The following is a 72089-nucleotide window of genomic DNA, read 5'->3' as shown; positions in this document are numbered from 1 at the left end:
AGGCACAAAATGTGACCCTTGAAGAGATATACTAGTTTTTCAAAAGAACTGCATGATTTTCCACTCTGAGATCAGGGATATTTATGTGTGGAGAGGCAAAAGTTTTGGGATGATGGTGGAAGGAACATAAAGTTGGATCAGGCTGAATTTATTGATATGAGCTCATTAAGCAGACATTCTGGACTCATTATTGTAGCTTGAGGTATCATAAAGTGTTCTGCAGTTTGATTGGCTGAAGTAAGAACTAAAAGGTGGCTGTAGCAGTTTGATATGGTTATGAATTCCAAAAATTGATACTGGATTATGTTTGTAACCTGGTCTGTACCTGGGCATGATTAAGTTATGATAAGGGCTTTGATTGGGCCATGTAAATAGGGCATTGAGTCCCCACTCCTGGGTGGGTGGGGACTCACAGATAAAAGATATGGCAAAGGACAGAGTTGAGGCATTTTGATGTTTGAGTTTTGATTTGGAGTTTGATGCTGGAGACTTGAGCTGGAACCCTGGAAAGAGAGGACCTGAGCCAGGAGAAGAACACAGGAATAGAGATGGCTCCTTAGACAAGGCAGAAACCTCGGGGAGAGAGACAGAGGCATTTGCCTGATAGTCTACAGCTGACCTTGTGGAGAGAGGCAAAGCCTAGAAAGCCTCATAGTCTATAGCTGACCTTGTGGAGAAAACAGAGGACCTGAGCCTAGAGAGAAGCCAGACCTAGGAAGAGAGGAACCCTGTTAGATGCTGCCAGCCATCTTGCTCCAACACGTGGAAATAGACTGTGTTGAAGGACGTAACTTGTGTTTTATGTTCTGGTATCTGTAAGCTCCTACCCCAAATAAATACCCTTTATAAAATCCAACCAGTTTCTGGTATTTTGCATTAGCAACCCTTTGGCTGACTATTACAGCGGCTTACTCTGAATGAAGTTAAAATGCATTTAACTGCCTTGGTATAAAGTAGAATCAATTATACAAAAGGTATGTAGATTAGAATGTTAAGTTGATTTATTATGTAAGACCTGTGCACCGACTCCAAAAATATCCAGAGGACACACCTTTCATCACAACTGTGAGAAAGAAATTATGCAAGGCGCTCTAGAATCTGTGAAAGGCTCTGTGGTCACTCTTCATAGATCAGATATTATATTGGGAACTGCTGCCACTGAACTGGGTTCCTTAAATGCAATAGGGATAATTGGATCCTGGGGTGGCAAGGACCAAGAGGCTGCCTGTAATAGCAAAAGACATTGTAGGCATGGTTACCATAATGGACAGCAGAATCAAAGCTGTAATCATAATAGCCTGACTTGCAAAGACCTATGGCATTGGTAAATTGATAATAGGGTACCTAGAAATGAAACAGTTGGGCAATCTGCTGCATTTTTACTTGATCTGCGTAAGCAGAAGAATTCTAGGTAAAGTAGACAAAAGTCTAACTTGAATCACAAGGACAGGGAGTACTACCTATTAATCAGTTCCTACACTTCAGCAAATTTAAAGATCCAGAATCCATTGAATGAAGGAAATGTCAAATCCCCTTGAGGAAAGACTTCCCAAAATTTATCCTGTTCATTTTTCTTCCAGCTTTCCCTATAGGACCAACAGGCTTTTACCAGGGTGACTGTGCTTTATTTTATTTTTTAAAGACTTATTTATTTATTTCTCCCCCCTTCCCTTCCCCCCAGCCCTCGTTTTCTATTCTCTGTGTCTATTCCCTGCATGTTTTTCTTTTTTGTCAACTTCCGTTGTTGTCAGCGGCACTGGAATCTGTGTTTCTTTTTGTTGCGTCATCTTGTTGTGCCATCTCTCCGTGTGTGCGGCACCATTCCTGGGCAGGCTGCACTTTCTTTCGCTCTGGGTGGCTCTCCTTACAGGCACACTCCTTGTGCGTGGGGCTCCCCTATGCGGGGGACACCCCTGCATGGGCGGCACTCCTTGCGCGCATCAGCACTATGCATGGGCGAGCTCCACACGGGTCAAGGAGGCCCAGAGTTTGAACCGCGGACCCTCACATGTGGTAGACAGACGCCCTAACTACTGGGCAAAGTCCGCTTCCCTGACTGTGCTTTAGGTAAAAGGAAATGATGAGACTTTCTAGGGTTTAGTGGACACTGTCTCTGATCTGACACAAACTCCAGGAGACCTGAAGTATCACCGTGGTCTGCCAGTCAGAGTTGGAACTTATGGAGATCATGTGATCAAAGGAGGCTTAACTCAAGTCCATTTCACAGTGGGCCTAATGGATATCTGAACTCATCCTCTTGCTATTTCTCCAATTACAGAATTCACAATTGGAATAGACATATTCAGCAACTGGAAGAATCCCTACCTCAGTTTCCTGACATGACTAGTAGGGACTGTTATGGTAGGGGAGGTCATATGGGTGCAACTAGAACTGTCTATAACTGGCAAAATAGTAAGCCAAAAGCAATATCATTTTCCTGGATTTATTGCAGAGACTAATGCCATCATGTAAGACAAGAAATGCAAAGCTGGTGATTCCCATCATATCCTATTCAGCTCTCTTATTTGGTTTGTGCATAAAACAGATGGATCTTGGAAGATGGCTGTGGATTACTGTATACTTAACCTGGTGGTGACTCCAATTGCAGGACTATTTCTGATGTGCTATCATTGCTTGATTAAATGAACATTTCCTCTGGTACCTGGTATGCAGTTATTGAACTGACAAATGATTTTTTTGTTCTTAGTTCTTTTTTTTTTGAAAGACCACCCTAAACTGTTTGCTTTCAGTTGGAAAGGGTAGCTGTCCTACCTCAGGGTATATCAACTCTCCAGCCCTATGTCATAATCTAGTCCACAGGGAACCTGATTGCCTTTCTCTTCCTCAGGATATTGCATTGGTCCAATACATTGAGCACATTATACTGATTGGCCCTAGTGAGCAAGAAGTAGGAACTACTATAGATTTATTGGTAAGACATTTGCATGTCAGAGGGTAGAAAATAAATCTGACTGAAATTCAGGGACCTTCCACTTCAGTGAAATTTCCAGGCATCTAGTGGTGTGGAGCATGTCAAGATATCCCTTCTAAGGTGAGGGATAAGCTCCTGCATCTGCTTCTCCTACATCAAAGCAGAGGCACCATGCATATTTCACCCATTAGGATTTAGTAGGTAGCATGTTTGTCATTTTAGTGTGCTACTCTGACCATTCATTGACCGAAAAAGCTACTCATTTTGTGTGAGGATGAGAACAAGAGAAGTATCTGCAACAGTCCAGGCTGCCAGGCAAGCTGCTTTACCACTTGGGCAATATGGTACAGTAGATCCAATGGTGCTTGGAGTGTTATTGGCAGATAGAGATACTGTTTGGAAGCCTTCGAAGGAGCCCTGTAAGAGGATCATAGTGTGCAGTCCCTTGGGATTTTGGAACAATTCCCTGCCACCCTGGAGATAATTACTCTTCTTGGAAACAGTTTTTTTTTTTTTTAATTTTTATTATTCATTTAAAAAAAATATGAGGTCCCATTCAACCCCACCGCCCCCACCCCACCACTCCCCCCACAGCAACACTCTCTCCCATCATCATGACACATCCATTGCATTTGGTAAGTACATCTCTGGGCATTGCTGCACCTCATGGTCAATGGTCCACATCATAGCCCATACTCTCCCACGTTCCATCCAGTGGGCCCTGGGGGGATCTACAATGTCCAGTAATTGTCCATGAAGCACCACCCAGGACAACTCCAAGTCCCAAAAACGCCTCCACATCTCATCTCTTCCTCCCATTCCCCGCACCCAGCAGCCACCATGGCCACTTTTCCCACACCATTGCCACATTTTCTCTGTGGACCTTGGATTGGTTGTGTCCATTGCACATCTATGTCAAGAGGGGGCTTAGATTCCACATGGATACTGGATGCAATCCTCCTTTCAGTTGTAGGCTCCATGGTGTGGTGGTTGACATTCTTCAACTCCATGTTAGCTGAGTGGGGTAAGTCCAATAAATCAGAGTGTAGGAGTTGAAGTATGTTGAGGTTCAGGGCCTGGCTATCATATTGTCAGTCCAGAGATTCAAATCCCCTAGATATATCTTAAACCCCAGCACCAACTACAATTCCAGTATAGTAGCATGAAAGTCTTGTGAAAAGAGATCCCATCTGAGTCCAGTTCCATCACGCAGAAACACCAGCTCCAAAGAAGGGCCAACTGACATGGCAGTGAACCCCATCTGCCAAGACTATAGAACCCGTGGGTCTCTTTAGCCCTCAAAAGAACCAATATCTGGGGTTGTATCTACTTTATCTGTCTCTGAGACTCTGCTTAGGTGTGCATAAGGGCAATCCTTCTGACAACCTCCAGACTCTTTTTTAGTGACTCATAGCCATATAAACTCATTTCTCCTTTCCATTTCCCCCTTACATTAGGTCAAACAGCATTTTAAACTCCTGTTATTATATGTAGACAGGGATATTCTGCTGGTCTGCGTTGAACCTTTACTTCAAGGTCATTTTCTAGTTGCATCATCAGCTGCTATTTGGTAGTGATCCCTCGGTGCCAGGGAGGGTCATCCCCGGGTGTCATGTCCCATGCTGGGGGGAATGCATTGCATTTACATGCTGAGTTTGGCTTCGAGACTGGCCACATTTGAGTAACATGAAGGCTGTCAGGAGGAAACTCCTAGGCACAGTGCTGCTCTAGGCCTTGTTCTTATTTCAGGCGTATAGGCTCACAAGCATAGTCATTAGTATCAGGGGCTCTCTGTTGGACCCTCATTCCTTCCTGTTCCTTACCGTTGCACCTGGGGGACTGCCACTGCTCCCCTAGGGAACACGACAGGGCACCCCTGGCCAGGAACCCAGTACTCCCCCAGCTGTTGTTTTTAATTGGAAACAGTTTTTAGTATCTGAATGCTTAGCCCGGGCTATCAAATACCATGCAACCCGAGGAGCCCATCATGAAGTGGGTGTTGTCTGACCTATCAAGCCATAAAATTTGATTGTGCAGCAGTAGTCCATCATCAAATGAAAGTGGTATGAGATCAGACTTGAGCTGGCCCTGAAGGCACAAGTAAGTTAAATAATGAGAAAGTGGCCTAAATGTTCATTGCCCCCACTCTTTCCATATGGCCTCCTTACTACCATCTTGCACCTGTGGTTTCTTGGAGAATCCCTGTAATCCATTGCCTGAAGAAGAGAAAACTCAGGCCTGGTTTACAGATGATTCTGTGTAATATGGGGGCTTCACTTAAAAGTAGACAGTTGGAGGCCTAGAGCTGCAGTGTGCCTAAGAGTTATCCCTCCTGAGAGCCTCCATGCTGCTCAAATATAAGCCAAACTCAGCATATAAATGCATTACATTCCCTCCAGCATGGGACATGACTCCCAGGGATGAGCCTCCCTGGTGCCGAGGGATTACTACCAAGCACCAGCTGGTGATGCAACTAGAAAAAGACCTTGAATAAAAGGGGGAAATTGTAAAGAAAATGAGTTTATATGACTAAGAGACTTCAAAATGAGTTGGGAGGTCATCAGAGGGGCTGTGCTTAACATGTCTCAGCAGGATCTCAGACAGAGCCAAATTAGATACAATCCCATATACTGGTGCTCCTGAGACACACAGGTTCTATGGTCATGGCAGATGGCTCTGGAGTTCAGTGCCTTGCCAGTGGGCCCTACTTTGGAATTTGTATTCCTGAGTGTAATGGAGTTGGACTCAGACATGACCTTTCTACATATGCCTCTTCTGTCACTGTTACTGAACCTGTGGTTAGCGCTGGGGTTGGTTTGTATACTCAGGAGACTTGAATCTCTGGGCTGTCCATGCCAACTGGGCCCTAGCCTCAGCAGTATTGCAAATCCTACTCTCCAGTTCATTGGGCTTACCCAGATCAGCTAACAGGGAGGTGAAGATGGTCAACTACTGCACCAGGGAACTAAGAGTGCCAACAACTGCAAGCAGGGGAATCGCATACAACAGCCATGTGGGATGTAAGCCCCCTCTTGATGTAGAGGTGGAGTGGACATCACCATCCCAGGGTCCACAGGATGGAGGAATAAAATATGGATTAAAGTGGACTTACTGGTATTCTACTATAGAACTATTGTGACTCTAGCAATGGAAGAAATTGTACCACTCACATGGAGACAGAGGCCATGGTAGTTGCTGAGAGCAGGGAGAGGGAAGAAGAGATGTGACGTGGGGGTATTTTCTGGAGTTGGTGTTGTCCTAAATGATATTTCGGGGTCAGATGCTGGACACAATATATTCTGCCACAACCCACTGAGTGGACTCGGGGAGAGTGTAAACTACAATGTAAACTATAATCCATGCAGTGCAACTGAGCTCCAAAATATATGCACCAAATGCAATGAATGTGCCACAATGATGAAAGAGGTTGTTGATGTAGGTGGAGTGGGGGTGGGATGGGGTGTGGAGTATATGGGAACCTCTTATAGTTTTTAATGTAACATTTTTTGTGATCTACGTATCTTTAAAAATACAGTTAAAAATTAAATAAAAAAATAAAAGCAGAAAAAATAGTAGACAGTTGGGGAGCAGATGAGACTCAAGCAGTTGAGCACTTGCCTCCCATATGGTAGGTCCCAGGTTCAGTTCCTGGTGCCTCCTGAAAAAAACACATAAACAACAAGCAAACGAAAATACCAACTCAGGGAAGCCAATGTGACTCAGTGGTTGATTGCCGGCTTCTCACATACGAGGTCCTGGATTCAATCCCCAGCTCCCAGTACCTCAAAAAAAAAAAAAAAAAGAAAAATAGAGTAGACCGTAGGAGCACTACAGCCTCTCTTTTTTTTTTTTTTGAAGATTTATCTTTATTTATTTCCTCTTCCCCCACCGTTGTCTGCTCTCTTGTGTCCATTCGCTGTATGTTCTTCTGTATCTGCTTGCACTCTCGATGGCACTGGTAATCTGTGTCTCTCTTTTTTGTTGTGTCATCTTGCTGTGTCAGCTCTCTGTGTATGTGGTGCACTCCTGGGCAGTCTGCACTTTTTTCACGTGGGGTAGCTCTCTTTGTGGAATGCAATTCTTGCACAAGGGACACACCTATACGGGGGCATTCCTGAGTGGCATGGCACTTCTTGTGTGCAGCAGCACTGCCCATGAGCCAGCGCACCACATAGGTCAGGAGATGATGGGTTCGAACCCTGGACCTCCTATATGATAGGTGGCCGATCTATCAGTTGAGCCACATCCACTTCCCTACAGCCTTTTTTGGGATGTCTCTGAAGAACAGTTGTGAAGATAATAGTCCTAGTGCACAGAACTTCACGTAGTCTACCTAACTGTTCATTGTGCTTGGAAAGAGAAATGGCTGGAGGTACGATTGTATACTAATTCATGGGATATGTGGCCAATCATTTGGCTAGATGGTCAAGGTCTTGGAAGGAACATGATTGAAAATTGGTGATGACGAAGTCTGGGGGACAGGTATGTAGATAGATCTTTCTGAATGGGAAAAAATCATGAAGATAATTGTTCCCATTAGATTGTTTACCAGAGGTGACTTCAGCAGAGGAGGATTTTTGTGTCAAGTTGATAGCATGACCTCTTCTGTGGATCCCATTCAGCATCTTTCCCCAGCCATTTGTCATTGCACAGTGGACTCCTGGACAAAGTGGCCATGGTTGTAAGGATGGAGTTATGCATTGACTCAGCAGCATGGAATTCCTATTACCAGGGCTGACTTGGCTACAGCAACTGCTGAATGCCTAATCTGCCAGCAGCAGAGACCAACACTGAGTCCCTGATATGGCACCATTCCCGAGGTGATCAGCCAGCTACTTGGTGGTAAGTTGATTACATTGGATGACTTCCATCATTGAGGGGTCATTTTTTTTCGAAGATTTATTTTATTTATTTATCCTCTCCCCCCAGCCTTGCCCCCCCTCCCCCACCAGGGCTGCTTGCACTTGTTGTCTGCTCTCTGTGTCTACTTGTCTTCTTGTCTTTTCTTCTCTTTAGGAGGCACTGGGAACCAATAATGGAAAATTCCAATGTTGGAGAGAGGCACTGTTTCGCTTGAGCCACTTCAGCTCCCTGGTTTGTTGTTTCTCTTATTGTCTTTCCTTTGTTTCTTTTTGTTGCATCGTCTTGTTGTGTCAGCTCTCCATTCAGGCAACTCTCTGTGCAGGCCACCTCTCCACATGGGCCAGCTTTCCACACGGGCCAGTTTACCTTCACCAGGAGTCCTGGGAATTGAACCCAGAACATCCCATACGGTAGATGGGAGCCCAATCGCTTGAGCCACATCGGCTTTGAGGGGTCATTGTTTTGTTCTTACTGTAATTGATACTTGGGTATGGATTTGCCTTCCTTTTGCTAAAACTACCATCTGTGGACTTCAAAGCACCTTATCTACCATCATGGTATTCCACACAGCATTGTTTTTACTCAAGGAACTTATTTCACAGCAAATGAAGTGCAGCAATGGGCCCATGCTCATGGAATTCAGTCATCTTACCATGCCCCCTGTTATCCTGATTCTGCTGGATTGATAAAATGGTGAAATGACTTCCTGAAAAATCAGTTACAGCACTTACTGGGTGATAATACCTTGCAGGGCAGGGATGATGTTTTCCAGGAGGCCATATATGCTCTCTGTAGCATCCAAGCAGTGTGCTGTTTCTCCTGTAGTTAGAATTAATGGGTCCAGGAATCAGGGGTGGACATGGAAGTGGCACCACTCACTATTACCTCTAGGGATCCACTAGCAGAATTTTTGCTTCGTGTCCCAATGACCTTATGGTCTAGAAGTCTGTTCTAAAGGGAGGAGTGCTTTCACCAGGAGACACGTTTCCATTCAACCGTAAGTTAAGACTGCCTCCTGGCCACTATGGGCTTGTCATGCCTCTGATATGACAGGCAAAGAAAGAAGTTATTGTCCTGGATGAGGTGATTGTTCCTGATTACCAAGGGGAAATTAGGCTGGTGTTACATAGTGGAGTAAGGAAGACTATGGGTGGAAGAGATCCCATAGGGTGTCTCTTGTACTAATGTGCCCTCTGATTAACATAAATGGGGATCTACAGCCTAATGCCAGCAGGACTACTAATAGCCCAGATCTTTCAAGAATGAAGGTTTGAATTTCCCCCTCTGGCAAAGAGCCATAATCAGCAGCTGAGGTGCTTGCTGAGAGTAAAAGAAATATGGAATGGGTAGTGGAAGAAGGTAGTTAAATACCAGCTGTGACTACCTGATGAGTTGCAGAATGGAGGACTCTAATTTTTATGAGTATTTCTCCCTTATATTCTTATAAATTTATATATCTGTATTTATCTGTGTATAGAATAACTTTGTGTCCTCCTCTATTATTCCCCCCCTTTTAAATTATTCCCTTATCATACATCATTGTATTTAAGTTACAATATCATCTCATCATTTGGAGTTCAGAAGAAGCATTTCTGCCTTAACTTCAGCATTGGCTGTTGCAGGAATTTTTAGCCAGCCAGCTTCCCTTGGAGAATTCAGACTAATGAATTTGACATCACTTTTTTAGGGTTTTCCAGCTTGTGGCCTGGCCTATGGAGGCCACCCTTTTCGGTCATGAGAGCTCACTTATATTCTTCTGGTTCTGTGTCTCTGGGGAACCCTGACTAATACTGTAAGAAACAGATCAGTGGTGCTGAAGTAAAAAACCTGACAGTGTTGTGGGAAGATTTTGCTTTAGTCAGCATGGTATAAGGAAAGAGAACTTAATTCAGGAGACGTGTGGTGAGTGTCAGGCAGGTGAGACCATAATGGGATAGGTACTAGAGACCATATGAGATAGGTACTAGAATAGACCATAATGAGATAAGTACTAGAGAAAATAGCAACTAGAGAGACATATAGTGCTGTTGGCTTTGCACACTGGCTAGATTGCTTAGTAGTTGTGTGACTTTGGGAAATTTATTTATTTATTTTTAAAAATTTATTTCTCTCCCCTTCTCCCCCACCCTGGTGGTCTGTTCTCTGTGTCTACTTGCTGTGTGTTCTTTGTCCATTTCTGTTGTCAGTGGCACGGGAATCTGTGTTTCTTTTTGTTGCATCATCTTGTTGTGTCAGCTTCGTGTGTGTGGCGCCATTCCTGGGCAGGCTGCAATTTTTTTCGCCTTGGGTGGCTCTCCTTACAGGGCACACTCCTTGGGCGTGGGGCTCCCCTACGTGGGGACACCCTTGCGTGGCAGGGCACTCCTTGCACGCATCAGTACTGCACATGGGCCAGCTCCACACAGGTCAAGGAGGCCCAGGGTTTGAACCCCGGACCTCCTATGTGGTAGCGGACGCCCTAACCACTGGTCCAAGTCCGCTTCCCGGGAAATTTATTTTATGTCTCTAAATATTAATTCCTGTACTTTTAAAGTGAAGCAGTAAATCCTGACCTTATGAGGATTTTGAGAGAATTAAAAGCCAGGCATTCAATAAATCTTATTTCCCTCTCTGGTGGGACTCCATCTAGTAAACAGCACTTGCTGTAGCTTATGTATGACCTCGGCAAATCACTTCCTCTTCTGGGACCTCTGCTTAAACTTGAAAAAATGGGTTTATCTCTAACTTTCATTTAAAAAATAATATACTTTGATTAGGTAATTCTTGCACATGGTAAAAAGTCAACATTATAGTGGAGGTTATGCAAGGAAAATATGTCTTCTTCCTATGTAGGTATCCCATTCCTAAGTTCTGCTCTCTTGTGGCAACAACGATTGGCAACAAATGGTTGCCAATTTCTTATAAATCCTCTAAAGATATGCATTTAAGCATATTTCAGCATATATGTCTGTCTTTTATTTATGTTTATCTAATTCCCACTCTTGTTTTAAAGTTGCATAAAAGAGCATTTGTGCAACTTTAAAACATTTATGCAAGCAAGAGAGTCCCATCCATTGGATGTATGGGCTCGAAGCCCCCCTCAGTGAATGGTGGAGTGGGCATTACCATCCCAGAATCCTCAGGATTGGGAAGTGAACTACGGACTAAAATACATTTACTAGTATTCTACTATACACTTACTGTGATTCTAGCAATGGAAGAAATAGCATTTTTGTGGAGGCAGGGACCATGGATGTTCTGGAGTTAGGGAAAGGGAAAAACAGGTGGAATAGGGGGTGTTTTCGGGACTTGGGAATCATCCTGAATGACATTACAATGACAGGTACAGGCCATTATATATTTGGCCATAGCCTATAGAGTCGAATGGGAGAGAGTATAAACCACAATGTAAACTATAATCAATGCTTAGTGGCAATGCTCCAAAATGTGTTTATCAATTGCAGTGAATGTACCATACTGACGAAAGATGTTGCTAATGTGAGAGAATGTGGGAGATGTGGGGAGTGGGGCATATGAGAATTCTCTATATATTCTCTGTAACATTTATGTACTCAAAGTATCTTTTAAAAAATAAAAAAAATGAAAAAACAAAACAAAACTGTTGAGCAGGAAAAAAAAGGGCATTTAAGAATCGTTTTTCCAAAGGAAAGAGATTTAGAGAGGTTGAAGCAGACCACATTGCAGGGGTAAAAAGAGGAAGAACCAATCACAGAAGAGGTACGGGAAGTGAGATGGGTGAGAGAGATGCAGGGGTGTGTCTCTGTGGACGGGGTACATCTTGTGATCTCTGACCCTGCAGCTGTTAGTAACACTTTTGTCCCCTGATCTCCTGCACTATACCTCATGGTTGCTTCAGCTCCATCTCTGTGTGGTTGATGCTGTGGTGAGGTCAGAACCCTTGATACCTGGAAGGACCAGGATGGCAAGTATATTCCATTCAGGAAATATTTTTATATAGGTTTACTTATATATTTTAACAAATGAAAAAAAAGAATAAAAAATAAAAAAATAAAAATCAAATGAAACATTAAAAAATTTTTATTTTTCTGACTCTTGAAGCAACTTATGTTTACTGTTGCAATTTTGGGATGTGCAAAATGTATGTCGAGAAAAGATCACCCATGTCTTAATGTGGCAGTTTGCATTATTGGTCACAGTTCTTCCCTACTCTAGTGGTATTATGCATCCACAGTCCTTGCCCTGGTCTCACAGAAATGGGGTCTATTTCCCTGCCCATTGATGTTTAGCTTGGCCATGGGACTCACTTAGCCAATGGGATATTAGCAGATGTGATGTAAGGAGGGGCGTGGAATGCTTCTGCATGGTGGGGCCTGCCCTCTTGTACTTGTGCCCCTGCCTTGAGAAGAGCTTTTCCTGGGTAGCTGATGCCCTTTCCATCCTAGTCCAGTAAGGAACATGTGGAGCTGATCCTGAAGCAGAGCCCAGACAAGAAGAGCAACCACAGTCAACTTGGAGCAAATACTCACTGTTGTATGCTAGTGAGATTTTGTCGGTTATTATACAGTTATTTTCTAGGAAAAAGGAGAGAAATCAATATAAGCCCCAGTTAAGGTGTTACTAGACAGAACAAGGGAAAGTGGCTGTCTTTTTTCTCTTCACATCCTTCTCCTAACATAGATCCCTGAGAACTGAATGCCTCTTTAGTCCTGCTGTGGGGATGGGTGAAAATAGGCTCGATCATAGTATATTTTGATCTTTTCTTATTTCTTTATTTCATTTATTTTTTTCTTCTCATTTCTTATTCTGGTTTTAGGCCAGGCATCTGAGCCCCCTGGGACACTGGATCTGTCTGAGATGCTGCTGTCTTTTCATGAAATGTACACTGGTTCTCCTTCTGCACAACCTAGTATAGTCCAGCCAGACTTGCTGATCTGCCCAGGGGATCCAAGCTGTGTTGGGCACATTTCAAATTTGTGTTTGGATTTGTAAGGAAAGGGCACAGAAAAGTGTCAAAAGGGACAGAAAGAGATAGGCATTCCCATATCACTCATCTTCTTTTTACTAGCATTGAAGAATTTCATGTTACAGTAACACAAATCCTCATTCTGCACTCCAGGAACTGTTTCTGTCTCTTATATAATTCTTCCTTTCTAGCCCCAGTGATCCCTCCCCAAAAGAGAGTGGCTGGTGAAATGGCTCATCAATGACTACTTTATCCCTGTTAAATTGACAGATAGACCAGACTTCTCGCCTTCTCTTTGTTCTTTGGTCACTCTAACTGGGCTAACTCTCATTTCAACAACACTGTATAGTTTGTTTTTTTAAAAATTAACTTATTGAAATATTTCACCCTTACACAAACATACAGAAACAATAAGTGTATAATAATAGTTGTGGGATGCACACTTGGCCCAGTGGTTAGGGTGTCTGTCTACCACATGGGAGGTCCGTGGTTCAAACCCTGGGCCTCCTTGACCCGTGTGTAGCTGGCCCACGCGTAGTGCTGGTGTGCTCAAAGAGTGCTGTGCCACGCAATGGTGTCCCCTGTGTAGGGGATCCCCACGCGCAAGGAGTGCGCCCTGTAAGGAGAGCCGCCCAGCATGAAAGAAAGTGCAGCCTGCCCAGGAATGGTGCTGCACACCCAGAGAGCTGACAAAGCAAGATGACGCAACAAAAAGAAACACAGATTCCCCTGCCGCTGACAAAAACAGAAGCGTACAAAGAAGATGCAGCAAATAGACACAGAGAACAAACAACCAGGGTGGGGGGGGAGGGGAGAGAAATTAATAAATAAATAAATCTTAAAAAAAAAAGTTGTGAACTTACAAAACAAACATATATAACATCATACAGGACTCTCATAACTCACCCTACCACCAACACCTTACATTGTTGATAAACCTTTTTAACTAATGATTAAAGAGCATTGTCATAATACTACCAAAGTATTTTCCCGCAACCCTCCCTATTATTATTATCTTTATGTCATTTATATGTGTACATACATAAACAAATGTGTAGTAAAGGTTGTGAACTTACAAAGCAAACATGCATAACATCATAGAGGGAACCCATACATCAGCCCTCCACCAACACCTTGCATTGTCGTGAGATGTTTGTTACAAATTACGAAAGAATATGTCAAAATCGTACTACTAATTATAGTCCTTAATTTACTTTTGGTGTGTTTTTCCCCCAACACACCTTAGTATTTTAAAATATATTTTTGTGACAGAAGTTGTAAACTTACAAAACAATCATGAACATATGTAGAATTCCCAAGCAACACCCCTCTATCAACACACTACACTGTGGTGGAACATTTGTTACAGATAAGATAATATCATCTGATTGTTATCATGTCCATAGTATACAGTTGGCTCACATTTTCCATACTGCTCTGTTATCAACACAGTACGTCTTTGGCATAGATGCGAAGTATTATATTATTACTGCTAACCACAGTCTATAGGTCATTCCAGTTGTATTTTTCCCATGAGTTCCCAACACCCTGAGGTAGTGATATACATTTGGTCTAGCTCACAAAGGACACTCTTGCATCTATACCATTAAACACAATTCTCATCCACCTCTTGGTTTACTGTACTATTCAGTTCCTAGATTATTCTCTAGCATTCTGTCAATTAGCAATTACATCCCTAGACTACCATTTTCAGCCACATCCCTATTTATAAACCAGCTATTACTATTTTTGCCACCCATTCTATACACTTCCACACTTTTACAGTAAAGCTAATTAAAACTTGTGCATACATTAAACATAAATATTCCATCTCAGTCGTTTTCTTATCTCCATTAAGAATCCACCCTTCCAAAGAAATTTTCCAATTTTGTTGTCAATTTTTTTTAAATGCTGGTGGAATTTTTATCAGGGTTGCATTGAATCTGTATATTAATTTGAGTATAACTAACATCTTAATATTTAGTCTTCCCATCCATGAGCATGGAGTGTTTTTCCAGTTATTTAGGACTTTTTTGATTTCTTTTAACATTGGGTTGCAGTTTTCTGAATACAAGTGCTTTACGTTGTTGGTTAAGTTTATTCCTGACTACTTGAGTTTTATCTGTCATATTTTATTTTCACAACTCTTTTGACACTTTTAGTTACTTTTATTGATATAGTCTTCATTTCTAGACTCTCTTCCAGGCCTCTCTCTCCTGTCTTTTAAGTCTCTAGCACACCCTTTAGTATTTCCTGAAAATCTGGTCTCTTGCTTAGAAATTCTCTCAGGGTTGTTGTTATGGGAGGAGTGGGGTGAGGGGAGTGGGGGGATATGGGGACCTCATATTTTTTAAATGTAACATTAAAAAATAAAGACAAAAAAAATTTAAAAAATTCTCTCAGTTTCTGTTTTTCTGTGAATATTCTAATCTTGCCCTCATTTTTGAAAGATAGTCTTGCTGGATATAAAATGCTTGGGTGGAAGTTTTTCTCTCATAGTATCTTAAATATATCAGACCACTGTCTTCTTGCCTTCATGATTACTGGTGAGAAATCAGCACTTAATCTTATTGGGTATCCCTTATATGTTATGCATTGTTTTTCTCTTGTTCTTCTCAGAATTCTCTCTTTGTCTTTGTCATTTGACATTCTGATTAATGTGTGTCTCGGAGTTGGTCTATTCAGATTTCTTCAGATAGGAGTACGTTGTGCTTCTTGGATGTGGATCTCTATGTCCTTCAATAGGGTTGGGAAATTTTATACCATTATTTCTTCAAATATTCCTTCTGCTCCTTTTCCCTTTTCTTCTCCTTCTGGGACACCCACGAAACATATGTTTGTACGTCTCTGGCTGTTGTTTTGTTTCCTGAGACCTTGTTCAATTTTCCATTCTTTTCATCATCTGTTCTTTTGTATGTTCACTTTCAGAGGCCATTTCTTTAGGCTCACCAATCCTTTATTCTGCCTCCTCCAATCTGCTATTATATGATTCCAATGTTTTTAAAATTTCATTTATTGTGCCTTTCATTCCCTTAAGATATGCTTTTTGTTGTGCATGCTTTCAAATTCTTCTTTGTGCTTATCCAGTGTCCTCTTAATATCCTTAATCTCTTTAACCATCTCATTGAACTTATTAAGGAGATTTGTTTGAACATCTGTGTTGAGTAATTTCAACTGCTTTATGTCATCTGGAGGCTTAACTTGTTCTTTTAACTGGGCCATAGCTTCCTGTTTCTTGGTGTGGATTGTAGTTTTTGGTTGGTGTCTTGGCATCTGCATTGCTATGTAGTTATTCTGGGTGCAGTTTTTCTCTTTAGTTTAGAGCTTCCTGCCCTTTCTCCCTTGCTGGTTGTGCAGTAGGAGCCAAGGATGTAATTGGTACTATAAACTGTGGAGGCTCAAGCTGCCCTCATTGCCCCAGGGATGGATGAAGCTTCTTCCAACTTTCTCCTTTCCCATAGGTAGGGACAGAGTCACAGTTATGTGGAGTAATCCAAGTTGTGCAGGCCTAGACTGTAGTTGCCCAGAGAGACTGATGAAACTTCACACCCCTTTCTCCCCTGCCTGGGGCATGGATAGAGCTGCAGGTGTGGGCAGCAAGCTATGCAGTTCAGGTCCAAGATGACTGCAGTTGCCCCAGTAGACTTTTAATTATTCATTTTGTGCAAGCCAAAGGTACCCTCAGTTACCTGGATAGACTGGTGCTGAGCTAGCCAGCCTTCTCCCTGCCAGAGGTGGGACTGAAGTCTATGCTAGGGCTGCAGGCTGATCTGTGTGAAAGAAACTGGTTCCTACCATCCCTGTGAAATTTGGTCAGGCTGGCTTCCCCTAAGGATGGAGGTGGAGTCAAAAGGGCAGCCACCGACCTTTTACCAACTTGGACAAATTCACACCCCAGCTGTTCCTAGGGTTATTCCTTAGCCATCTGAGTATACCAATCAGTAACTCAAATCAGCAGCCAACAGTCTCCTCTTCCCTGTTTTTGGGAAATGGAGCTTCCAATTCCAGTCACAGAACAGCTTCTGGGGCAGCTTGCACCATCAGAGTAGGACAATCATTGGCCTCCGTGGCTTGGCCGGCAATTTCCCGGAGAGGCTGGCGCAGGTCCCCACAGCTTCCTATCTGTCAGAGGTGGCACTGGGACTTAGGCTAGACCTGTAGTCTGACCTGGATGGAAAGAAGCCAGTCCCCACCAGCACTGGGATAGTCAGTCCACCCCACTTGCCCTCGTGCCAGGCGCGGAGTTAAGATGGTGTCTCCTGGCCTCTTTCTGACTTGGACAGGCTCAACCTTTAGGTTTTCTCAGGATTATACTGTAGCCCACTGAATTTTACTCATCATTAGCTGAAGTTGGTGCCCAACAGTCTCTTCCTCCCCCATTTTTGGGAAGTGGAGCCATGGAACAGCTCCCGAGTCCTCCAGTGGAGGATGGTCACCGGCCTCTGGGGTGTGGAACATTCTACTTATGAGTCTTCTCTGCATATGGGGAGCCTCCTTCTTCCATTCCTTCAAGGATGTTGCAGGATGCCCTTCTGGCCTCCTGAAGCCCGCAAACTGGTGCTTCAGCTAGCTCCAGGGAGCTCTGGGTGTTTACTAACTGCCCTGTAGCCCGAGCTGACTCTAGGGGCTCCTTACTCTGCCGCCATCTCTCTGTAATCTCAGCACTGTATATTCTTTCAACTTTAGCTTTTTCTACACAAGTTTTTCTGTTCCTTTGTTATTTTCTTAAAATGTTAATGGACTTAGTGACAGAGGAAAAACTATATCACCCATGTGACATCAGTGACTCAGTTCATTTCTGCTCCTTTGTCGTTAGTGACCACTCCAATTTAACACCACTGGCCTTTCATCACTACTAGGTCCTCACCCCCCAGGAGTGCTTCCCACTGATGGTTCCTTTGGTATAGGGTTTGCCTGCACTTTTCTTCTGTGATCACAATAGTATCAACCTTTACTTGCGTAATATAACCCTTTTACTCCAACTCTCCTGAATCAGCACCTAAGTCTCAAGCAGATGATTTTTGTAGTCATAAGAAGTAGCACTGAAATGCCCAACATCACAGTTCACTTCTCTTGTTTCCATTCTCTTCATCATCCTTCATTCCACCAGTTCTGTAGGTAGGTCTAGTGTTCAGCATCTGCAGGTTCTACTTACTTCCTGCTCATTTTCTTCTAGTTAGGTAAATTCATTTACCTCAGATCTTCTCCTGGAACTATGGGCTAGAGTAAATAACCTGCAGACTCCTCCACCAACATCAGGCCCTTGGTGAACAGTCTGGTCAACATCTTGAGCAAAATGTGTACATAGTTTGCCATGAAGATTTGCTCTGTGATTTTTCTCTTAATTAGGAAGAGTGATGATTAGTAATCTTCCTTTTGAATTCATTGAAACCTTCAGACCTGGTCCTCTAACCTTTTCCTTGTTAAGTAGGATATATTTTAATCTCTGTGCAAATGGCTAGAATCACAGCTAAGGTCACAGCCTGGGTAGAGTCTGTTTATTTTGTGCTGGCCCCTGAATACCAATACTTGTTGCTGGAAGATATTGTCTTTTTCTTTGTCTTTCTGGACTCTAGATTTTCCTTCATACCTCTTGTTCCAGAAACATAATGTTGAGTGGGAGCATCTGATTGTCTAATGAGATTGCGTAATAAGATGAGGTAGCTTCCAGGGATCTGGGGAGCAAGTGTCTGATGATAACAATGGGGACATTTTAACTAAGACTCACACAAGGTCAGATTCCCTATAAAGGAGGGAATTCTCATGCTGGGAAGCCAAATACCAAGAATACTTTCTGTAGTTCTCTTTCTAATTTTTCTTCTCAGGGAGGCTGCCCCTGACCTTAGAAACTCAACTCCATTTACCCCAGTTAAATGCTTTCAAACAACCCTGTGTTCCTTTGGAGCACTTATCACACTTCTAATTCATCATAAATAACAGCCTCTAGGACTCCTTAAAATAAATTTTCGGTTTGAAGTGTTACAAGTCTTATAGGTAGTAGCATGAATTTCCCAATCTATATGTGAAAGCAAACTGTGGTTAGGAAGTCTAAGGGGAGGCTTTCCCTTCTCCACTCTGCTCTATTTTATAGCCAAAGCTGAGAGCGGCTTGTATCTTTACCACCTCCCTCTGTGGGGGAAATTATTTTTAGTTCATTCACTCAGGTTTCACTGTTTTAGTCATGGGTTTATAAGGGTGGTAGGGAGATGAAGGGTCTTTGAATCCCATCTTCCATCCTGCCTGGGCCCTAGGTTTTGTCTATAGCTCCTGTCATGGGAGAATCTAGGTGTCCAAAGATTGGCACATAGTTCCAAAGCAAACATCAGGTTTAGCCTCATCCCTACTGTCTGAATACTGTTTCTTGTCTTTCTTTTTTATCATTCCTGGGAAATCCATTATCTCAGACCAACTGTACTATCCAGTGGTTTAGCCTCTTTTTCCAACATATTTCAGTGTGTTCTAAAGGGAGAAGCACCATTTTTTCTGGACAGCCAAACTGCTGAGTAGTTGGAAATAACAGTTTTACAAATTAATGAATGTGTAGACTGTTCATTTTTTATTCTAATAAACAGAAACACTTCTTTATTTCTTAGGCTTTTTTTGTGTGTGTGTGCTGGATAAAAATGTCATCAGAGATGAAATTATGGGGAAAAAGGATCTTTTCCTAAGATAACCTTAGTAATCTATAAAATTTAGAACTGCAAGTTGACTCTGTGGGTAGGAGGAGGTGATTTGACTAAGTGATCCAGACTGTACTGCAGAATTTCCTTATGAATTCCCCATGGGTCTTCTCCCTGATACTGACCTCAGAGGGGTTCTGCTCCCCAAACAGTGGACAAATGCCCATAACCTTGATGACCTGTAGTGCATCTCAAGACATGGTCAAGAGGTTCCAACATGAGTGTCCCAAGAGTAAGGGATGACAAAAGGAAAAAAAAGGCGAGTGCTTCTATTGATTAATCACTGTGTAATCAGTGCCACCTTGTGGAATCCCACAGGTGTCAAGCCCAGCTCCTTTGGCAAAGGCCATCCTTTTCCCTCAATATCCAGGGTCATATTTGGACTTGTCCTTTAAATGTCTAGTCTGAGAAAGGAAAGCCATGTCTTTTCCCATTTTGGCCCTTCTTCTCCCAATATTGTTTTTTTCTATGAGGGTCCATTTATTCCCCTAAAAGGTTGATTCTGGAAAACCTTTAACTCTGCAGAATAAGTATCCAACCAGTTCATCTTTGTTTTTGCAGTAAATAGTCAAAGTTTTGACTTATGCCTGCATGATTACAAGTCCATATAGTTTCAATTGTATGATACTTTTGTAAGGTTTGCATTTCTCTGAGACTCAATTAATTTTCACCTTTCGGCTTTTTGGGTTTTATATTAACTTCCAATCTTAGCTGTAGTATAAGGGTTTAGTGGTTTGAGTAGTGTGCCCCCAAACTTATGTCCAACCAGAAGCTTGGAATGTGACCTAGTTTGTCATAAAGGTCTTTGAGATGTAATTGGGTTAATGATCTGGAGAAGAGGTCATCCTGGATTTAGGATAGGCCCTAATCCCAATGACTGGGGTCTATAATAGAAAGGAGAGGGCATTTGAGACACAGAGGCACAAAGGAGAAATGCAGAGAAGGTGAGGTGAAGACAGAGACAGAGACTGGGGTGATACATCTACAGGGCAGGTCAAGCCAAGGATTGTCAGCGACCACCATAAGCCAGGAGAGAGTCATAGGATGGATTCTTCCTCAGAGCCACCAGAAGGACCTGACCCTGTCAACACCTTGATTTTGGACTTCTGACTTCTAGAACTGTTGAAAGGATAAATTTCTGTTGTTTTAAGCCACCCAGTTTTTGGTAACTTCTTACAGCAGCCCTAGGAATCTAATACAAAACACGTGATCCATGTTAGCACGTGCCCTTTAAGATATGCTAGATGTGTGCTTCATGTCTGCTCTGCTCCTTATTAACCCCCAAGCTTGAGCTAATTATTTCTCTGTTATTAACCTCGGTTTACATATTTGTACAACAGAAATATTGCCTACCTGTTGTATACTAGGGACACTTAGCACTGCTGTTGAAGATCTCCGTTGAAAAGATGGGGATTATGTGTAGTTTGTGCAGCAGTAATGTGATGCCCTGATTATCTTTCCACTGCTGGGTTCTTAGAATGTTGGAGCCAGTCTCCATATGGTAATATTATTTGTCCCACCCCTCACCTTAAATTAGGGGATTGGAGGGCTTCCTGGTGAAACAGAGCTGTTTAAAAATATAATTGTTGATATTGATAAAGTCGCCTTCATGGGATCCCTTTCACTCATAGCAGTGGTTTTTAGTATGTATGTAGTCTTCAGCTTAGCAGCGTTTGCATGGCCTCTCAACTTGTTAGAAATGCAAATTCTCAATCCTTACTGCAGGCTTAATAATTCAGAAACTGCAGAGTGGGGCCCAGTACTTTGCCTTAATAAGCTTCCTAGTCACTGTGCTGCAGGTTATAGCCTGACAACCACTGATCTGTCACTGTTGACAACCTATCTCAAGTACATTGGAACTCTATAGCTGAATCTGCCTTGGCCATATGAAATTCAAAGTAAAAATTTAATTTTGAAAATGACACAAAATTACGCATATTCTGAAATTAAAGATGTTTCCTTCTATTAATACATTTTTTAGATTACAAAATCGTGGAGATATTTTTTAAGCATGTTTAGTGTCTTATTTGCTGGTGCCCAAACACATGCTTCAGGTGATTGTTGGCTATTTGGAGTCCAACCCAAATAATAAAATTTGGTCATTGTATCAATGACACGTGAAGCTTTCTGCCTCCAAATCCCATGCAAAGAGTGGAATAAAATATTGGAGACTCCCCATTTGTACTGGCGGGGCAGCAACACACTAAAGGATAACTTTTGGGCCAGACTCATTAGTGACAGGTGTCGCCCGCAGTTGTGCATGTGACCATTTGGTCAGGCAGCAGGGTTTCTGAGAGCATGCGTACAGCAACAAGATGCCACTGAGCATGGAGAAGGGACAGCAGGAGGGGATCCAGGATAGGCAGAGGGAGCACATGACCACTTCAGGCAGCTGGCTCTGAGCAATTATTTATGCTAGGAGCAAGAGATGATTCTGTAGAAACGTGACTGGGCCCATGGTAATTAAAAGGAGGCTCGGTCTTAAGAGGTCTTTTCTGGAGGAGAGTCCAAATTTACCTGGGACTGGTGTCAGGTGCTTACATTGGGGCTGACATTGGGGTTCCCATGGCTTTATGTTAAACTCTCCCAAATGAGGTATTTTGTGCAAGGTGATGGGGAAAGGGAGTGCTAGGGGGCCAGGGACCCATGTAATTGGTGTGAAATTTGAGTGGAATTTATATAAACATGTTGAAGGCTTTCATTTTGCAGTTCTTAGTCAGAATTGAGTCACCACGACTCTGCCTGAGATTGTTACACCTGCATTTTATTCTTTGTCCTGATGAAGTCTTTAGGTCCGGACTTTCTCAAACTGCTGTGCATTTAATGCTAAAGTCCATCCTCTTATGTCTCCATCCTGGTCTGGTATTGTTTTTTTTTTTCTTTTTTATTAGAGAGTTCAGTTTACAGAACCATCGTGCGTAAAATACAGGATTCCCCTATATCACCCTATTATTAACACTTTGCACTGGTGTGGTACATTTGTTACAATTGATGAAAGCACATTTTTATTATTGTACTATTAACTATAGTCCATGGTTTAGCTTAGGCTTCATTGTTTGTGTAGTGTAGTTGCATGGATTTAAAAAATTTTTTAAATTCTATAAGCACATCTTTTTCCAAACTATTTCATCTATAGTAGGTCCTTCTGAGAAGCTTGGGAATCCATGCTAGAGTACAGAATTGGAGAGGGTGTGAACTTGGAAATCTGCAATCACAAAACGAGGAATGTTGGTGCCAGTGTTTCACTGTGTTACTATGGACAAGTCACTTAGCCCCTTTACTTATTCATACAATGTTATATGTGAGAATAGATTGTTATTAATTGTTAAGGTGCTTTGTAAGTTGTAATGCGAAGGATAAAGATTACATCTTATTTCAACTGTGGGATTAGCCAGCCTGGGGAGGGGAGAAGCAGCAAGGGACAAATCTGTGGGCAGAGGACACCTCTCTCCGTAGTACCCATCTTACTGGGTGAGAAGTACCCCTCTTCTCAGCCCTGGTCTGGCCCTCCTCCGGCTATTCCCTGCCCCATAGAGTGAAAATTACATGGGTCCAAGAAGATGTATTGAGTCAGAGCCCATGCATCCCCCTCTAGACTTTGCTTCCAGTGTTGGGGGTACCAGAATTCCCTGCCTAAATATCCAGTGCCTGCTTACAGGTTTTCTCCTGGTTCATCCTACCAAGGGCAGACCACACTGTTGGTTACTCATTCCTAACCCAAGGGATGCCCATGGGGCTACTGTGTGCAAGGTGTGTGGCTGGAAATTGGATGTGAGGATATTCCAGTTTTCCTCTGAGTGTATGTCTGAGGCCCCTGTAGAAGTGGAAGGGGGCAAGCTGTGGCTGTGGGCAGGGGCCAGAAGCCAGGGAGCTTTTCCTAGTACCACGTTCTGACATGGAACTCAGAATCCTGAGATTTCTAAATTTGTACCTGACTTTCTAGATTGTTATGACAGTTTATTTGTAAAGGTAGGAGGAAAGAGTATATTTAATACTTTCTTAACTTGATTTATAACTTTTACATATTAAGTTATTTGGTATGTGGGCCTTCTTTTGTAATCTTTCCCAGGTTCCACAAATATTAAGGGCCAAACTGCTTTTTTGTTTATTCAACAGCCTAGTATCTAGTCCTTATCTAGGGCTTCTCTGGTACGTCGAGTGGTTATAGATGTGGAGGTGTGTATAGGAAAAGGAATTTTTGGTTCTGTTCATTATTCTTTTTTAAAATTATATATATATATATATAAAATTTCCCTCCCTTCCCCTGTACCCTGTCCTGTTGTTTTTGCTGTCTGTGTTCATTTGCTGTGTGATCGTCTGTCTCTATTTCTCTTTCTGTCTTCTCTTCTTGTCTTTCTCATCTAGGATTCACCAGGTCATGATCCTGGGGACCTCTGATGTAGACAGAGGTTCCCTGTCAGTTGTGCCATCTCAGTTCCTGGTCTCTGCTGTGCTTCACCTTGACTCTACCCTTTATCTCTCTTTTGTTGCATCATCATCTTACTGCGTGATTCACTTGCATGGGTACTGGCTCACCATGTGGGCACTCGGCTTTGCTGCATGGACACTTGGCTCACCACGTGGGCACTGGCTCTCTGTGCAGGCATGCTTTCTCTTCTTGAAAACCAGGAGGCCCCAGGGATCAAACCCAGGTCCTCTCATATGGTAGGCAGAGGCCCTGTCACTTGAGCCATATCCACTTTCCTGTAAATATTCTTATACTCCCCACTTCCATGCATCTTATCTCTTCAGACAGCCCTTCTAACCTGCTTAATGTGTATTTTATTAGTATGATATTTTTTCTAAATATGCTTTTCTTGGTTTGTGTGCTTGCATTTTAATGTATATAAATAATATTGTGTTTTTATCTCATTTTCTTCTTTTCTCACTCATCACTATGCCTGTAATATCCATCCATGTTGCTTATAGCTAATCCTTTGTTTCTAACTGCTGTAGCCACCACTACAATTTAACTGTTTACTTTCCCAGTGGTGGATGTCCATTTAGTCTCTAATTTCCCATCACCATTAATAATGGTACAATGAGCATCTTTATACATGTCCTTCTATGGGCATGGGAGACAATTGTTTTGTTATGATATGTAGGGTAAAATTGCAAAGTCCTACATAAGCATTTACTTCTTTTTCCTAAGTAATGTGTTGTTTTTCTCCAAAATGGTCTTCATGCATGAGGGTTCTTCAACTGACACATCTTCACCAACACTTAGCACCATCTAGGTTTTAATTTTCTGTCAATTTTTAAGATGTGAGGAGATACCTCAGTGTTATTTTAATTTGTACTTCTTTGATTAGTAATGAGTAAGCAACTCTTAATATACTCAGGGGCACATCAACTTTTCTTTCTGTAAATTTTTCTTCCTAAATAATATACCCTGTTGATAATAACTGTTTCTTGTTGACTTTCAGGTGTTTATTATGTATGCTAGTTATATATTTCTGCAGTTCCTCTATAATCCTATTAACTGTATCTCTGCTGAATAAGAATCCAAATACTTTTTATTATTTTTTTCTTTTTTTAAAATTTTATTTTATTTATTCATTTTTAAAAAATATTACATTTAAAAAATATGAGGTCCCCATTCACCCCCACCGCCCCCACTCCACCACTTCCCCCACAGTAACACTCTCCCCCATCATCATGACACATCCATTGCATCTGGTGAGTACATCTCTGGGCATCGCTGCACCCCATGGCCTATGGTCCACACCATAGCCCACACTCTCCCACGTTCCATCCAGTGGGCCATGGGAGGACATACAATATCCGGCAGTTGTCCCTGCAGCACCACTCAGGACAACTCCAAGTCCCGAAAATGCCTCCACATCTCATCTCTTCCTCCCATTCCCCGCACCCAGCAGCCACCATGGCCACTTTTTCCACACCAATGCCACATTTTCTCAATTATTAACCACAGTAGTTCATGAATAGAATATCATTAAGTCCACTCTAATCCTTACTGTATTCCTCCTTCCTGTGGACCTTGGCTTGGTTGTGTCCATTCCACATCTATGTCAAGAGGGGGCTTAGATTCCACATAGATACTGGCTGCAATCCTCCTGCTTTCAGTTGTAGAGAATCCAAATACTTGATGTAATTAAATTTACAAAAAATTTTGTTTTATGATTCCTCACCTTTATATAAAAAAGATAGTTTCTTACATTTTCTTCAGAATAGATGGGATCTTTAGTGGTAGAGCTTGCAGCTCTTGCTGGACAAAGGTCAGGAGAAAACCCATAGAGTAGCTACTGTGGAATGGCTCTCCAGCAATTCCACTCTCCTTCTGGGTCTGAGGGCTAAAGAGCTAAAATTAAATTCTCAGATTCCTTTGCATCTCTAGGATTCTGGATGTGAATAGTTACCACTAATTAAATGTACTGTTGAGATTTGGTAGGTGGGTATTTGTATCTGAATCACCTGAAGGTTCTTTATACATAGATACTGGGTCTGGGTGGGGTCTGAAAGTTTTCATTTTGATATTGATCAAAGTGTGGGCAAGCTGCCTGATGCACATGAAAAAAGCTAATTCTGTGACACCGGGGTTTCATTGAGAGAAAACGTTTATTGCCAAGTGCAAAGCAAAGAGAACAGATGGCCTGTGGGCTTACAATATGTCTCTCTGAACTGGAGAAACCTTTAGTGTTTCACAGTATTCGAAGGCAGGCAAGCTTAGGACAATGGGCAAGGTCATCAGTTCTGGGCAGTTTCATGTTACTTCAATTATTTAATTAATTATTAAGGGGCTACATGGAGGCGCACCACACTTTAGGCACTATGTGCAAGGCACCAGACTTTAGGGTTGCAAAACAAGATAAGGGGATACAAGTGGCGCCATTCATGAGTCGTTACTGTCCAGTTACAGAATAAAGACCATGCAGTTATAAAGCATAGCATCAGCATCAAAGCATCAAGGCATCTATGTTAGTTTAGGGAGTTACAACAGTTACAAATATTTGGTTCTGGCTACACTACAATACATTAGAAGGTTAGAAAGCATCTAGATAATGATCCAGCAACTATATTTGCTAGCTCTTGGTTACAATTATCCCCTTATGGTTTATTCATTTCTCAATCTGGAGGGATATCTGGGTGATGAGTGTCTAAGCTTTTCATACTGTAAAAGGACATAGATATATGAGTTAGAGGAATGGAATCGTTTTGCTTGCAGTTGAAGATATTTGTAATATCCTAGTTCAGTCTTGGAGAAATTGTTACCCTTGTTTTTCATGGCTTAACTGGCATAGGAACAATCTGGAAGCTTTGAGTTTCTGAGAAATAGACTCAATAAGTACATTGAACAGGAGGATCATGATTAGGGAACTTATAATTACATCTTGCTTATGGTGTTTGGGTTTTAGGAACACTGCTGCTTGGAGGCTTGTTTCCTGTGGCAGTTTGCAATATCTGGTTGAGGCCTGCACAAAAATAACCTCTTGAGTGATTTTCTAACTTTGAGATCTCTGAGCTATAGAAACTATTTTGTTCTTTTCTTTTTCCCCTTCTGATCACGATCTTTTCTGAAAGCATTGCTGATCAACATTTGACAGTAGTACTGCAATTGCAAGGAGGCTCATCCTTGGGAGTCAAATCTCAGGTAGGGGAAGGTAGTGAGTCTATTTGCAGAGTTTGGCTTAGAGAGAGGGTACCTTGAGTAGTAAGGTTTCCTTGGGATGTATTAATTATAATGAGGCTTAGTTTTGTCGTTACAGAAATAAGGTTTATAAGTGCAAGCTTTAAGGTTGAGGGCTTGGCTCATTAGCATATTTCCTTTTATGAGGCAGGGTCATTTCAGAGTTTAGGTTTCCCTGTTAAAAGTTTAAGTGAGGATAATTTTCTTTCTAAAACGAGTGGATTTTACATTTAGACTTTGTATTTTTTTTGAATTATAGTTTTAGTAAGTGTGAGAAAATTGCAAGAATTCCCCACTTGGGTAGGGTTCAAGCTTTTCTTCCTTAGTCCCTCAAGGGATCTTATAAGTACTTTTCCATTTTATACCCCAAACACTCTGAAATGCATCAAGGTATTACATTAACCTGTAGAGAATACTAGGGTCTCATTCATTATTGTAGGTTCTATGTTAAATAAAGCTGAGTTAGGTTGTTTAAACTGACTAGATAGGTTAAATAAGATAATATGTTACAGAAAATTTAGACTTTTGATAAAATAAATATCTCCTCCTTGGTCTTATATAGAAATTAAAGTCCTAAAATACAGATAATACTACACTTTGTCTTGTATTCTGATTCACCTTAGTCCTAATCAGATTAGTGCTATTTATATTCCTAATTTAAGTGTGAGCTCCTTTTCAGCTTTTTTCAATAGTTGTGCATAGAGTCAGCTTTAAGAATTAATTAAGCTCTTTTGGTGTTTCAAGAGCTGGAGAACTTTAGGTGTCACACAGATATTTAAAGTTTTAGGGAGCTATTAGGTTATACATAAAGAGCAAAGCACCTTAAATTTAGAAACAGCAACCAAATTTCAAGCACAAATGTGATTCTTGTAAGAGTTCATAATCTAGGCTCTATTTCCTTTATGATAATTTTCCAAATGAAGCTATTTTCAGAAACAAAACATTTGATAATTAACCTATATTGAGGTTATCAACCACAGACCATAGCAGAGTTTCTTCTGTTTCTCTTTCACATTTTTACTAGGTTTATGTTAATTAATGGGTAGAACATAATTTATGTACGTGGCTTGTTTCTCTTATCTTAAAGTCTTTTTTTCCTCTGGAGGTGAAGCTTTGACCTGTAGCTAATGGTATCCACTTTCAGAGTAAAACACTGAGTGACAAGGAAATTTGGTGAAAGGCAAACATAATTTTTCTTCATTTTAAATACTTGGTAGAGGCAACACTAGCTCATTTGATCAGTACATCTGTATAAATCTAGGGAGAACATATTTAGAATAAAATTGTATGTTTGTATTGCATTTAACTTTGATAGCTCATATAGAATTGTTTTCAGAGATATCACTTTTTTTAGTCTATTATTTTATTAGTATTTTAGTAGGCTACATTATGAAATATTTACAAGGTTACACTTTTAAAAATTACTAACTCCCTCCCCCCAGTGGCTCCCTTGTCTGTTTGTTCATTGTTTTTTCCATAATTTTTTGTTGTTGTGTTGCTGTTTCTGCTCTTTGGGGGCTCATTGTGTTTGTTGGATATCTGCTTGTTTGTTTGTTTTCTTTAGAGGGTATGGACCAAACCTGCGACCTCCCAGGAGGGAGGTGGGCTCTCAGCTGCTTAAGCCACATCTGCCCCCCAACAAGGATACATTTTTGAAAAAGTTTTCTGTAAGTAAGTGGGGAAAGACTTGCTATTAGGGCCAATCTATGATTAATTGCAGACTTGTGGTCAGAGCTTTTCTCTTCTTTTCTTTTTAATAGAGTTGTCTGATTTAAAAGTTACTGAATTTTAACAGCACCAACTCTATTAATGTACTTATCCAGGTTCAATCAGATTTAACGTGGAACCAGAACAGAGAACATTAATGCTGTTATTCTTGGCTTGAAGTTTTTATTAATATTCCTATTTTTTTAAGTAGCAGTGAAACTGTACAAACAAAATTATGAAAACATGATTTTTTCATTTTAAAAACAATTTATTGAGCATATCATTCGTACATGAGCATACATAGACAATAAGTGTAAAGTAAAAATTGTGAACTTACAAAACAAGTATGCATTATGTCATATTGGGCTCCCACGTATCACCTCACCACAAATACCTTGCATTGTTGTGAAACATTTGTAACAAATTATGAAAGAGCATTGTCAAAGTCTTACTATTAACTATAGTCTGTATCTTACATTTGGAGTATTTTCCCCCAAACCACTCTATTATATTTTTTGTTCATAAACCACATAATTTATCTGAAGTGAACAATCGATGGCATTTGGTATAATCACCGAGTTGTGCATTCATCACTTCAATCAATATTAAAGCATTTTCATTACTCCAAAAAAAAAGAACACACAAAGAACAAACCACTGTCATACCCATATGTAAGCACTACTAATTGCAAATCCTATGATGTCTTTCACCATTTATATTAATTTCCAAACCACTTTTTACCAGTTCTGCACAGATTAACCCCCAACTTTCCATTCTCTAGCCACATTCTTTTCTCTGGTGATTTATATTCTAGCTATTAACTCCATGAGTTTCCTCATTATATTTAGTTCATAATAGAAAAATTATACAATATTGTTCCTTCTGTGCCCGGCTTGCTTCATGCAACATAATGTCCTCCAGATTCATCCATGTTGCCATATACTGCACGATTTCATGTCTTCTAATAGCTGAATAATATTCCATCGTATGTATATACCTCAGTTTGTTAATGCATTTGTCAGGTGATGGACACATCTTTTGGTTGTTTCCATCTTTTGGCAATTGTTAATAATGCCGCTATGAACATGAGTGTGCAGATGTTTGTGTCACTGCTTTCAGCTCTTCTGGGTATATACCTAGCAGGGATATTGCTGGGTCACATGATAGATTTTATCTAACTTCCTTAGGAACTGCCAAAGAGATGGTTCTGTACTCTTTGGCGGTACAGTGACTGTACCATTCTACATTCCCACCAATAGTGAATAAGCCTTCCTATCTCTCCAACACGCGTAGTTTTCTGTTTTTTAATAGCAGCCATTCTAGTAGGGCTGAAATGATATCACATTGTAGCTTTGATTTGCATGCCCTAATAGCAAGTAACATTGGACATTTCTTCCTCATTTGTATTTCTTTAGAAAAATGTCTGTTCAGGGCTTTAGCCCATTTTAAAAATCAGGTCATTTGCTTTTTATTGTTGAGTTGTAGGATCTCTTTATAGATCAAGGATGTTAGACCCTTGTCGGATGTGTGATTTCCAAATATTTTCTCCCGTTGAGTTGGCTGTCTTTTTACGCTCTTCACAAAGTCCTTTTAGATGCAGAAGTGTTTAATTTTGAAAAAGTCCCATTTATCTATTTTTTATTTTGTTTCTTGGAAAGCATGATTTGCCCAAGCATATTTGTCAAAATACTCAAGACATCTTAGTTGATGTGCTTTTGGAACAGTAATATACAATCTTTTAACAAGGATTAATGGCACATATAAGTATTACATTGCCCCCCCATACAATGTATTTTATATGATTTAATTTTTTATGAATTTTGAGTCTATGAAGGTATTTTGTGTCTATAGTTTTGTTAAATCCTTTGTAATTAGGTATACATACAAATTTAATTCAGTAAAAGTTTGGAGAAAAGTTTTTTCTTAAATGAGTTACTTTTATGTATGAGGACATAAGTAACAAGCATTCAAAATATTTATTTTAAATTATATTCCATTCTTATTACAAGATTCTCGGAATATATTGTATTGAAAGGCACTCTGCTTTCTTTGGGGGCAAAGAGCATTGGGTGTGTGGGGACGCTACTATTTTTGGACTGTTTCTTTTCCAATGTTCATATAGTTTACAGTAATCTCAAGTACTAAGTGCCCTGAATTCTGGTGCCTAGAGGGTTTATTGGGGCTTATTCAACTGCAGTTCTAGCTCGAGAGGATTTCTTTTTCTCAGTTCTTTTTCTTTCCAAATAGTTTTGTCTACTCAGATTTCTGAAGGACTTTTACCAGTAGTCCTGTAAATTTATTGGCAAAGGTCTGAGTATCCAGGCTCTATAAGTATGGGTGATAAGACTGAATTCTTCATAAGACTCACTGAAAGGGAGATAGGGTAGTCAGGACACAGAGGGAGAAGACAGGAGGATTTCAGAGAGTACCAGAAACCTGGCCTCCCTGATTTCTGGAGTGTCAGTTATGGGCTTTATTTATCTTTAAGCGATTTGCATAGAGTTTTCTTAAGAATTTTTAAAATTGTTGATTTAGTATATGATCTGGATGTAGGAAAATATATATCAAACAACAGACACAAATAGACACAAAAGCAGAAACACAGAAATATGAAACTCACTATTTTGAACAGTAATTTTCCACCCTTTTTTGCAAATTTTTATGATACAAAAATATAAAATATTGTACATATGTGATTTCATCCCTTTTTTTCTCTTTTATTATACCAGTCTAACTATAATAGAGCATTTTTCTATATAGAACCATTCTCACGTCACTTCTCTTTTGATTCTAAATCATATTGAGGCAACATTATTTCTGAGTTTCAGAAATCACCTTTTTTCTGTCCTTTCATAGGTTCATAACCAAAATCTTCCCAATTTCTGAAAATATAGCCCAAAGGACTAAATTCAGAAATGCTGTTAGAATTTCCCATTTCAAAATTTTAGTAAACAGATTAAGAATAGCTAAACAATATAAAATATGACAAACACGCAAATTTCTGACACTTGCTACCATATATTACAAAAATATAGTCAGCACTCTTGGAGGCTCAAACCCTGTCCAGGATATTTTCAGAAATTCGGGAAGGGGCAGTGGTCAGAGGAAGGGAGATAGTCTGAAAGTAGGGCCCATGGTCTCAGACCTGGTCCAGGGATTTGAACCCTTCTTCCCTATTTACTTTACCTTGATGACCTACTCATCTGGTCAGAAGTCTGGACCTGGAACTGTTTCTCCTTTTGAAACATTGAAGTGCTCATGAGCCTGGGAACCTGGGAGGGCAGGACAAAACTAGCCAGCAAACCTCTAGACTAACAGGTCTAGGTGGCCACAAGGCTTGACTGCTGTGCTCAACTGGTCAGCCGGTGCTCAGCTTTGGGCAATCAAACTGTTTAAGGACCCGCTTTGTCCCTTTGTGATCACCAGTAGATGTTGATCAAAATGTGGGCAAGCTGCCTCATGCACATGAAAAAGCAAATTCTGTAACACTGGGGTTTCGAAGAGAAAACGTTTATTGCCAAGCACAAAGCAGAGAGAACAAATGGCCTATGGGCTTAAAATCTATGAACTGGAGAAAACTTTAGGTGTTATAGAATTCAAACAAAGGCAGGCAGGCTTAGAATAATGAGGTAGGGTGTCAGTTCTGGGCTGACTCATGTTATCACAATTAATTATTAAGGGGGATACATGCAGGAGCTCTAGACTTCAGGGACAATGTTCCAGGGCACCAGAGTTGAGGAGGGCTTTCTTCTGGCATCTTCAACAGCTTACATTTAAAATTGGAAAGAATAAGAACCTTTGCATCAAAATCGTTTTCTCTGCACTGTTTTCTGAATGGCAGCTTTGACCTCCTTGTTCCTCAGACTGTAGATCAGGGGGTTCAGCATGGGGATCACTGTGGTGTAGAACACGGAGGCCACATTCTCCTGGGCCAGGGAACTGGCCGTGGAGGGCTTTAAGTACATGAAAGCAGTAGAGCCATAGAACATTCCCACAGCTGCCAGGTGGGAGCTGCAGGTGCCAAAGGCTTTAGACCTGCCCTCTTTGGTGCTGATATGGAGGATGCTGGAGAGGATGAAGACATAGGAAACAAGGACTGTTAAGCTGGTGACTACAATGTTGAATCCAGCCAAAAAGAAAACTACCACCTCAACGTCATAGGTGCTAGTGCAGGAGAGTTTCATGAGAGGGAGGATGTCACAGAAGTAGTGACTGATGAGGTGCTCACAATAGGACAGCTTTAACATGAGGACAGTCTCTATTGTTGAGCCTATGAGTGCCATGATGTAGACCGCAGCCACCAGCAGGGAGCAGACTTGGTGGGACATGATGATGTTATAAAGCAAAGGGCGGCAGATGGCGACATAGCGGTCATAGGCCATCACTGTCAGCATGTAACACTCAGCAATGACAAAAACGAGGAAGAAGTAGAGCTGTAACATGCATCCTGCATAGGAGATGGTGTTCTTCTCTGACACAAAGTTCACCAGCATTTTAGGGGTAATGACAGAGGAGTAGCACATGTCCACAAGGGACAAGTTGCTGAGGAAGAAGTACATGGGGCTGTGAAGCTGAGAATTCAGACAAATTAGCGTGATCATGCCCAGGTTCCCCACCATGGTGACCGCGTAGATCCCTAGGAAGAGCAGGAAAAGGGGCAGCTGGAGCTCTGGCTGATTTGTTAATCCCCCGAGAATGAACTCTGTCACTGTAGAGTGATTTTTTGCAGCCATTCTCAGAGTTGAAACTGCGAAGATGGGAAAGAAGAACCCATGAAAGGCTGCCCTTGGCTTGCTTGTGAAGCTAGCTCTGGCTCTGGCTGGGGGATCCTGGCTCTTTCCTGATGCCTCCTCCCTACACGCCTGTGTGCTGGGAGGTAGATCTGCCCCTGAGTGTTCAAAGATCATGAAACGAAAAAGGGCAAGATCTGGAGTTTTTACAACTCTCATGTTTCAAATACCCAAATCAATGGTTCTTAAAGTATAGCCTTTGATACAACTTCCATAGTAACTAGAAATGCAGACTCTCAGGCCTCACCCTACAGTATCAGAAACTCTGGGCGTGGTATCTAGCATTGTGTTTTAAGAAAATCTCCATGTGATGTGATGCATGGTGAAGTTTGAGAACCTCCACACTGTAGGTAAAAAGTGGTATATTTTATATTTTGAATTTGCAAATGTATTTTAACTCAATTGAAATTTCTGTGTTATCTATGTGATCCTCAAATATTCACTCAATATAAACCTGTGAATAACTATTTCAAATCTACGTACTGTCCAGGTGATGTGGTAGTTACAGCTATTTCACTTAGTGGCAAGTCAGTTTCTATATTTGAATGATGAAATAATAAAATCAATTCCTCAGGTGGTTGTAAATATAACATGGAATAATGCATATTTAGAAATATTTTTCATTTCGTCAGTTCCTATAAAAATGTAAGTTATCATGAGGTGTCTGGCATTTGGTTTTGTTTTTCACTGGACTCAAGGCCCTCAGACAGTGGTTCTCAGCAGTTGCTGTATATTGTAATTGCCTGGATTATTTAAAAAATATTGATGCCTGGGTTCCACAATAGAAATTCTGATTTAATTAGTCTTTGAATATTGGTATTGGTATGGAGTATTGTCCGTGGTAAGGGCTCAATATCTATTTACTATTATTATTGTTATTGTTATTATATGCATAACCAATACCAAACCTTGACACTATTGTCTACTTAGTGGCAAAGTATTCAAATTACAGGCAGGCTTTCTAGAAAGCCTGGATCATCATTGCAACATATTAAACCTGTGGACATCTCTGTTTCTGAGATGTATTTCTTAAGCTAATAATGCTTAATTCTCACTATTTTACTTGCTTTTTCATATAATTACTAATTTTTGTGTAATTCTTTAGAATTTACACATTTCTTTCAAAATTCAACCTCTTTAACTCCTCTATTCATTCCTGGGTTTAGGGAGAAATGTATTTAGAGGAGGACATTTATTCCCATAAATAAGAAACAGCAAATCCCCTTTGAATATGCCATCACCAAAACTTAAAGTACTTTACAAAGCAGTGCAGATGTGATCACCATTACAGAGGAAAATCCTAGACATCATCAGTTTATGTTTTACTCCCATAATATACTAATAATATAAAATAGACAAGCATGACCCATATATTTTATGCCTTGTACTACAGTTTCTACCTTTAGTTTTACCAGCCCCTAGAGCCTCAGGATTGCTTCTGCTCAGAACCCAGCACACAGAGAAAAAAACCAGAAACCGTTTACAATTGAAGTGAAATATTTGGTTGTAAATAATTTGTATTAGAAATAGAAATCTTGGAAGAAGTATTTCTCCCTTATAGTTTCTTTAAATCTGTAATTAAATACCTGTGGTGAGGAAAACTAGAACACCTTGTCCTGGAAATTTTAGGGGATGGCTTGGTTTCAACAATCAGGATATAAACTTCAGAAAGTGGGAGAACCATCTAGATTTATATCTAGTCCTATATTGTGTCTCAAGGGGGTCTGTTTGTATATATGTGGGCAGATCCTCTTGGGATGTAATCTCTCTCCAGGGGTCTTCACTGAAGAGCAATTAGAAACTTGATTTATATCTGCACTAGGAGTCATGTTTTTGTCTCCCAGGCTTTTTAGTTTTCCTTTGATTGGGGGAACTATATTGCATCTTGGGAGGCTTTAAAATACATGGTTTAATTTAGTGTTCTCTGTATAGTGTAGTTCCATGGATTTTTAAAAAAAGGTTTTATTCTGTTATCATATATACAATTGAACAATTCCCCCTTTAATCACATTCATATATATTTTATAGCGCTGTTAATTGCATTCACAATGTTTTGCTACCATCACTAACATCCAATACGAAAACATCTCCATCATTCTAAATAGGAACCCTGTACCTTTTAAGCCTTAACTTTCCTTTCCCTATCCCCACACTATCCAGTGGTAACCTGTATTCTAGATTCTGGCTCTATAATTTTGCTTATTTTAATTTTTAAAATCAATGAGCTCATACGATATTTGTTCTTTTGTGTCTGGCTTATTTCATTCAACATTATGTCTTCCAGGTTTCATCCATGTTGTCACATGTAATTATATTCCATTGCATGCATATACCACATTTTATTTATCCTTTTATCAGTTACTAGACACTTGGGGTGGTACTTCTTTTGGCAATTGTGAACAGTGCTGCTGTGAACATAAATATGAAAATATCCGTTTGAGCCCCTGCTTTCAATTCTTTTGGGTATATACCTGGTAGTGGGATTGCTAAGTCATATGGTAGTTCTATACTTAGCTTTCTGAGGAAAGGCCAAAATGTCTTTCACAAAGTCTGCACCATTTTACATCACTGCCAGCAATGAGTGAGTGTTTCTATGTCTCTTTATCCTCTCCCACACTTGTGATTTTTAAAAAAAATTAGCCATTTTAATGGATGTGAAATGATATCTCATTGTGGTTTTGATTTTCGTTTCCCTGAATAACCTAATGATGATGAACATCTTTTCTTGTGCTTTCCTACCATATGTATATCTTCTTTGGCGAGGTGTCTACTCAAGTCTTTTGCCCATTTTTAAATTGAGTTGTTTGTCTTTTTGTTGTTAAACTGAAGGATTTCTTTATATATTCTGGATATTAATCCTTTATGGAATATGTGGTTTGGAAATATTTTCTACCATTGTGTGTGTTGTCATTTTACTTTCATGATAAAGTACTTTGAGGAACAAAAGTTTTTAATTTTAATGAGGTCCCATTCATCTTTTTTTTTTTTTTTTTGCTTCTGTTTCTTGTGCTTTGGGTGTAAAGTCTAAGAAACCATTGCATAACAGAAGGTCCTGAAGATACTTACTTACTTTTACTTATGGGAGTTTGATTGTTCTAACTATTATATTAAGGTTTTTGATCCATTTTGACTTGATTTTTATATATGGTGTGAGGTAGGGGTCCTTCTTTGTTTTGCAAATGGAGACCCAGTTTTCCTAGCACTGAAGAGTATTCTTTCCCAACAGAGTGGTCTTTGCCAACTTGTCAAAATCAGTTGGCCATACATGTGAGGGTTGATTTCTGAGCTCTCAATTCTATTCCATTGGTATATATATCTATCCTTGTACCAGGACTATGCTGTTTTGGTTTCTGTGGTTTTGTAGTAAGTTTTATGATCAGGAAGTATGAGTCTTCTAACTTGATCTTTTTCAAGATGGCTTTAATTTTGGGGGGCCCCTTATCCTTACATATAAATTTGATGGTTGGTTTTTTTATTTCTGAAAAAACAGTTGTTGGAATTTTGATTGGGATTGCATTGAATCTATAAATTGCTTTGGGAGCATTAACATCTTAATAACTTCTTAGTTTTCCAATCCATGAATACAGAATGTCCTTCCATTTATGTAAGTCTTATTTATTTTAGCAGTGTTTTAATACGTTTTTTTCTGTAAAAGTCCTTGACATCCTAGGTTAGATTTATTCCTAGATATTTGATTATTTATTAGCTAATGTGAAGGGAAGTTTTTCTTGATTTCTTCTCCTGATTGTTCATTGCCTTGTGTATGGAAACACCCCTGATTTTTGGGTGTTTATCTTGTACTGTGCCTCTTTGCTGAATTCATTTATTAGTTCTAGGAACTTTTTTGTGGATTTTTTCAGGATTTTCTGTTTATAGGATCACATTATCTGCAAATAGTGAAAGTTTTACTTCTTTCTTTCCAATTTGAATTACTTTTTTTCTTCCCTAATTGCTCTTGCAAGAATTTACAGTACAATGTTGAATAACAGTGGTTAGTTACAGTGTGCATCCTTGTCTTGTCCCGATAGTAGAGGGAAGGATGTCAGTCTTTCACCATTAAGGAGGATGTTAGCTGTGGGCTTTTCATATATGCCCTTTATCATGTTGAGGAAGTTTCCTTTTATACCTAGTGTTCTAAGTGTTTGGTTTTTTTTTCGAGAAAGGGTGCTGGATTTTGTCAGGTGCTTTTTCTGTATCAGTTGAAATGATCATGTGATTTTTCCCACTTCATTCTGTTAATGTTAGTACATTAATTGATTTTCTTATTTTGAACCAGTTTTGCATAACAGGAATAAATCCCATTTGATCATGGAGTATAATTCTTTTAAGGTACTGTTGGATTCAATTTTCTAGTATTTTGTTGAGGGTGTTACATCTGTAGTCATAAGAGATATTTGTCTGTAGTTTTCTTGTGATATCTTTATCAGTCTTTGGTATGAGAGTGATGCTTATTGTGAATGAGTTAGCAAGTGCTCCTTCCTATGATAGTTTGAATCTGGTAGATCCCAGGAGATCAAGTCCTTAGAGCTAATCTATTAGTATGGGTGTGAACCTGTTGTGGGTGGGACCTTTTGATTGTATCACTTCAGTTAAGAGCCTTTGACTGGATTGCTTCAGTGGGTCATGACCCAGGGTGGTTCTTGGTCCATTTTTGGAGTACTTTATAAATGGGATGAGTTCAGAGAGACAGAGGGAGAGCAAAAAGCAGCAGAGACAGAGAAAATTTCCTGGAAGCTAAGAGAGGAAGCCCTGGAAGCCAGAAGCTGACATCAACGGGGCTTGGGAGAGAGAAAAGGCCACAGGAGCTCAGAGAGGAAACTAAGGGAGTTGTGAGAGAAAGTCACAGAAGGAACAGCTAAAAGGTGAAAGCAATGAGCTTGGAAGAGAAGTCAGGGACCAGCAGGTGCTGCCATTTGTCTCACTGTGTGCTTTTCCAGATAAGAGAGGAATCTAGGATAACCAGCAGCTGGTCCTTGGGGAGAAAAGCATCACCTAATGAAGTCTTGAATTGGACATTTCATGGCTTTAGAACTTTAAGATTATAAATTAATAAATACCCACTCTAAAAGCCAACCCATATCTGATATATTGCCTCGGTAGCCTTTAGCAAGCTAAAACACTTCCTCTACAGTTTTTTGAACATTTGGAGCAGAACTGGAGTTAATACTTCTTGGAATGCTTGGTAGTATTTTTCCATGAAGCCACTTGGTTCCCAGATTTCCTTTGTTGGGAAGTTTTTTTTTTTTTTTTTTTTTTTAAGGAGGTACCAGGGAGTGAATCTGGGACCTTGTACATTGTAGGCAGGCACTCAACCAATGAGCTATGCTGATCTCCTGTTGGGAGGTTTGTTTTTTTAATTTTTAAAAAATTTAACTGTCTTTTTTAAAAAAAAGATATATAGATCACACAAAATATTACATTAAAAAATATAAGAGGCTCCCATATATCCCACTCCCCACCCCCCACCACTCCTCCTACATCAACAATCTCTTTCATCATTGTGGCACATTCATTGCATTTGGTGAATACATTTTGTTGCACTGCTATACCACATGGATTATAGTTTACATTGTAGTTTACACTCTCCCCCAGGCCATTCAGTGGGTTATGGCAGGATATATAGTGTTCTGCCATATCATTCAGGACAACTCCAAGTCCCCAAAACTGCCCCACATCACACCTCTTTTTCCCTCTCCCTGCCTTCAGCAACTCCTATGGCCACTATCTCCACATCAATGATAGAGTTTCTACCATTGCTCAAGTCACAATAGTTTTATAGCAGAATACTAGTAAGCCCACTCTAATCCATATTTTATTCCTCCATCCTGTTTACCCTGGGATGGTGATTTCCACTCCACCTCTAAATCGAGAGAGGGCTTAGATCCCATGTGGCTGGAGGATATGATCTCCTGCTTGCAGCTGTAGACACTCTTGGTTCCCTGGTGTGGTTGGCCATCTTTTTAATTAATTAACTAATTAATTAATTAATTAATTTTATTTCTCTTCCCTTCCCCCCCGTCCCTGTTGTCTGTTCTCTGTGTCTATCTTCTGCATGTTCTTCTTTGTCCGCTTCTGTTGTTGTCAGCAGCACAGGAATCTGTTGCTTTTTGTTGCATCATCTTGTTGTGTCAGCTCTCCGTGTGTGTGGCACCACTCCTGGGTAGGCTGCACTTTTTTTCGTGCTGGGCAGCTCTCCTTACGGGGCGCACTCCTTGTGCGTGGGGCTCCTCTACGTGGGGGACACCCCTCCGTGGCGGGCACTCCTTGCGCGCATCAGCACTGCGTGTGGGCCAGCTGCACACGGGTCAAGGGGACCCGGGGTTTGAACTGTGGACCTCCCATGTGGTAGACTGGTGCCCTAACCACTGGGCCAAGTACACTTCCCTGGTTGACCATCTTCACCTCCCTGTTAACTGACCTGAGTAAGTCAGACGAACTGGAGAGTAGATGTTGCAACTTGACTGAGGCTAAGGGGCCCAGCTGGCACATGTGAAGTCCAGAGATTCAAGTCTCCTGAGTATACACCAACCCAAGCACCAACCACAGGTTCAGTAAAAGTGCCAGAAGAGGCATGTGTGGAAAGGTCACATCTGAGTCCAACTCCATTACACTCAGGACCACAAATTCCAAATAGGGCCCACTAGTCTACAAATTTCCTTCTGTATATTTTTCCTTCTGCCTAGAAAGCTTCCTGTAACATTTTTTTGGTACAGTAAACTGATAACAGTTTCTCTCAGGTTCTGTGTGTCTGAAAAAGTCCTTTTTTTCGCTGTCAATTTTTAAAATTGAGTTCAATTTCAAAAAATAAAACAACAGACAAAAGGCAGCTTAACAAATTTTGAAAGATAACTTCTAAAAAGATATTTCCACTGAGTATAGAATTCTAGATTGACACTGTTTTCTTTCTGCCCTTATAAATGTCATTTCATTATCTTCATGCTTGCATCATCTGACGGGAAGTCTGTAGTCATTCTTTATTCCTCTGTAATATGCTTTTCCCTTTGGCTACTTTAAAAATGTTTTCTTTCTCACTGGTGTTCAGGAACTTGATTATTGAAATACCTTTGTGTGGTTTTCTTTGTGTCTGTTCTTCTAATGGATTCACTGAGCTTTCTTGGATCTGTGGGGGTACAGTTTTTATCTAATTTGGAAAAATTTTAGCTGTTATTTCTTTAAATATTATTTTCTTTCTCATCTTTTCCTTCTGGGACTCCAACTGCATCTATGTTAGCATGCTTGATATTGTCTCATAGGTTACTGAGGCTTTGTTTATTTTATTTTATTTTTTGTCACTCTTTGCTTATTTCTTTGTCACTCTGTTCTTTAGTTTGAATAGTTTCTGTTGCTTTTTCTCCTGCCATATTTAACTGGATAGTGATAAAATCAAGTGATTTTTTTCCCCTTTAGTTATTATATGTTTTAAATCTCTACGTGTTCTATTTCATTTTTTTAATATCTTTAATTTCTTTCAACATTATGTCCATTTTTTCCCTTTCAACTATTGGGCATATTGAATATATTTATAATAGTGAATTTTATTTTAATTTTTTAGATTTATTTATTTATTTACCCCCCCCCCCAACTACCTCCCCCCACCCTGCTATTTTTGCTGTCTGTGTTGTCTTCTCTTCTCATTTTCTCTCCTCTAAGATTCACCGGAATTTGATTCTAGAGACCTTTGATGTGGAGAGAGGTTCCTGTCAATTGTGCCACCTCAGTTCCTGGTTTCTGCTATGCTTCACCTTGACTCTCCCCTTGTCTCTCTTTGGATGTGTCATCATCTTGCTGCATGACTCACCTGTGTGGACACTTGAGCTCACCATGCAGGCACTTGCGCAGGCACAGCTTACCACATGGGCGCTTGAGTGGGCAGTGACTCACTGCGCAGGTACACTTTCTCTTCTTCTTTTACACCAGAAGGTCCCAGGGATTGAACCCAGGTTCTCCCATATGGTAGGTGGAAGCTCTATTCCTTGAGCCACATCTGCTTCCCTTATTTTGTTTTTAAGAAGCTTTAGATCACATAAATGTTACATAAAAAATATAGGAGCTTTCCAAATGTCCTACCCTTTTCCCCTCCCACACTTCCCCACATTTGTTACAATTGATGTACAGATATTGAAGTCTCGCTACTAACCATGGTCAATGGTTTACATATAATAGTGAGTTTTGAAGTCCTTATTGGCTAATTCTGTCATCTCTGTTATTTCCATACTGTTTCTGTTGATTTATTTTCCTCTGGGTATGGCTCACATTTTAATTCTTTTTAATATCTAGCAATTTTTGATTGGGTGGGGATGTTATAGATTTTGTGTTGTTGAATGCTGGATTTTACTATATTTCTTTAAAGGGTGATGGACTTTCTTCTGGCTGCCTTTTTAAGTGACTTAATTTTTTTAAAGTGTTTTTATATTGGTGCACATGCACTTTTTTCTTTTTTTAAAAACAAATGAATTTTATTGATATGTATTAATAAAGCATAGACTTCATCCAAAGTGTACAATCAATGGTAATTGGTATAATCACATAGTTGTACAGTTATCACTTCCATCATTATTAGAGCATTTTCATTATTTCAATAATAACAGTAACAAAAAACAGACAAACAAACAAGAAAATTCTTCACTTCTCAATCTCTCTTTGCTCCCTCTTCCATACATAGCTGCTATTTCTGGCTATTCTTGGACATTTATTTTTTAAGCAGTTTTATTGAGATCTATTGACATACCATATGATCTATCCAAAGTGTATAATCAATGGCTTTTAAAAATTATTCATTTATTTATTGTATTTTTTTTTTAAAAAGGAAATAGATCACACAAAACATTACATTGAAAAACATAGGAGGTTCCCATATACCACACTCCCCATCCCACCCCCGCTCCTCCCACATCAACATTCCCTTTCACTGGTAAGGCACTTTCTTTGCATTTGGTGAATACACCCTGGAGCACTGCCTCACTGCTTGGACCATAGTTTACATTGTAGTTCACACCCTCCCCCAGTCCATCCAGTGGGTTATGGCAGAATATACAGTGTCCTGCATCTGCCTCTGCAATATCATTCAGGAAAGCTGCAAGTCCTGAAAATGCCCCATATCACACTTCTTCCACTCTCTCCCTGCCCTCAGCAACTCTCGTGGCTACCATCTCCATATCAATGATACAATTTCTCCCATTAGTAGAGTGACAACAGTTCGATAGTAGAATACCAGCAAGTCCACTCCAATCCAAACTATATTCCTCCATCCTGTGGACCCTGGAATGGCGATGTCCACTCCACCTTTGAATCAAGAAGGGTCTTAGATCCCATGTGACTGATGGATGCAATTCTTCTGCTTGCAGCTGCAGGCACTCTTGGTTCCCTGTGTGGTGGTTGACCATTTTCACCTCCCTGTCAGCTGACCTGGGTAAGTCCAAGGAACTGGAGAGCAGTTGTTGCAACCCTGCTGAGGCTCAGGACCTAGCTGACACATGACCAGTCCAGAAATTGAAGTCTCCTGAGCATACAGAAACCATCTGCCAATGACAGGTTTAGTAAAAGTGACAGAAGAGGCATGTGCAGAAAGGTCACATCTGAATCCAACTCCATCATAATCAGGAGCACAAGTTCCAAAGTAGGACTCACTGGCAAGGCAATGAACTCTGAGCCATCTGCCATCACTGTTGAACCTGAGTGTCTCTGTAGCCCTCAGGAGCACCAGTACCTGGGGCTGTATCTATTTAAGTGACTTCAGAGTCACTTTGAACCCTTTGAAATTTATTTGTACCATTTTCGGGGTGGATCTAGAATAGCCTAGGGCAGATACAGCCCCAGTACTAAGGTTTGATCCTTCCTGGTTCCTTAATGCAGGCCCATTTACACTCTCCATTCTGGTGGGTGGTAACTTGAATAATTCCTGCCCTGTGTGAGCTCTGGAAATTGTTCTGCCTATTCCTCTCTGGTAATTGATTTGTCAAAGAAGCTGTGTTTTCCCTGGACTAGTGGAATCTCACTGTACTCAGATTTGGTATGGAGCCAAAGTCTTTGGTAGCTTTGTGTATTTCTTCAGTAGTCTCCTCCACAGATTAGCTGCTTTAAGCTTCTCTAACTCCAGTCTCCATCTCCTCAGCTCTGTGAGGAGTTCTGTTTGCTTTCCCCTCCCTGTACTCCTGTTTGGAAATTACCTCTAGATAGAAAGGGTGATCACTTGGTTCATCTGTTTGGTTTCCTGTTTTCTTCTGCTGCCTTTTGTCAAGACCTGAAAACACCTGTTTCATTTATTTTGTCTAGTTGTCTGTTGTTTAAGGCAGAGGGCAAGTGTGAACCCTGTTACTCCATCATGGTTGGAAGAGGAATTTCAACTTCACTTTTAAAAATAGTATCTTTTACTGTAGTTTTAGTGCATATTTGTTGTTTGAGAAAAGTTGAGCATCTTTTCCTATGTTTAAGAACCATTAATATATTTATTTTGTCTGAGCTCTCTATTCATATCCTTTTCCATTTCTCTCTTGGGTTGCAGGTCTTTTTTTCTCATCTTTTAGATGCTCTTTATATTCAAGATATTAGTTTTTTGTCTGAAATACAAATTCCGCATAGTCTTTTCCCCATTTGTCAATTTTCTTTTGAATTTTGTCATAATTTTTTCCAGGCAATACGTTTTTTAATAATATAGTAAAATTTATTAATCTTTTTATTTATAGCTTATATGTTTTGAATCATAATCTGCAAAGTATTCTCTATTTTCAGTTTATAAACAATGTCATTTGTTTTCCTTTCAAGGACTTTCATAAGTTTACTTTTTACATTTGGATGCCTTTGAAATTTGTACTGTTTATGGTCTGAGAAATGAATCTAATTTTGTTATTTTTCATATGGCTATCAGTTTGTACCATCACCATGAAAAAAAGTCTTTATCTTATTGATTTGAGATGCTGCCTTCATCAAATACAAATTTTCATTTGTTCTTGGGCCCTTATCTGGGTTTTATATTCTGTTCCAGTTGTCTGTCATTCAATTCATGAGCAACACCACCCCGTTTTAATTAAAGAAACTTTATATTGTTTTCATATTTGTTAGGGTTAGCTTCTATATGTTTTTTTCCTCAGATTTTCCATGCTATTTCTGTGTGTTTATTTCTCCATATAAACTTTATTATTTACTGCCAGAAAAAAAACCCTGATGCTCTTTTTATTGAGATCCTATGACTTTTAAAAATAAATTTAGAAAGAATTGAAATATTAGAGTGTTGAGTCTCCCAAAACAAGAACATTATGTGTTCCTATTCATTACATCTACTTTTTTTTTTTTTTTAAGATTTCTTTCTTTCTTTCTTTCTTTTCCCTTCCCCCTCGTCCCGGTTGTCTGTTCTCTGTGTCTGTTTGCTGCGTCTTCTTCTTTGTCCGCTTCTGTTGTTGTCAGCGGCACAGGAATCTGTGTTTCTTTTTTTATGTCATCTTGTTGTGTCAGCTCTCTGTGTGGGTGGCGCAATTCCTGGGCAGGCTGCACTTTCTTTCGCACTGGGCGGCTCTCCTAATGGGGTGCACTCCTTGTGCATGGGGCTCCCCTTCACAGGGGACACCCGTGCGTGGCACGGCACTCCTTGCGCACATTAGCACTGTGCATGGGCCAGCTCCACATGGGTCAAGGAGGCCTGGGGTTTGAACTGTGGACATCCCATGTGGTAGGCAGATGCCCTATCCATTGGGCAAAGTCTGCTTCCCCCCAGTGTTTTTTGTTGACCAGCCATATAATCCTGAGCCAGTTATTAAACCAGATGTTGAGAAATGGAGATAATAATAGTACCTTTAATGATGATCTGTAATTGAAATAATTCATACGAAGCACTAAGAAGTGTGCTTGGCTCAGAGTAAGCAGCCAGAAAACATTAGCTGCTAATATTACTGTTATTAAGGCAGTGGAATGAAGGGATCAGGTAGAAGTTCTTGGGCAAAAATAAATAGGAGTAAGAGATCATGAGATGTAGATGGGAGGTCTGGATGAGAGAGGGACTGTAACTTCTTGGTGACCTTGAAATTCACCTCTTTGTCTTGTGTATTCCCAAACACAAAAATAATAGGATTAAGTATTATTTTCCCTCTAGAAGGAAGTAAAACGATGAATGCTTCTCAAACTCAATGCTGAAAGTTTATATCAATCACTAATTAAGATACTGTTTACCAAATTGCCCAGGGTAGAGAAAACAGATCCTAAGTGAAAGAAAGCATAAACTTGAAATCAGCTGGTTTCAAAATGTCAGAGAGAGATAGGGAGAAGAGAGGAAGGGAAGAGGGAACCATATAGCGTCGGCTGGGTCAACCTTCAGAGTGCTTCTCTCTGGCATTTTCAACAGCTTGCATTTAAAATTGGAAAGAATAAGAACCTTCACATCAAAACCGTTTTCTTCGCTGTGTCTTCTGCATGGCAGCCTTGACCTCCTTGTTCCTCAGACTGTAGATCAGGGGGTTCAGCATGGGGATCACCGTGGTGTAGAACACAGAGACCACGTTCTCCTGGGCCAGGGAACTGGCCGTGGAGGGCTTTAAGTACATGAAAGCAGTAGAGCCATAGAACATTCCCAGAGCTGCCAGGTGGGAGCTGCAGGTGCCAAAGGCTTTGTTCCTGCCCTCTGTTGTGCTGATGCGGAGGATGCTGGAGAGAACGAAGGCATAGGAAACAAGGATTATTAAACTGGTGACTAAAATATCAAATCCAGCCAAAAAGAAAACTACCATCTGGACATCATAGGTGCTAGTGCAGGAGAGCTTCATGAGAGGGAGGATGTCACAGAAGTAGTGACTGATGAGGTGCTCACAATAGGACAGCTTTAACATGAGGACAGTCTCTATTGTTGAGCCAATGAGCCCCATGATGTAGGCCACAGCCACCAGCAGGGAGCAGACTTGATGGGACATGATGATGTTATAAAGCAAAGGGCGGCAGATGGCAACGTAGCGGTCGTAGGCCATCACTGTCAGCATGTAACTCTCGGCAACCACAAAAACAAGGAAGAAGTAGAGCTGTACCATGCACCCCGCATAGGAGATGATGTTCTTCTCTGACACAAAGTTCACCAGCATTTTAGGGGTAATGACAGAGGAGTTGCACAAATCTACAAAAGACAAGTTACTGAGGAAGAAGTACATGGGGGCGTGAAGCTGAGAATTCAGATGAGTTAGTGTGATCATGCCCAAGTTCCCCACCATGGTGACCGTGTAGATCCCTAGGAAGAGCAGGAAGAGGGGCAGCTGGAGCTCTGGTCGATTTGTTAATCCCCCGGGAATAAATGAACTCTGTCACTGTAGAGTGATTTTTTGCAGCCATTTTCAGAGTTGAAACTGTGAAGATGGGAAAGAAGAACCCATGAAAGGCTGCCCTTGGCTTGCTTGTGAAGCTAGCTCTGGCTCTGGCTGGGGGATCCTGGCTCTTTCGTGATGCCTCCTCCCTAGACACCTGTGTTCTGGGAAGTAGATCTGCCCCTGAGTGTTCAAAGATCCTGAAGATGGGAGGAAGAGGGCCTAAAGCAGTGGATTTTAAACGTAGTCCATGGACCAGCTTTGACGGTATCACATGTAGCTTGTTAGAAATGCACTCTCAGTCCTCATCCAGATCTGCAGAATCAGAAACTCTGGGGTTGGGGTCTAGTACTATGTTTTAACAAACTCTCCAGGTAATGTTGATGGTGGCTTGAGAACCTCCACACTGTAGGTAATAAGTAATATATTTTATATTTCATAGTTAGAGATGAATTTTGACTCGAAATGAAAATTTCTGTGTTATGATTGCAATTCTCAAATAATCACTAAATAAGAATCTGTGAATACCTATCTCAAATCCCTGTAGTGTCAGGGTGAGATGATAGTTCCTAGTATATGACTGAGCAACATGCTCATTTCTATATCTGAATGATGAAGAATTAATAAAATCATTTCCCAAGATGGTTGAAAGTAATATGTGATGATGCATATTTAGAGATTTTTTTCAAATATTCAGTGCCTATAAAATGTTAGTTGTCATGAGGTGTATAGAATTTGATCTTAGTTTTTTACTGGACTTAGGGCCCTCAGGCAGTAGTCTCAATTGCTGCATATTATCACCTGGAGCATTAAAAAATACTCATGCTTGGGTTCCACCCAGAGATTCTGATTTAATCAGTCTATGGCCAAAAGTATTTGTCCATTGTAAGGACTCAATAGTTATTATTGTTATTATATTCAGAAAAATAACAAACTTTGTTATTATTATCTCCTGAGTGGCGCATTCTCAAATTTCCAGGCATGTTTTCTAGAAAGACTGGATCATTATTCCTGGCATGTGAAACCTATAGACATCTCTGTCTCTGAGATGTATTGTTTAAGTTAATAATATTAAATCAATATTTTAATCGCTTTCTCTTATAATTACTAACCTTTGTTAATGCTTTAGAGTTTACACATTTCTTTCAAAGTTCAATCTCATTATCACCTCCTGACATTCCTGGGTTTAGGGAGAAATGTATTTAGAGCAGAACATTTATTCCCATTTTCATATTGAGAAAACTGAAGTGCTGGCCATTAAGGACCTGCCCAGGGTCTATTACATATTGGCAACTTGGAACTCAAAGTTAGCTCTGCTCCCTCCTGGTAATGAATTTCGTCCCTTGCGCTTTTTAGCCTTATAACCTCCACACCTACGTCTCTAAGGCAATGTTTTAGTTGAATGTGCTTTACAGTTGATATATGATTATAGCATATGAAAAAAGAGGAATGCTATATATTTTTTTATTCTCTAGAAACTTGAAACTCTAAAATTTAAGTATATCACTCAAGTTCATACAGCTAGTAAAAGACATATCACGACCTATGTCCCAGGATTTCTGGTCACCATCTATTCTGTGTCCACTAAACTATGGTGATTTGCTAGAGTTTATCACTGTGTTGCACTTTATTATTATTATTTAGTAAGCTTAATTTATGGAAATTTTGGATATGGGCAGAAGAGGGATCTTATTGTTAGTTCAGATGTATTGTTTTAAATTACAAAGGCAATATATGTGCATCAAGAAAATTAGAAATACAAGTAAGCAAAAACAAAAACATCATATTCCCACTACCTAGAGATTAAGATTGGTAGTGAATATCCTTCTAGGTTTTATTCTGTGCTTACATATATTTACATGTATGTAAACGTATAGGTACTTTTAAAAGTGTAAACTGCTTTTTGTGCAGCACTTTAAAATACATGGTCTCACTTGATTCCTATAATATTAAGTCTGGCCCTAACTATGTTTCTTCTGCTTAGATGTAAAAAAGTCTTTAAATCCTTGGGATGTGATGTGGATGTGATGTGAAGACAGAAAAATTTGCATTGCATTGTTTGCTTTACATTTAAGTTATTGGCAATGAAGTATTTGAATTCATAACAACTCATATCAGAGTTAGCAAAGACTTTTCAATATTATTGCCACTTATTATACGAGAAACCAAATTTAATTAGATAAGAACAATAGGTTTTAAAATGTACATAGTCCCCTTTACCCAATCTGAGCTTCTTAAAACAAGAAACAGAAAATCTCCTTTGAATGTGCCATCACCAAAACTGAAAGTACTTTACAAAGTATTGCAAATATGATCACCATTATAAAGGAAAACCCTAGATATCGTTGGTCTAATTTTTATTCCCATAATATACTAACAATATAAAATAGGCAAATATGATCCACATATTTCATAACTGGTACTTCAATTTCTACTTCTAGTTTCAGCAGGCCCTAGAGGCTCAGGATTGCTGCTGCTGGGAACTTAGCACACACAGTAAAAAACACTCAGAGTTGAAGGGAAATGCTTGGTTGTAAGTAGCCTGTATTAGAAACAGAAGATCTTGGGAGAAATGCTTCTCCCATACAGTTTCTTCAAATCTGTACTTAAATACCTGTGCTGAGGAAAACTAGAACACAGTCTCCGGGAAATTTTAGGGGATAGCTTGGTTTCAACAATCAGGATATAAACTTCAGAAAATGGGAAATCATCCATGTTTATATCTAGTCCTATATTGTGACTCAAGGGGGTCTGTTTGAGGGCAGATCCTCTCTTGAGATGTATTCTTTCTCCAGGGGTCTTCACTGAGGAGTAATTAGCGTCTTGATTTAAGCTGTGTTGTGAGTCATGTTTTGTCTCATAGGCTTGTTAGTATTCCTTTTATTGGGAGAGCTGTATTGTAGCTTCAGAAGCTTAGAGTCTAATGCCAGCATTGGAAGATTTCACCACCGAACCTGTCATCATTGACACCCGTCCCCAACCACCATCGACACCATCATAAATGTTATTCATGATTAGCTGTTGATCACAGGCACAATCACCCAGCTTTAAGATGTTTATTTTAAAGAGTTTTAAACAAATTAAAATATCTTACTCAAATACACTGTATAGCTTTAGTGAAGGGATGTTAAATCTGTAAGGAATGTTAAATTAGTCACTGTCCTGCTGCATCTGTGGACAGACTGGGTAGAATGGCAGGAGGGTGCGGGGCATGAGATGGTAGAGTCATAAGACGTCTTCAGTCTGAATGATGGTTCATAAGGGGAGTATGATTTTAGAAGTTTTCTGATTCTAGAATTTATCCAGAAGTGTATTATTCATGAATATTATTAAGATTCTTTTAACTTTTTATTTTGACATAATCATAGATCAAACAGTTGTAATAAATAATACAGAAGGAGCTCGTGTACTCTTTACACATTTTCTCCCAATGGAATATTTTGCAAAACTATAGTACAATATCATACCCAATGTATTGACACTGATACAGTACACTGGTCTTAGTCAGTTTTACTTATTTTCATGTATTTTATTTAGTTCTATGCAATTTTGTCACATGCAAAGGTTCATATATAGGTTCATATATCCATCACCATAGTTAAGATATAGACAGTTATGTCACCCACAAGGATCCCCTGTATTGCTTTGTAAAAATTCCTTTCCTCCCTTTATCGCAGGGTGATGAGAATATGAAGAAACATAGGAAAACTACAATTGGTATAACTGTAGACTGTGGTTAACAACAATACTATAGTGTTCTGTGTTGATAAGGAAATATATGGAAAAAGTGTGCCAAATGTATGCTATGGACCATGATTGGTGGTAATAGTCTGATGATATTATCTCATAATCATTATTATATTTTTGATGTTCAGCTTTGTCTTTCTTCACCTGTGGAATTATACTTAGTTTGTCTCCTGAGTCTGTCTGACATGGCCCGAGTAGTTTCTTTCTTTTTTTTTAATGAATGGATGAATTTTTTTTGCTGTTCATTGATTCCCCTGAATATTCTCTTTATAAATCATTTTTCAAATTTATTTTTAAAGAATTTTCAGATTCATAACTGATACATTGAAAACATAGGGGGATTCCTCTGTGGCTGTTTGAGATTATTTATGAATTCCCCACCCCCCCAAAAAAGATTGTTTGTAAACTAATGTATTCTTCTGTGTGATACCCTTTGAATGCATTAGATTCAGCTGACATGTCTTGATTAAATTACCTGTTAAGATTGGTCTTTGATTCGACCACGTCAGTAGGGCATGACTCATTGTTGAGTTCCTGACCCCTTGGTGGAGTGATATAAATGGAGAATCACTCAAGAAGACACTTGGAAGAGTGGGAGCTCCACAGATGCCAGAGGAGAGAAGGCTCAAACAGCTAAAGCTGGTGGAGAGATGAGCTATTTGCCTGATAGTTTGCAGCTGAAGAGAACAGAACAACTAAGCAGACTGATATAGGGAGCCCTGAGAAATGAACCCTGTGTCAGTGTACAGCTGATATTGGAAGAAGCTGGGCCCACAGAGCCTTAACAGGAAGAAGGAAGGAGAGACCAGGCAGAGATTGCCCGCCATGTTGCTTCAACCCGTGGGAAATGATTTTGGTGAGAAAGAAGCTTAAGTTGGACTCTTTAGGGCCTTGGGACTGTAAGCTTTTACCCCAAATAAATACCCTTTATAAAAGCCAACAGATTTCTGGTACTCTGCATCAGCAGTCCTTTGGCTGACTAATACACCACCCTTCCCTCTGACACTTTCCCACTAAAACATATTTCATTAGTGTTGTACATTTGTTACAATTGATGAACACATATTGAAGCATTGCTACTAACCATGGTCAATAGTTTACATTATAGTTTACACTTTGCACCACACATTTTTGTAGGTTTTGACAAAATGTATAATAACCTGTTTCTGTCATTGCAATGTCACTCAGAAGAATTCCAATGTCCCCCAAATGCTGCATGTTACCCATATTCTTACCTCTCTCTCCTCTCAGAACCACTGGTGACCACTGCCTTTATATCAGTGTTACAAGAGCTTCCATTGCTAGAAGAATAATAAGTCTACTTTAGTCCATAGTTGGATTATCCCTTATGTTTGTTCATTCCTCAATCCTGAAGATTTTGGGATAGTGATAACCAGTCTGTTTCTGATTGAGAGGGGGCTTAGATCCCATGGGACAGGTGGAAGGAACTATCTTGCTCACAGTTGTCGATACTCTGTTTTTTGGGATGGGCATTGTCCATCATTATCATTTTGTTAGTTGTCTTGGGCAAGTCTGATAAACCAGGCAAGTCTGATGAACTGGGCACCTCTCCCAAACTTCCATTCAATGGAATTAATTATATTCACTGTGTTACCATCTTCCATTACTAAATCTTTCTTTCCTGTCTCCCCAAACAAAAAACTTACATCCATTTTTTAAATAGATTAAAAAATTTTTTTAAAGATACATAGATACATAGATCATACAAAATGTTAAATTAAAAAATATAAGAGGATCCCATATATCCCCACTTCCCATCCCCTCACTCCTCCCACATCACCAAATTCTTTCATCAGTGTGGTATATTCATTGCATTTGATGAATACATTTTGGATCACTGCTACGTAGTATGGATTATAGTTTACATTATAGTTTATAATCTCTCCCAGTCCATTCAGTAGGTTATGCCAGGATATATGATGTCCTGAATCTGTCTCTGCAATATTGTTCAGGACAACTTCATGTCCTGAAAATGCCCTCATATCACATTTGTTTTTCCCTCTCCCTGCCCTCAGGAACTCCTGTGGCCACTGTCTCCACCTCAATGATGCAGTTTCTTCCATTGCTAGAGTCACAATAATTTTATAGTAGAACACCAGTAAGTCCACGCTAATCCATTTATTATTCTTCCATCCTGAGGACCCTGGGATGGCAATGCCCACTCTTCCTCTAACTCAAGAAGGAGCTTAGATCCCACATGGGTGATGGATGGAATTCTCCTAGCTGCGATTGTAGAATCTCTCCATTCCCTGGTGTGGTGGCTGACCATCCCCATCTCACTGTTAGCCAACATGGGCAAGTCCAACAAACTGGAGAGTAAGTGCTGCAACTCTCTAAGGCTCGGGACCCAGCGAGCACACAGTCAGTCCAGAGTTTCAAGTCTGCCAAGCATATATTAATCCCAGTGCCAAGCACAGGTTCACTAATAGTGACAGAAGAGGCATGTATAGAGAGGTCACACCTGAGTCCAATTCCTTCACACTCAGGAGCACAAATTCCAAAGTAGGGCCCACTGGCAAGGCACTGAACTCCAGAGCCATCTGTCATGACTGTAGAATGTGGATGTTTCTGTAGCCCTCAGGAGCACCAGTACCTGGGGTTGTATCTACTTTGGCTCTCTCTGAGATCCTGCTGAGATATGCATAAGCGCAACCCTTCTGATGGCCTCCTGACTCACTTTGAAGTCTCTTAGCCATATAAACTCATTTGTCTTTACCATTCCCCCCTTTTATTCAATGTTTTTATCTAGTTGCATCACCAGCTGGTGCTTGGTAGAAATCCCTCGGTGCCAGGGAGGCTCATCCCCAGGAGTCCTGTCCCATGCTGGGGCTTACACCCATTTTGTGTTGACTCCCCATTCCCTTTGTACCTATCCCTGGCAACCTATACTCTAATTTCTGTCTCTATGAGCTTACCTATTCTCTGGTATTTTCTTTGTAGTTATCCTTGGGTTGAAATTTAATATCCCGAATCTGTAACAATCTCCTTTGCTTTAGTATCAATTTATCTTCAATAATACACACTTACTATGTTCCTTTACCCTTCCATCCTCCTACTTTTTTATAACGCTTGTCATAAACTACGTGTTTATACATTATGAGTCCAAAACCAATGATTCTCATTATATTTTATGCATTTAATATTTAGATCCTGTAGGAAATAATCCTGTAATTATACACTAAAGCTCTAACAGGTCCTGAATGTTACGGCACAAAATGTGACCCTTGAAGAGATATACTAGTTTTTCAAAAGAACTGCATGATTTTCCACTCCGAGATCAGGGATATTTGTGTGGGGATGTTAAAGTTTTGGGATAATGGTGGAAGGAACATAAAGTTGGATCAGGCTGAATTTATTGATGTGAGCTCATTAAGGAGACATTCTGGATTCATTATTGTAGCTTGAGGTATCATAAAGTATTCTTCAGTTTGATTGGCTGAAGTAAGAACTAAAAGGTGGCTGTAGCAGTTTGATATGGTTATGAATTCCAAAAATTGATATTGGATTATGTTTGTAATCTGCTCTGTACCAGGGCATGATTAAGTTATGATTAGGGCTTTGACTGGGCCATGTAAATAGGGCATTGAGTCCCCACTCCTGGGTGGGTGGGGGACTCACAGATAAGAAACATGGCAAAGGACAGAATTGAGGCATTTTGATGTTTGAGTTTTGATTTGTAGTTTGATGCTGGAGACTTGAGCTGGAACCCTGGGAAGAGAGGACCTGAGCCAGGAGAAGAGCACAGGAATAGAGATGGCTCCTTAGACATGGCAGAAACCCCGGGGAGAGAGACAGAGCCATTTGCCTGATAGTCTACAGCTGACCTTGTAGAGGCAAAGCCTTGAGAGCCTCATAGTCTATAGCTGACCTTGTGGAGAAAACAGAGGACCTGAACCTAGAATGAAGCCAGACCTGGGAAGAGTGGAACCCTGTCAGATGCTGCCAGCCATTTTGCTCCAACACGTGGAAAAGACTGTGTTGAAAGACGTAACTTATGTTTTATGGCCTGGTATCTGTAATCTCCTACCCAAATAAATACCCATTATAGAAACCAACCAGTTTCTGGTATTTTGCATTAGCACCCCTTTGGCTGACTAATACAGTGGCTTACTCTGAATGAAGTTAAAATGCATTTAACTGCCTTGGTATAAAGTAGAATCAATTACACAAAAGGTATGTAGATTAGAATGTTAAGTTGATTTATCATGTAAGACTTGTGCACCCACTCCAAAAATATCCAGAGGACACACCTTTCATCACAACTGTGAGAAAGAAATTATGCAGGGCGCTCTAGAATCTGTGAAAGGCTCTGTGGTCAGTCTTCTTCATAGATTAGATATTATATTGGGAACTGCTGCCGCTGAACTGGGTTCCTTAAATGCAATAGGGGTGGGCAGAGCCATGGCACCAGCACCGTGGCGGCGATTCCTGGAGGCTCTGTGGTACTGGGGAATTCATAAGCCCTGAGAGGACTATTGGGGGGCTAACAGGGAAGGAGGCCTTCACAGACCGAGACAGATGGGAGTTCTATTGCAAGGCTGGAAATTTTTGATTGCGGACACAAATAATAGCGCTTCTGGCTAGAGCCCCACCCCCAAGGCCAGCTGTGGATCTGCAACGCCTTAAATCGCTGGCAATAAAGAGATGTCGCCAAGAGGCTGTTTCAGGGGCTGGCAGGGTGGGAGACGTCTGGAAGCTGATTAGGGGAATATTTTCCAAAGTGTGGGAATTTCAGTTTCGGACACTGATATCCGTGCTTCAGGCTGGAGCCCCGCCCCCTGGGCCTGGCTACTGATCTGCAGCATCATTAAATTGGCTGCAGTGTAGAGGCGCACCCAGGTGACTGTTTCGGGGGCTTACAGGGCAGGAGGTGTCCTGAAGTCGACTTGGTGATACAGCCACAGAAGAGACCCTAGTGAGAGGGTAAATTGCAGGTTTCTAACACATAGGTCAGAGTTTGTGGATGTGACCTCTCCCAAAGGGCTGGCATCCAGCTGCAGGGATCCCTGAAGGCTGTGTTGCACTGCGGTGCTCCCAGTCTCCCTTTTAACCAGATTTGAGGTTGCCAGGTCTGTGTCCCCTAAACCCTGGTGGCCCACACCCCAGAGACTCGCACCTCTTGAGTCTGCAATAGCATAGACTTTCCATCCCTGAATCCACCACGCCCTGAGGTCCATCTGAGGTCCTTGACTGTCCTAGCCCTCAACATTTGCGTTTTTTCTTTTTTGTTTCTTTGTTTTCTTTAGTTTTTTTAATTTTTATTTTATTTTTTATTTTTTATTGTTCTGATTGCTAACATTGCATTATCTCCTAGTCTTTTCTCCCATTGTATCCCCCAATCTATTTTTTTTTTTCAGTTATTTAGGGGGGTTTTTTGTTGTTGCTGTTGTGGTTGTTCTATATCTTTTTTTCTTTTCCTTACTTGTTCCCCTGCCTTTACCCACCCCCCTTTTTCTTTCTTTCTTCTCTTTTTTTTTCTCTGTTGTCCCTCATTTTCTTCTTATTTTATTTTATCTTAATTATACAATAGGTGCTGCAGGGAAGACCTCACATTTGCTGGGTTTCCTCATCCTCCATTGCCTTATTTCTGTGTGAATTGATTTTGGCTACCTACACTATCCCCTTTCCCCCACATCTTGATATCCTCCATCATCTACTGTCTCTCCTATATTCCACCTCCCTTTCTTTGATCCCCAAATTGTCTAACTCTTAATTTCTAATACCTTTGTTTTGTTTTCTGTCTTTTATCCACTCTTGAAACTATTGCTTTTCTTTTCTCTTTCCCTCTCTCACGAAAACACTAGCTTTTTAATTCATACCTTATTCCTCCCATATTCAGTCGACTACCACATTATAGGTACTCTACCTACTTCTATAACTCTACACAACTTACATGAATCTAATATCCATCTTCCCAGATCTCATATTGTTGCTCTGTTAACATTTATTACCAATACTACTTTACACATTTTCCTTTCTTACACAATTGCCTTTCCCTGGCCCTAATACTTTCCTTCAAAGTGAACTCAGCCAGCAATAAGAAACTAGAATAAGAAGAACAAAGCGACAATGAGAAGATATAACACTTATGCAAAAACAACAGCTAATTAATCCCCAAGACTAGACAAAGAAGCTAAGGAACTGATTAAACCCGTCAAGATAAAATGATGACTAGACAGCAACAAAAATCTACAAACCAAACCAGTAATCAGGAAAACATGGCTGAATCCAATGAACAAACTAAAAACCAGGAAGGGGAGCAGAACTTCCCACAAGTAATGAAATATCTCAGAACATATATCACAGACAAATTTAATGAAGAAAAGGAAGAGGTTAACAATATGAAGACAACACTTGGAGGGGAAATTGCAGACATACACAAAAAGATAACAGATAGGATGGGAATGAACACCACAGTTCTAGAAATCAAAAATACACTCACAGCAAATAACAGCAGATTAGAAGAGGCAGAGCAGAGAATTAGTGATGTGGAAGACAGTATATCGGAAATCAAACAGATAGTAGAATTGATCGATAAAAAGATAGAAAAAAATCCAGCTAGGACTTAGGGACCTGAATGACAATGCAAAACACACAAACATACGTATTATAAGCATCCCAGAAGGAGAAGAGGAGGGAAAGGGGTCAGAAGGAGTGTTGCAGGAAATAATGGCTGAAAACTTCCCAAATCTACTGAAAGAGACAGATGTACATATCCAAGAAGCACAGCGCACCCCAAACATCATAAACCCCAACAGGCCCACCCCAAGACATATATGTGTCAAATTATCCAATGCTCAAGACAAAGAGAAAATTCTAAAAGCAGCAAGAGAAAAGAAAACCACCACATACAAGGGAAGCTCCATAAGATTAAGTGCTGATTTCTCATCTGAAACCATGGAGGCAAGAAGGCAGTGGCATGATATAGTCAAGGTGCTAAAAGAAAAAAATTTCCAAACAAGAATACTCTATCCAGCAAAACTAGCATTCAAAAATGATGGAGAGTTCAAAATATTCTCAGATAAACAGAAATTGAAAGAGTATGCCAACAAGAAACCTCCCCTTCAAGAAATTCTAAAGGGAGTTCTGCAGGAAGAAAGGAAAAACAGGACAGGCAGAGTTGGAGGAGAGAGTAAGAGCAACAAAAAAGACAAAAAGAGAAGGGAAAACAAACAAACAAAGTATGACAAACACAAGTCCAATCAAAATATGGCTAACATAAATAATTCCTTGAAAGTAATAACACTGAATGTCAATAGATTAAACTCACCTATCAAAAGATTCAGACTGGGACATTGGATAAGGAAATATGACCCATCTATATGCTGTCTACAAGAGACACATCTTAGACCCAGAGATTCATGGAAGCTGAAAGTGAATGGTTGGAAAACAATCTTACAAGCAAACAATAACCAAAAAAAGGCAGGAGTAGCTATATTAATATCAGACAAAATAGACTTTAAATGCGAAACAATTGTGAGAGACAGAAGGATACTACATATTAGTGAAAGGGACACTCTCTCAAGAAGAACGAACAATCATAAATATTTATGCTCCTAAGAAGGGCGCCTCTAAATACGTGAACCAAACGCTGGAAAAACTAAATGAAAGAATAGATGCATCTACAATTATAGTGGGGGATATTAATACACCACTATCAACTCTGGGTAGAACATCTCAAAAGAGAATCACTAAAGAAATGAAATATTTGAACAGTATATTAGAGGAGCTGGATCTAATAGACATATACAGATCATTACACCCAAACATAGCAGGATATACAATTTTCTCAAGTGCACATGTATCATTCTCCAAGATAGACCATATGCTAGGCCACAAAGAAAGGCTTAATGAATTCAGAAAGATCGAAATCATACAAAATAATATCTCTGAGTACAGTGGAGTGAAGCTGGAAATCTGCAAGGGCCAGAGGCCCAGATTTCACACCAAGATATGGAAATTAAATAGCACACTCTTAGAAAAACAGTGGGTCAAAGAGGAAATCTCAAAAGAAATCAATGACTACCTTGAAACAAATGATAATGATAACACAACATACCAAAATTTATGGGATGCAGCATAAGCAGTACTGAGAGGGAAATTTATAGCCATAAATTCATACATCAAAAAAGAAGAAAGAGCAAAAATTGAAGAACTAACTGAACATTTGGAGGAATTAGAAAAACAACAACAAAGTAATCCAACAGGAAGAAGAAGGAAGGAAATAACAAAGATAAGAGCAGAACTAAATGAAATAGAAAATAAGAAAGCACTTGAAAAGATAAACAAGACCAAGAGCTTGCTTTTTGAGAAGATCAATAAAATTGACAAGCCTTTAGTGAGACTAAGAAAGAAAAAAAGAGAGAAGATGCAAATACACAAAATAAGAAGTGAGAAAGTAGATATTACCACTGACCCCACAGAAATAAAGACTATCATAAGAGGATACTTTGAAAAACTATATTCCAACAAAAATGACAGTTCAGATGAAATGGACAAATTCCTAGAAACACATAAGCAGCCTGTATTGATGAAAGATGAAAGTGATGATCTCAACAAACCCATCAGAAGTAAAGAGATAGAATCAGTCATTAAAAACCTCCCAACTAAGAAGAGCCCAGGGCCAGACGGCTTCACAGGTGATTTCTACAAAACATTCCGGAAAGAACTAACACCAATCCTGCTGAAACTCTTCCAAAAAATTGAAACAGAAGGAACATTGCCTAACTCATTCTATGGTGCCAACATTACCCTAGTACCAAAGCCAAACAAAGACACCACAAGAAAGGAAAATTACAGACCAATTTCTCTAATGAACCTAGACGCAAAAATACTTAACAAAATACTTGTTTAAATGAATTATACACCACGACCAAGTGGGATTCCTTCCAGGTATGCAAGGATGGGTCAACATAAGAAAATCAATGTAATACACCATGTAAACAGATTAAAGGAAAAAAATCACGTTATATCTATAGATGCAGAAAAGGCATTTGACAAAATACAGCACCCTTTCTTGATAAAAACACTCCAAAAGATCAGAATACAAGGAAATTTTTTGAACATGATAAAGAGTATATATGAAAAACCTACAACCAACATTGTTTACAATGGAGAAATCCTGAAATCCTTCCCTCTAAAGTCAGGAACAAGACAAGGATGCCCACTGTCTCCCCTTCTATTTAACATTGTCTTAGAAGTACTTGCTCGAGCACTGAGGCAAGAACCAGATATAAAAGGCATCCAAATTGGAAAGGAAGAAGTCAAAATTTCATTATTTGCAGATGACATGATCCTATACATAGAAAACCCTGAGAGGTCTACAACAAAGCTTCTAGAACTTATAAATGAGTTTAGTAAAGTTGCAGGATATAAGATCAATGTGCAAAAATCAGTAGCATTTCTGTACACCAATAATGAGCAAGCTCAGGAGGAAATCAAGAAACAAATACCATTCACAATAGTAAATAAAAAAAATCAAATATTTAAGAATAAATTTAGCTAAAGATGTAAAAAACTTATACACTTAGAACTACACAAGACTGTTCAAGGAAATCAAAGAAGACCTAAATAAATGGAAGAATATTCCCTGTTCATGGTTAGGAAGACTAAATATTATTAAGATGTCTATCCTACCAAAACTGATCTACACATTCAATGCAATCCCAATAAAAATCAACACAGCCTTCTTTAAGGAACTAGAAAAACTAACTATGAAATTTATTTGGAAAGGAAAGAGGCCCCGAATAGCCAAATACATATTGAAAAAGAAAAATGAAATTGAAGGAATCACACTACCTGACTTCAAAACATACTACAAAGCTACAGTAGTGAAAAGAGCATGGTGTTGGCATAAGGAGAGACACACAGACCAATGGAATTGAATTGAAAGTTCTGATATAAAACCTCATAGATATAGCCATATAATATTCAATAAAGCCACCAAACCCTCTCAACTGGGAGAGAATGGCCTATTCAACAAATGGTGCCTGGAGAACTGAATATCCATATGTAGAAGAATGAAAGAGGATTACCATCTCACACCTTTTTTTTTTTTTTTTAAAGATTTATTTATTTAATTCCTTCCCCCCCCCCCCGTTTGTCTGTTCTTGGTGTGTGTTTGCTGCGTCTTGTTTCTTTGTCTGCTTCTGTTGTCGTCAGCGGCACGGGAAGTGTGGGCGGCGCCATTCCTGGGCAGGCTGCTCTTTCTTTTCGCGCTGGGTGGCTCTCCTCACGGGCGCACTCCTTGCGCATGGGGCTCCCCCACGCGGGGGACACCCTTGCGTGGCAAGGCACTCCTTGCGCGCATCAGCACTGCGCATGGCCAGCTCCACACGGGTCAAGGAGGCCGGGGTTTGAACCGCCGACCTCCCATATGGTAGGCGGACGCCCTAACCACTGGGCCAAAGTCCGTTTCCCCCATCTCACACCTTATACAAAGATCAACTCAAGATGGATCAAAGACCTAAATATAAGAGCCAAGATCATAAAGACCTTGGAAAGCAGTGTACGGAAACATCTACAAGACCTTGTAATAGGAAATGGCTTCATGAATATCACACCAAAAGCACGAGCAGCAAAAGAACAAATAGATAAATGGGACTTCCTGAAAATTAAAGCCTTCTGCACCTCAAAGGAGTTTGTTAAGAAAGTAAAAAGGGAACCTACACAATGGGAGAAAATATTTGGCAACCATATATCCGATAAGAGACTTATAACTTGCATATATAAAGAACTCCTATATCTTGAAAATAAAAAGATAAACAACCAATTTAAAACATGGGAAAAATATTTAAACAGACACTTCTCCAAAGAAGAAATACAAATGGCTAAAAAGCACATGAAAAAATGCTCCAAATCTTTAGCTATCAGGGAAATGCAAATCAAAACTACAATGAGATACCATCTTACTCCCATAAGATTGGCAGCTATGAAAAAAACAGAAGAATACAAATGCTGGAGAGGATGTGAAGAAATGGGAACACTCATCCACTGCTGGTGGGAATGCAGAAGGATCCAACCATTCTGGAGGACAGTTTGGCAGTTTCTCAAAAAAACTAACCATAGATTTGCCATATGACCCAGCAATACCACTGCTGGGTATATACCCAGCAGAACTGAAAACAAGGACACAAACTGATATATGCACACCAATGTTCATAGCATTGTTCACTATCGCCAAAAGTTGGAATCAACCCAAATGCCCATCAACAGATGAGTGGATCAATAAAATGTGGTATATACGTACAATGGACTACTACTCGACTTTAAGAACAAATACACTACAAACACACATGATAACATGGATGAATCTTGAGAACCTTATGTTGAGTGAAGCAACCCAGGCATTGAAGGACAAATACTACATGACCTCAGTGGTATGAAATAAGCAAGCTGCCTCAGAGAGCTAGAGACTGGAAGATAGGCTTACAGGAAATCGGGGGGTAGAGGAATGATGTAAACTGACACCTACATGGGTGAAATCTATGATAAGCTGGAGGTAAGTATGTGCACAAGGAAGAGATAAAATGGGGGCATAGGGTTACCTTTGGGTGGGGCTTTGTGGGTTTGAGGGGGGCTAGGGATGGGCAGATGGGTAATATTGCCCAAGGAATTGGGGGGAGGGTGGGGCAACATACGAACATAGGAGATTGTCAGGTGTTGGTTGAGAGTATAATGCTGAGAAAACCTTTACAAAATATAATTAGGAAAGTTACCTGTTTAAGATACTCAAAGGGGATAATCTGATGCAGGACAGACTCCTAGGGAATATCTGAATGCTCATTTTGCCAGAGTGGGTTATACTATTGGGTAGAGACCCATATAATGAGAGTGAAGGTAGACCCACATCCTGGGGAGGACTAATGCCATCAAATAGAGTGAACTGTATCTCTCAAGAGAAAGGGTGGCTCCCAGGGCATTAGGACAGTTGAGCAAGTCAAGCCCTCAACACTGTTGAAGTATCTCTGAACATGGCTCCTCAAGAAATGAAGATTGACTGTCACTGTGGGCCCCAAGGGGAAGGGGAAATAGATATTGAATAGACGGAACCAAAGTAAATGTGAGGGCAAAAGAAGTGTTTCACAAGAGTACACAAGGATGGATATAAAACATGTAATATTACACCAAAAACATATAGGGGACAACAGACTAATAATGTAAACCATAAGGTAAAACATAGGATAACTAAAAAAGTTAGAAAACTGTATAGCCTAAAGTATAAACCACAATGTAAATACAAATGTTAACCTTATTTGAAAGCTATTGTCTCAATATCTGTACATCAGTTTCAGTAAATATGATATGAACAAGTTAAAAGATTATCGCTGTGGAAGGGAAAAGGTTTTATAATGGATATGTGGGAGTATTGTATATTGTATATATGAATTACTGTGATCTATGGCTCTTGTGAAGAGAAGCTCAATAACTAGGAAAAAAGAAAAGAAAAAGATAGCATGTAGAATTTTTCCAAATCAATATGTATTCTATATCTAACCTTTAAACTCATTGCTATATTCCATTTTACTAGTAAGGGAACCTGACAGTATATTGGGCTTCACTTTTCAGGAAGTTTTGGATCACAGAGTGGTTCAACAATGGCAGTGGAGGAATACTGGTATGGGATGTTATTGGCAGGGGACATATGGTTGACAGGGAGTTACACAGGGCATGTGTCCAGGGTGCATGGAAATGTTTGGATAGTGTAAACAATTAAAAACAACAGCTGTAGGCTACTGGGTTCCTGGCTAGGGGGGGGCTCTGTCGTGGTCCCTAGGGGACCAGCAGCAGTCCCCCAGGTGCAACAGTAAGGACCAGGAAGGAATGAGGGTCCAACAGTGAGCCCCTGACACTAATCACTATGCTTGTGACCTATACACCTGAATTAAGAACAAGGCCTAGAGCAGCACTGTGCCTAAGAGTTCCCTCCTGACAGCCTCCGTGTTACTCAAATGTGGCCAGTCTCAAAGCTAAACTCAGCATGTAAATGCAATGCCTTCCTCACAGTGTGGGGCATGACACCTGGGGATGAGCCTCCCTGGCACTGGGGGATCACTACCAAGTACCAGCTGATGACGTAACTAGAAAATGACCTTAAATTAAAGGTTCAATGCGGACCAGCAGAATATCCCTGTCTACATATAATAACAGGAGTTAAAAATGCTGTTTGACCTAAAGTAAGGGGGAAATGGAAAGGACAAATGAGTTTATATGGCTATGAGTCTCTAAAAAAGAGCCTGTAGGTTGTCAGAAGGATTGCCCTTATGCACACCTGAGCAGAGTCTCAGAGACAGATAAAGTAGATACAACCCAAGGTATTGGTCCTTTTGAGGGCTAAAGAGACCCACAGTTCTATGGTCATGGCAGATGGAGTTCACTGCCATGTCAGCTGGCCCTTCTTTGGAGCTGGTGTTTCTGCGTGATGGAGCTGGACTCAGATGGGATCTCTTTTCACAAGCCTTTCATGCTACTTTACTGGAATTGTAGTTGGTGCTGGGGTTTAAGATATATCTAGGGGATTTGAATCTCTGGACTGACAATATGATAGCCATGCTCTGAGCCTCAACAGACTTCAGCTCCTACACTCTGATTTATTGGACTTACTCCACTCAGCTAACATGGAGTTGAAGAATGTCAACCACCACACCATGGAGCCTAGAGTGCCCACAACTGAAAGCAGGGTGATTGCATCCAGTATCCATGTGGAATCTAAGCCCCCTATTGACATAGATGTGGAATGGACACAACCAAGCCAAGGTCCACAGGAAGGAGGAATACAGTAAGGATTAGAGTGGACTTAATGATATTCTGTTCATGAACTATTGTGGTTAATAATCGAGAAAATGTGGCATTGGTGTGGAAAAAGTGGCCATGGTGGCTGCTGGGTGCGGGGAATGGGAGGAAGAGATGAGATGTGGAGGCATTTTCGGGACTTGGAGTTGTCCTGAGTGTTGCTGCAGGGACAATTGCCGGGTATTGTATGTCCTCCCATGGCCCACTGGATGGAACGTGGGAGAGTGTGGGCTATGGTGTGGATCACAGGCCATGAGGTGCAGCGATGCCCAGAGATGTACTCACCAGATGCAATGGATGTGTCATGATGATGGGGGAGAGTGTTACTGTGGGGGGAGTGGGGGTGGGGGGTGGGGGTGAATGGGGACCTCAAATTTTTTGAATGTAATATTTTTAAAAGAATAAATTGAGTAGAATTTGGAAAAAAAAAAGAAACCGTATTAATTTTTTGTTAACACAATTCTTACCTAACCCCTCTTATCAGTCCTTAATCTTCTCAATCTTACTTTATCTAGATATAAGTTTTCCATGGATTATTTTTAAAAGTAAAATATGACACTTCCTTTTGTTGTTTTGTTTTAGGATCTCAGCACATGTAAATGACTTTGTCTATTATTCATTTTGATATCATGTTTGTTGAGCAAACCAGTTAAATTGGAAAAATATATTAAATTGAGTCAGAAAGTGAGATTCTATTTTGTCTAAATACCCTGGGACTCAATATTCCTCTCTATTAATTGAAGGGGCTAAAAATATGTGTAGTGCATTGAATGATGACCCCCAAATAGATATGTCTAAGTCCTAACACTGGTAACTATGAATGTAACTTTATCTAGGAAAAGATTTTTTGTTTTTCTGTTTGTTTTTTTTTTCCAGCTGTAATTAATGGAAAAATCCAGAATGAGATCATCCTGGATTAATTGGGTAGGTCTTAAGTCCAGTGACAAGTGTCTTTGTAAGAGGAGGAGAAATACAAAAACACCAAGGAGAAGGCAATGTGAAGACAGAGGCAAAGATAGGAGTTAGGCTGCGGCAAGCCAAGGAACACCAGGAACCAACAGAAGTTGAAGGATACTTCCCTGAACCTTTCGAAAGAGTGCACTGACACCTAATTTAGGATTTCTGGCCTCTGGAACTATGAATAAATTTCTGTTGTTCTCAGCCAAATAAATAAATAAATAAATAAATGCAATAGGGATAATTGATTCCTGGGGTGGCAAGGGCCAAGAGGCTGCCTGTAATAGCAAAAGACATTGTAGGCATGGTTACCATAATGGACGGCAGAATCAAAACTGTAATCATAATAGCCTGACTTGCAAAGACCTATGGCATTGGCAAATTGATAATAGGGTACCTAGAAATGAAATAGTTGGGCAGTTTGCTGCATTTTTACTTGATCTGCATAAGCAGAAGAATTCTAGGTAAAGTAGACAAAAGTCTAACTTGAATCACAAAGACAAGGAATACTGCCCATTGATCAATTCCTACACTTCAGCAAATTTAAAGTTCCAGAATCCCTTGAATGAAGGGAATGTCAAATCCCCTTGAGCAAGGACCTAGCCATACGTCCCAAAATTTTTCCTATTCATTTTTCTTCCAGCTTTCCCTATAGGACCAACAGGCTTTTACCAGGGTGACTGTGCTTTAGGTAAAAGGAAATGATGAGACTTTCTAGGGTTTATTGGACACTGTCTCTGAATTGACACAAACTTCAGGAGACCTAAAATATCACCGTGGTCTGCCAGTCAGAATTGGAACTTATGGAGGTCATGTGATCAAAGGAGACTTAACTCAAGTCCATTTCACAGTGGGTCTAATGGATATCTGAAACTCATCCTCTTGCTATTTCCCCAGTTACAGAATTTACAATTGGAATAGACATATTCAGCAACTGGAAGAATCCCTACCTGAGTTTTCTGACATGACTAGTAGGGACTGTTATGGTAGGGGAGGTCATATGGGTGCAACTAGAACTGTCTATAACTGGCAAAATAGTAAGCCAAAGACAATATCACTTTCCTGGATTTATTGCAGAGACTAATGCCATCATGTAGGACAAGAAAAGCAAAGTTGGTGATTCCCATCATATCATATTCAGCTCTCCTATTTGGTTTGTGAATAAAAGAGATGGATCTTAGAAGATGACTGTGGATTACTGTATACTTAACCTGGTGGTGACTCCAATTGCCGGACTATTTCTGATGTGCTATCATTGCTTGATTAAATGAACATTTCCTCTGGTACCTGGTATGCAGCTATTGAACTGATAAATGATTTTTTTGCTCTTAGTTCTTTTTTTTTAAAGACCACCCCAAACTGTTTGCTTTCAGTTGGAAAGGGTAGCTGTCCTACCTCAGGGTATATCAACTCTCCAGTCCTATGTCATAATCTAGTCCACAGGGAACCTGATTGCCTTTCTCTTCCTCAGGATATCGCATTGGTTCAATACATTGAGCACATTATACTGATTGGCCCTAGTGAGCAAGAAGTAGGAATTACTATAGATTTATTGGTAAGACATTTGCATGTCAGAGGGTAGAAAATAAATCTGACTGAAATTCAGGGACCTTCCACTTCAGTGAAATTTCCAGGCATCTAGTGGTGTGGAGCATGTCAAGATATCCCTTCTAAGGTGAGGGATAAGCTGCTATATCTGACTCCTCCTACATCAAAGCAGAGGCACCATGCATATTCACCATTTAGGATTTAGTAGGTAGCATGTTTGTCATTTTAGTGTGCTACTCTGACCATTCATTGACCGAAAAAGCTACTCATTTTGTGTGAGGAAGAGAACAAGAAAAGTATCTGCAACAGTCCAGGCTGCCAGGCAAGCTGCTTTACCACTTGGGCAAAATGGTACAGTAGATCCAATGGTGCTTGGAGTGTTATTGGCAGATAGAGATACTGTTTGGAAGCCTTCGAAGGAGCCCTGTAAGAGGATCATAGTGTGCAGTCCCTTGGGATTTTGGAACAATTCCCTGCCACCCTGAAGATAATTACTCTTCTTGGAAACAGTTTTTAGTATCCAAATGCTTAACCTGGGCTATCAAATACCATGCAACCTGAGCAGCCCATCATGAAGTGGGTGTTGTCTGACCTATCAAGCCATAAAATTTGATTGTGCAGCAGTAGTCCATCATCAAATGAAAGTGGTATGAGATCAGACTTGAGCAAGCCCTGAAGGCACAAGTAAGTTAAATAATGAGAAAGTGGCCTAAATGTTCATTGCCCCCACTCCTTCCATATGACCTCCTTACTACCATCTTGCACCTGTGGTCTCTTGGACAATCCCTGTAATCCATTGCCTGAAGAAGAGAAAACTCAGGCCTGGTTTACAGATGGTTCTGTGCAATATGGGGTCTTCACTTCAAAGTAGACAGTTGGAGGCCTAGAGCTGCAGGGTGCCTAAGAGTTATCCCTCCTGAGAGCCTCCATGCTGCTCAAATATGGCCGTCTCTAGGCCAAACTCAGCATGTAAATGCATTCCCTTCCCTCCAGCATGGGACATGACTCCCACGGATGAGCCTCCATGGTGCTGAGGGATTACTACCAAGCACCAGCTGGTGATGCAACTAGAAAAGGACCTTGAATAAAAAGGGAAAATGATAAAGAAAATGAGTTTATATGACTAAGAGACTTCAAAATGAGTCGGAGTTCATCAGAGGGGCTGTGCTTAACATGTCTCAGCAGGATCTCAGAGAGAGCCAAAGTAGATACAATCCCATGTACTAGTGCTCCTGAGACACACAGGTTCTACGGTCATGGTAGATGGCTCTGGAATTCAGTGCCTTGCCAGTGGGCCCTACTTTGAAATTTGTGTTCCTGAGTGTGATGGAGTTAGACTCAGACGTGACCTTTCTACATATGCCTCTTCTGTCACTGTTACTGAACCTGTGGTTAGCACTGGGGTTGGTTTGTATACTCAGAAGACTTGAATCTCTTGGCTGTCCATGCCAACTGGGCCCTAGCCTCAGCAGTGTTGCAAATCCCACTCTCCAGTTCATTGGACTTACCCAGATCAGCTAACAGGGAGATGAAGATGGTCAACTACCACACCAGGGAACCAAGAGTGCCAACAATTGCAAGCAGGGGAATCGCATCCATCAGCCATGTGGGATCTAAGCCCCCTCTTGATTTAGAGTGGACATTACCATCCTAGGGTCCACAGGATGGAGGAATAAAATATGGATTAAAGTGGACTTACTGGTATTCTACTATAAAACTATTGTGACTCTAGCAATGGAAGAAATTGTATCACTCATGTGGAGACAGAGGCCATGGTAGTTGCTGAGAGCAGGGAGAGGGAAGAAGAGATGTGATGTGGGGGCGTTTCCTGGAGTTAGAGTTGTCTTAAACGATATTGCAGGGTCAGATGCTGGACACGATATATCCTGCCACAACCCACTGAGTGGACTTGGGAGAGTGTAAACTACCATGTAAACTATAATCCATGCCGTGCAACTGAGCTCCAAAATGTATTCACCAAATGCAATGAATGTGCCACAATGATGAAAGAGGATGTTGATGTAGGAAGAGTGGGGGTGGGGTGGGGTGTGGAGTATGTGGGAACCTCTTATAGTTTTTAATGTAATATTTTTTGTGATCTACATATCTTTAAAAAATACAGTTAAAAATTAAATAAAAAAAATAAAAGCAGAAAGAAAAGTAGACAGTTGGGGAGCAGATGAGACTCAAGCAGTTGAGCACCTGCCTCCCATATGGTAGGTCCCAGGTTCAGTTCCTGGTGCCTTCTGAAAAATACACATAAACAACAAGCAAACGAAAAAACCAACTCAGGGAAGGCAATGTGACTCAGCGGTTGATTGCCAGCTTCTCACATATGAGGTCCTGGATTCAATCCCCACCTTCCAGTACCTCAAAAAAAAAAAAAAAAAATAGAGTAGACAGTTGGAGCACTACAGCCCCTTTTTTTTTTTTAAAGATTTATCTTTATTTATTTCTCTCCCCTTCCCTCCCCGTTGTCTGCTGTCTTGTGTCCATTCGATGTATGTTCTTCTGTGTCCGCTTGCATTCTCAATGGCACTGGTAGTCTGTGTCTCTCTTTTTGTTGTGTCATCTTGCTCTGTCAGCTCTCTGTGTATGCGGTGCCACTCCTGGGTGGGCTGCACTTTTTTCACGTGGAGTGACTCTCCTTGTGGAGTGCACTTCTTGCACATGGGACACCCCTATACGGGGGCATTCCTGAGTGGCATGGCACTTCTTGTGTGCAGCAGCACTGCCCGTGAGCCAGCTCATCACAGGGGCCAGGAGGCTCTGGGTTCGAACCCTGGACCTCCTATATAATAGGCAGCCGCTCTATCAGTTGAGCCACATCCACTTCCCTACAGCCTCTTTTGGGATGTCTCTGGAGAACAGTTGTGAAGATAATAGTCCTAGTGCACAGAACTTCACGTAGTCTACCTAACTGTTCATTGTGCTTGGAAAGAGAAATGGCTGGAGGTACGATTGTATACTAATTCATGGGATATGTGGTCAATCATTTGGCTAGATGGTTAAGGTCTTGGAAGGAACATGATTGAAAATTGGTGATGACGAAGTCTGGGGGACAGGTATGTAGATAGATCATTCTGAATGGGATAAAAATCATGAAGATAATTGTTCCCATTAGATTGTTTACCAGAGGTGACTTCAGCAGAGGAGGACTTTTGTGTCATGATAGCATGAACTGTTCTGTGGATCCCATTCAGCATCTTTCCCCAGCCATTTGTCATTGCACTTTGGACTCCTGGACAAAGTGGCCATGGTTGTAAGGATGGGGTTATGCATTGACTCAGCAGCATGGAATTCCTATTACCAGGGCTGACTTGGCTACAGCAACTGCTATATGCCCAATCTGCCAGCAGCAGAGACCAACACTGAGTCTCTGATATGGCACCATTCCCGAGGTGGTCAGCCAGCTACTTTGTGGTAAGTTGATTACATTGGATGACTTCCATCATTGAGGGGTCATTTTTTTTCAAAGATTTATTTTATTTTTTTATCCTCTCTCCCCACCACCCCTCCCCGCCCCAAATGCTGCTTGCGCTTGTTTTCTGTTCTCTGTGTCTACTTGTCTTCTTGTCTCGTCTTCTCTTTAGGAGGCACTGGGAACCAATCCTGGAAACTTCCAATGTGGGAGAGAGGCACTGTATCGCTTGAGCCACTTCAGCTCCCTGGTTTGTTGTTTCTCTCATTGTCTTTCCTCTGTTTCTTTTTGTTGCATCGTCTTGTTGTGTCAGCTCTCCATTCAGGCAACTCTCTGTGCAGGCCACCTCTCCACATGGGCCAGCTTTCCACACGGGCCAGTTTACCTTCACCAGGAGCCCTGGGAATTGAACCCAGAACGTCCCATATGGTAGATGGGAGCCCAATTGCTTGAGCCACATCGGCTTTGAGGGGTCATTGTTTTGTTCTTACTGTAACTGATACTTGGGTATGGATTTGCCTTCCTTTTGCTAAAACTACCATCTGTAGACTACAAATCACCTTATCCACCATCATGGTATTCCACACAGCATTGCTTTTACTCAAGGAACTTATTTCACAGCAAATGAAGTGCAGCAATGGGCCCATGCTCATGGAATTCAGTCATCTTACCATGCCCCCTGTTATCCTGAATCTGCTGGATTGATAAAATAGTGAATTGACTTTTTGAAGAATCAGTTACGGCACTTACTGGGTGATAATACCTTGCAGGGCAGGGATGATGTTTTCCAGGAGGCCGTATATTCTCTCGGTAGCATCCAAGCAGTGTGCTGTTTCTCCTGTAGTTAGAATTAATGGGTCCAGGAATCAGGGGTGGACATGGAAGTGGCACCACTCACTATTACCTCTAGGAATCCACTAGCAGAATTTTTGCTTCGTGTCCCAATGACCTTACAGTCTAGAAGTCTTTGTTCCAAAGGGAGGAGAGCTTTCACCAGGAGACACAACGTTTCCACTCAACTGGAAGTTAAGACTGCCTCCTGGCCACTATGGGCTCGTCATGCCTCTGATACGACATGCAAAGAAAGCAGTTATTGTCCTGGATGAGGTGATTGATCCTGATTACCAAGGTGAAATTAGGCTGGTGCTACATAGTGGAGTAAGGAAGACTATGGGTGGAAGAGATCCCGTAGGGTGTCTCTTAGTACTAACGTGCCCTGTGATTAACATAAACGGGGATCTACAACCTAATGCCGGCAGGACTACTGATAGCCCAGATCTTTCAAGAATGAAGGTTTGGGTTCCCCCTCTGGCAAAGAGGCACAACCAGCAGCTGAGGTACTTGCTGAGAGTAAAAGAAATATGGAATGGCTAGTGGAAGAAGATAGTTAAATATCAACTTTGACTACTGGATGAGTTGCAGAACGGAGGACTCTTAATTGTTATAGTATTTCTTCCTTATATTCTTATAAATTTATATATCTCTATATAAAATAACTTTGTGTCCTCTATTATTCCCCCCCTTTTTATTTTTCCCTTATCAAACATCATAGTATTTAAGTTACAATGTATCATCTCATCATTTGGAGGTCAGAAGGAGCATTTCTGCCTTTACTTCAACATTGGCTGTTGTAGGAATTTTCAGCCAGCCAGTTTCCCTTGGGGAATTCAGACTAATGAATTTAACATCACTTTTTTAGGGTTTTCCAGCTTGTGGCCTGGCCTATGGAGGCCACCCTTTTTGGTCATGAGAGCTCACTTATATTCTTCTGGTTCTGTGTCTTTGG

General features: G+C 40.5%; 1 protein-coding gene and 1 pseudogene across 1 annotated transcript; both read right to left on the bottom strand.

Annotated features, from left to right (window-relative positions):
* Nucleotides 1-32557: 32557 nt before the first annotated feature.
* On the bottom strand, nt 32558-33487 carry LOC101445705 (olfactory receptor 8A1). Its single transcript, XM_004469305.2, has one exon. The coding sequence runs from the start codon at nt 33485-33487 to the stop codon at nt 32558-32560; it is 930 nt and encodes a 309-aa protein (XP_004469362.2).
* Nucleotides 33488-45912: 12425 nt separating this feature from the next.
* LOC101446168 (olfactory receptor 8A1-like) lies at nt 45913-46846 on the bottom strand (annotated as a pseudogene).
* Nucleotides 46847-72089: the final 25243 nt, after the last annotated feature.

This window comes from Dasypus novemcinctus, chromosome 27, assembly GCF_030445035.2.
Source record: "Dasypus novemcinctus isolate mDasNov1 chromosome 27, mDasNov1.1.hap2, whole genome shotgun sequence".
In the NCBI taxonomy this organism is placed as follows: Eukaryota; Metazoa; Chordata; class Mammalia; order Cingulata; family Dasypodidae; genus Dasypus; species Dasypus novemcinctus.
Note: the sequence above shows the minus strand (reverse complement) of the source record. Positions and strands in the feature narration are given on the sequence as shown.

Excerpts from the sequence above, each read along its gene's own strand:
- LOC101445705 (XM_004469305.2), bottom strand. The coding sequence starts at position 33,487 with ATGGCTGCAAAAAATCACTCTACAGTGACAGAGTTCATTCTCGGGGGA.